Here is a 62270-nt window from a genome sequence, read left to right as displayed (position 1 = left end):
CGCGCCCGTCGACCAGAAGGATCTTTCAAAGAGGACAACCAGCAGAGGGCGTGGTGATCGGTGACAACGTCAAAAGGGCATCCGTACAGGTAGGGGCGAAATTTGACGATCGCCCAAAGAAGGACTAAACACTACTCGGTGACAGAATAGTTGACTTCAGCTTTTGTAAGTGTTCGGCTAGCAAAGGCGACAACGTATTCGTCAAAGCCTTGCTTACGCTGAGCGAGTACTCCACCGAGGCCGACGCCTCTGGCATCATTGTGGAGTTCCGTCGGAGAACGAGGGTCGAAGTGACGCGTAATTGTTGGAGTGGTCAGGAGGCGTCGGAGTATCGTAAACGCTTCATCACAGGCTGGCGACCAGGCCGAAAGGTCGTGGGTGGAAAGTAGCTTGTTCAGGGGGTCGACAATAGTGGCAAAATTGCGGACAAAGCGGCGGAAGTAGGAGCAGAGGCCGACGCAGCTGCGGAGGTCTTTTACAGAATTGGGCTTCGGAAATTCGGCCACAGCTCGCAACTTGGCCGGGTCCGGGAGAACGTCATCCTTCGACACGACATGTCCGAGAATGGTGAGCTGCCGAGCTCCGAAGCGGCACGTTTTCAAATTGAGTTGGAGGCCAGCGTCAGCCAGGCAGTGAAGAACCGTTTCAAGGCGCTGGAGGTGAGACGGAAAGCGCGGGGAAAAGATCACAACGTCGTCTAGGTAACAAAGGCATGTGTGTCATTTGAGTCCTCGGAGTATGTTGTCCATCATGCGCTCGAATGTGGCGGGTGCATTGCAGAGGCCGAAGGGCATGACATTAAATTCATAGAGCCCGTCGGGTGTGACGAATGCAGTTTTTTGGCGATCGGCCTCTGCCATAGGCACCTGCGAGTAAGCGGAGCGCAAGTCCAATGACGAAAAGAACTCAGCGCCCTGCAGGCAGTCGAAAGCGTCATTGATATGGGGAGAGGGTAAACATCCTTGCGTATAATCGTGTTCAGATGACGGTAGTCCACGCAGAACCGGATGGAACCGTCTTTTTTCTTGACCAGGACCACTGGCGATGCCTACGGGCTGTGCGACGGCTGTATCACGTGGCACTTGAGGATGTCGGTCACCTGCTCGTCAATGATGCGGCGCTCAGCGGCTGATACGCGGTACGGACGTTGGCGCAAAGGGGTATGGGTTCCAGTGTCAATACAATGGGTAACGGTGGTGGTGCGGCCCAAGGACGGTTGCTGGCAGTGAAACGAAGCTTGAAAACGGTGAAGAACGGCGAAGAGCGGGTCTCATTGGGTAGACGTCAGGGCGGCGTCGACGGAACGGTGAAAAATATCGACAGAAGACTGATTGGCGATGGGAACAGGCGTAATGGAGCTGATGTGATGGCCGGCCGTGCTATCGACGAGGTGGTATGCTGATGCGGGATCGAGAAAGACGACGCTACCAAGCGATTGGCCACGGAGTAAAGTGGCAGGGCAGGAGAACGGGTTCGCCACATAAATAGCGCTGGAGCCACGAACAATTGTCAGCACGGCATGAGGCGGCAAAACAGACTTCTGGTCAGCACATCGTAAAGAGAGGGTATAAGTGATAGTTGCATCTGAGAGAGCAGCACAAGAAAGAGGCACCAGCACTGAAGAGAAACGTAGAACGTCTGTGTCCTCTGAGACGACCACAGTAACGGCAACAGCACCGGTTACGTCCATGGGGGCGTCACTGTAGGGCGACAAGCCAAGCTGAGCACGGGCGCAGCCAATAACGGCGTGATGTGAGGAGAGGAAGTCCCAACCAAGGATAACGTCGTGAGAGGAGCGGGCGAGGACGATGAACTCGATTGTGTAGGGAACGTTCCCGATGAGCAGGCGGGCGGTGCAGGCGGCTAACGGTCGGATGTCCTGAGCGCTGGCCGTCCGGAGAGAAACGGGAGGAACGGGCGTCGTCACGTTTTTGAGTCTGCGACAGAGGATGTGACTGAGAACCGAAACGGCTGGGCCAGTGTCAACAAGTGCTTCGACGGCGACTCCTTCAACGAACACGGTAATAATATTGGCACCCACAGAAATAGGTCTTGAGTGAGTCACTGGCGACGCAGTTCTGGCCTCCGGAACTAAGGCCGCTAGTTTTCCGCGTGGACGGCGGGTTGGCGACGGAGCATCGGATAACGGGAACGGCGCGGCCAGGAGACGGCGAGCGGTGGGAGCGGAGAAGGTAACTAGGGGAAGAATCCGGAGGAGGTTCGTGTGACGCAGGCGAAGGCGACGGCGGAAGGTCGTACGTCGGCTCACGCCTATAATCGTAGGGACGGGGATCACGACTGCGACACGAACGAGCAACGTGGACACCGACTCCGCAGGCGTAGCAAATAGGGTGGTTGTCTTGTGTGCTCCAGGGGTTGAGTGGCTGCGGCTGTGATCGGGGGCGGGGAAGCGGGGGGGGGGGGGTTGCAGGTTGCTGGGGTTTCTAACTGCCGGGTAGGTGGCTTGTAGACAAGGGCAGCAGGTGAGGGCCGCGACCACACCACGGCATCGGAGTACGTCAGAGGAGCCGCGATCACGAGTGGCTGAGGAGGAGGTGGCAGGGCTTCAGCGACCTGCACTTCGATGACACGCTGTACGTTGGAACCGAGCGACGACGCAGGCGTTGGCGGGCAGGTAGACAAAGATAGCTGGCGTGCGACTTCCTCACGTACAAACTGCTGGATGCGCTGGAGGAGCGACTGTTGGTCCAGGGCACCGTCCCCTGGGTCAGCCAAGCTGGAAAGTGTAGCCTCCTGATAGCCAGCACGCCGGGTAGACAGGCACTGATTGCGCAGCTCATCGAAGCTTTGGCAGTAGCCGATGACACCGGACACAGTCTGGGGATCCTTGGCGACGAGCATCTGGAAGGCATCATCCTCAATGCCTTTCATAATGTGTCTGATCTTGTCGGCCTCGCTCATAGAAGGGTTGACACGCTTGCAGAGGTCGACGACATCTTCTATATAACTGGTGAAGTTTTCACCGGTTTGCTGGGCCCGACTTCGCAAGCGTTGCTCGGCGCCAAGCTTTCGCACGGCGGGACGGCCAATGACTTCTGTCAGACTGGTTTTTAGAGCTGCCCAGCTTGAGATGTCAGCCTCGTGGTTTCGAAACCAGAGGTTGGCTACGTCGCTCAGATAAAAGATAACGTTGGTGAGCTTGACGCTATCGTCCCACTTGTTGTATGCGCTTACGCGTTCATAGGAGGCAAACCAATCCTCCACATCCGTGTCATCTGTGCCGCTGAAGATGGTCGGGTCACGCTGCCGCGCGGCGCCGGAACAGAAGACAGCCGACGGAAGCGGTGAAGCGGTTTGGGTGACGGTCTCAGGAATTGCTCCAGGGAAAGCTCCAGGGCGAGGGGATCGTTGGCACCTCCACCACTTGTAATAAGGAACGTCTTGCAAAGCATTTCGTCGCGAAAAATCAGCGGGACAGTCCAGGTACAGACCAGAGGCAGCGGTCTGTCCAGAGCACGCACGAGGGACGGAACGTTCGGCGCTTCTCGTCGTCTTCTTTGCTAAGCGCCAGCCTCTGAAGATTCCAAAGCCGAAGGCCAGTCTTACAGTAGCTATGGATGCTAGTCCTTGAATGAAGGATACGGGGGACCCTATTGGTCCGGAGAAGGAGTTCACAAGACTACTCGAAATGTTGCGAGCTATCATAAATATTTCACACATTCATAAATGCAGAAAAATGTTTTGACCGATTCTCTATTGCCGATGATCCAGGATCCCCTTTGTGCACGCTTGGCAAAATGTCATCAGCTCAAAAGAGACTTTGTGTCATGGAAACTCAAAAGTTTGTTATCTTTTAGTGAACCAACTAAATTTACACAACGAACCGCAGACAAAAATGGGAACAAAACACTGCCAATTTTTCAGGAAGACTTCGTTACTCCGACATGCTCTTCATTATGTAGCTTCAATAGTCATACGACTTTTTCACAGGTATTTATGCAGCCTTCAATCCTCGGTTCACTTCTTTTTTTTATGGAGTGAAGATTTCTTTGTCGGAACGGCAAAACATCTGTATTTTTGGACTTTTTTCGAATTGCGTTACACTTTCTTCCACTGCCCTTCACATTTTAAATTTGTCTCCTGATTGCCCTTTTGGTCGTATACAGAATGGGTACAGGAAACATTTCATGCTTTACCATGACAAGCTCGGCATCCGATGTCTGAAACTCAGCACATCGCTCATTAGTACAAGGACAAGTACGTTAGCACCGGCAAAATTTTGTACTTCCCTGCTGAAAAAACTTCTCTGATGTAGTAACCTCATACAGGCTTCATTAAAGTATACATCACAGAATTTGATACTGTATGACATCTGTGTGAAAATTGTATGATTTTGCAAAAATAAATAACGATTGTATGGCATCGGCAGGATAATTTTATGACATTTGTATAACAAACAGTGTGAGGCTATTGCATCATACAATTTTTTTCCCGCAGGGTTGATTGGCTTGAAATGAAACACAGTCACGATGGTTTGTTGAAAATTTTGAACACAGGTGCACGCGCTCATGGTGGCGCGCGCACCACAGCCATAGGTAAAAGAAGATAGTTCAAAGCGAGTACAAGGTGCTGTCACGTGACCGCACCGGTAGCAGACGATGGAGAGTCGTAGCCGGCGCATCGTGCAAAGCGCACGCGGGTCTAGTTCCAGCGCTTACATATATCCGCCGATACCACCCCACTTGCCGAAGCTGAAGACCAAGGTTGAACGACTGGTTGCCCTATCAATGTCGTTTATGCAGTTATATCGCATGGCTCACGCTGGCGTTCGGTATGGCTTGCCACGAAAGGCGGTGAGCGCTACTATGTCGGCAAAAAGCGGAGGCCGCCAAGTACAAATCTATCGCTCGTCAAACGAGTGCGTTAACGCTTGTGCAAATCAATCAAAGGAAAGCGCTGTCAATTCTTCGCTCGTAAGAGAAGTGACGTCAGCAGGGGTTGTCTATTTATTTAATGAGCACCAGCATGAACGCCGCGATCATTTATACGGCAATAGATACATTTAGCAAAGCGCATAGCGCTTACGGCGTACCGCGGCCTACCGCTGCACATGCGCAGATCGCCCTGAGGACGCCAGATGGCGCCACCTTCCCTTCAACAGCGCGCCCGCCCACCTCGCTGGGACCAATCAGCGGGTGCGCAATGGCGCGGCAATATATGCGGTAAGCCGAGGGGTACGATCAATTCTAAAAGTATCTAATGACTCGACGCGTTAAGCGAAGTGGAAGAATTGCCTTAGGCGCCGCCAATTGAAGTACTTCAGAGCGTTTCCACCGCTTCTTCCTCAGTGGCAAACGCCAACAACACAGTGTGCTGAGCATGGGGACGAGGAAAACATGAAGACGTCCCTCCCGAATGCAGCTCTTAGTTTGAACAAGCCGCGATAAGCTGTTAGCATCACCGCTGGCGAATTTTTTACCACCCTACTTTATTAGCTGCTTTACCTCTTTGGGCACATGTTGGGAGCTCAATGACTCACTTCATGCTTATATCACACTTGCATGCTGAAAGCAATGCTGGCAAGTCTGCAACGAGCCGCTGCACCTGAACGACAGGAAAAGGCCGCGGCAATTGTAGGATGTCACAGGATTTTTCGGCAGACTGAGCGGCCTTGACTTTCCGAAGTTCAGATTGAGGTCACCCATGTGGCGGAAATACGTATTTGCACACAACTGTTCTGGAGAGGCGAACACGCTTCTATATTTTTTGCCTGGAACAGATTATCGTAAAAAGTTACAATATTTCGACATAAATAATTTACGCCATGTTCGCTTTCGTACGTTGCAGCTAGTAAATATTATGACCACTTTATTTTCTACACACCTACAGGGAAAGGCAAAGCCTCTTTGAGCTTATAGCCCGAAAAATGGTCCTATATTCCAGAAAAAGAAAACAAACTAAATTAATTATAAGATTAAATAAGGTAATTATTCATGTACAGTTAGTCGCGATGTCATTACTCGTGGAACGAGACGCCGTCCAGCCTGTGCTGCTAAGCATAGCAGCACCCCGTCAATGGCGGCTACTAGGTACCCCCCTCATGTAAAGCCCTCAAGGGCCCTTGAGGTATCTATAATAAAAATAAATTCTCTTTCCTACGTCATGAATGATGACAACATCCTAATTGTGAATTTTCGAAGCCACGCTTCATGTCATGGCTGGCTAGAGAACTGGAAGCGTTTGTCCCAAATTCCCAGTAAAGTTTGCATCGGACAATATACGAGTACTGATGTGTAGGAGGTTGTAAATATACGTGTGCAGTAAGAATAAACTGGTGCTTCACACCTGCTCCAAAAGAGCAAATTGCTGAATTAAGACAAGTCTCAGGCCACGCTTGAAAGCACTTATGCAGAAAATGTAAGGAATATGAACAAAAGTGGCGCTGGGAAGTTTAAGGTTTTTGTATAGTCAAGGCGGTGCGTGGGCTTCAGTAGCAAAACGAAAGGTGTGCCTTTCAAGCCCAAGATTTTATTTACAACAACCGAGCATTTCTCACATAGCACCTGTTAGAGCAATATGTTAATGCTGTACTGTCCTAAACATGCTGCTTCTCATGAAAATAAGCTGGCACTCGAATTTACATTTGGCACTTTCCTCATACGCGTCACGACAGGAAGTAGAGGAAAAAAATTGGCACTGGCTTAGCTCAGCTATGCCAGGATATACGTAGCAAAAGCACGTAGCATACTCATATACATAGCATATGCGTACCGGCACGTAGCATATACGTAGCATGGCTTTGTGTAGAAGGACAGAGACTTAGTCCCCTACAAATTAACGGAGCGTGACGCGAACGGAGCGAACAGGCCGGGAACCAGGAATCAACTGTAATTATTCCACTCCGCACGTGGCCCCACGTAGCCAGTGTAAGCGCATCACTGTGGCGCGGCACTGCTGATGATGATAGTGCCGCTACAGGGCTCTCCCGCTCCCCGCGGAAAGGAGAGAGAGAGAAACATTTATTGAAATCAGAATGAGATTAGCAGTGGGCCGTCGTCTACATCGTTGATGTCTGGCCTCTTCGCAAGGTCGGGCCCCTATTCTAAGGCTCCTCTGAGTCTTGCTGCTTCGCATGCGTGCTGCACAAGGGCCCTTTGGACTGTGAGCTCGCTGCTGGTGAGCAGACCCTCCCATTGCTCCGCACTCGGGGTTTTGAGTTTGTGGAATGCATAATTGCGTTTGCACTTCCATGTAATGTGGTATAGCGAGGCGGTTGCCCTGCACCACGGGCATGTGTCCCTGAATTGCGTAGGGTACATTTTGTGTAGGATGTATAGTTTGAAGAATGTTCCTGTTTGCAGTCTCCGCCAGTTCACTGCTTCTTGTTGTGTTAGTGAGTTGTGTGGCGGTGGGTACTTGAGCCTCTGTCCTCTGTAGCATTTAGCAGCTCCGCATATGAGGAAGGAGAATGGGAGTCAACAGCAGGGCACCTATGAGACATTCCTGCTGACGGCACAGATCGATTCAGTGGATGAAGTGGGGCTTGAGATTTCGTGTTGGCGGTTTGAAAGAGAAACGTGCGCGATGTAGGCGGGTTTCGCGCGGTCGATGGCAACGATTTTTTCTCGTCCATCGACGGACAGCTTCAAAGTTTTCTCGCCCCGCTGCAGGACGGGTTAAGGGCCATAGTAGGGAGGCGTGAGTGAATGCTTGATGACGTCTCTACGCACAGAGACATGGGTGGACGTTGCGAGGTCTTTGCTCACGAAGACTTGGTGAGTCGATAGGTGTGTGGGGTCGGGTTGCAGGGGCCTGGAGAGCAGGCGTAGTTTTTCAACGTAGGCAGGTGGCGAGATGTCCTTGTTGCGGGTCGAAACGAAGAACTCGCATGGCAAACGAACGGTAGTCCCGTAGACCATTTTGACCGCCATGCAGCGCGGATCTTCTTTAAAGGCTGATCGAAGGCCGAGGAGCACCAAAGGTAGGGAATCGGGCCAAGAGGTGCGAGTTTCGCGCGCTAGAAGAGCAGCCTTCAGCTGTTGGTGCAAGCGTTCAACCATGCTGTTTGCGGAGGTATGATACGGGGTGGTGTGAACATGGCGCACGCCAAGCAGAGATGTCAGGGCGCGAAACAAGGCACACTCAAATGGGCGGCCACGATCCGTCGTCACTACAGCGGGGCAGCCGAAACGGGAAATTCATCCAGTGACAAAAGTGGACGCCACTGTAGACGCCATGATATCGGGCAGCGGAAAGTCTTCGGGCCACCATGTGTGGTGGTCAACACACGTCAGTATGTATTGGAAACCTCGTGATGGAGGAAGAGGGCCAACGATGTCGACGTGTACACGGTCGAAACGAGAGTCGGGGGGCCGGAAAGGGTGGTCAGGTGACTGCGTGTGGCGCGTTGTTTTGACACGCTGATATTGCAAGCACTCACAAGTCCAGTGACGGACATCTCGGTTGAAGTTTGGCCAGACGAACCTTGCCGTCACGAGCCGCTGCGTAGCACGAATGCCCGGATGGCTTGCGTTGTGCAGCTGTTCGAAGACTTGGCGGCGGAACGCGGTGGGTACCAAAGGCCGTGGAGAACCACTGGAAATATCGCAACCGATGGTGTCCGAGCAGAACGACAGGGGCATTGGCGACAAGGTCACAGAGACAGGGTTGGCCTGGAGGGCTTGAAGCTCTCTGCCTAACGCCTGTGCGGCAGTCAGCGCTGCGAAGTCAGGCGCGCCTGATGTAAGAGCAGCGACACGGGAGAGCACATCGGCGGCACTGTTCTTGGTTCCTTCGATGTGTCGTATATCCACCGTAAATTCAGAAATAAATCTTAGCTGCCGTGTTTCTCGTGCAGTGTATGAGCTTTGATTCACACGAAAACCAACAGTTAAGGGCTTGTGGTCTGTAAGCACAAAAAAAAAAACGGCTCCTTCCAAGATGTGACGAAAGTGTCGAATGTCGAGATAGACAGCTAGCAACTCACGTCCGAAAGTACTGTAGCGCGTTTCTGCGGCTTGAGCTTCTGAGAGAAGAAACCCAGCGGGCACCAGCAGTTGTCCTGAAGCTGCTACAGGACGGCGCCTACAGCTGCACCAGAGGCGTCGGTGATTAGACGCAACGGGGCGTCCGCCAGCGGGTGCGTGAGCAGAGTAGCGCCGGCAAGGGTGTCCTCGGTGGCTTGGAAGGTGGTTTTTCTGCAGCTGACGTCCACTCGAGAGGAGTTTAAGGACAAAGCGGTCACTTTAAGAAATCGTTGAGAGGCAGCTTAATGCGGTCAATGCCGGGCAAGAAACGTCGGTGGAAGTACAGGAGGCTGAGGAACTCGCGAAGATTGCGAAGCGACTTGGGGCGAGGAAAATCGCGGATGGCGCGCACCTTGCTCTCTAAAGGGCGAATTCTCTGCTCTGTGACGTGATGGCCAAGGAACTTGACAGTGTTGACGCAAAAAAACACACTTGGCCGGATTGATGACGGGACCGTGCTCTTCGAGGCGTAAAAAGTGCAGGCGCAGCGGTTCAGCGTGTTCTGCTGATGAGGAACAGGGAACCAGCCGATCATCGAGATACGCGAACGCAAAACGCGGGCAACGAATGACCTCGTTGATGATGTGTTGGAATGTCTGAGCAGCGTTGCGCAGACCGAAGGGCATACGGACGTACTCGAAAAGGCCAAACGGTGTTACAATTGCAGTCTGAGGGACGTCTGGAGGCTCCACCGGGACCTCATGGTAGGTATTCACCAGTTCAATCTTTGGAAAATATGGTCATGCCACGCAGGTCGGCCGCAGAGTCGTGCGGGCGATGAGGGCGCGATTGTCGCCTAAGGGGCGCCAATCGCCGTGGTCACGTTTCGGCACAATATGCAGCGCGCAGGACCAACTGCTGGACGACGGCCGAATGATGCCCAATTGTAGCATATGGTCGAATTCACGGCGGGCAATGCCGAGGCGGTCGCCAGCAAGACGGCCCAGGACAGTGCGGGCGATGAGGGCGCGATTGTCGCCTAAGGGGCGCCAATCGCCGTGGTCACGTTTCGGCACAATATGCAGCGCGCCGGACCAACTGCTGGACGACGGCCGAATGATACCCAATTGTAGCATATGGTCGAATTCACGGCGGGCAATGCCGAGGCGGTCGCCAGCAAGACGGCTTGGTCGGCAGAACACTGGTTGGCCCGTAGTGACTATGTGGTGCGTAACGGTGTGACGGACGGGAAGCTCAAGGTTGCTGGGCCGCGCGATGGCAGGAAAATCGTCCAGAACCGCAGCAAAGGCGGCCGACGGCAGCTGCGGAGCGGCTTGGAGGATGGGGTGGCCACCGGGGCGAGGACGCCGTTCACAGACGAGTTGTGTGGTCCACCAGTCGACGAGATCGAAGGTCGACAGCCAGGCCAAAAGTGGCGAGAAAGTCCGCTCCGAGGAAGGAAAACCGCACATCCGCGATAATGAAAGTCAGTCAGAATGTGCGGCGTAAGCCCAAATCGAGGGTGACTGAGCGCTATCCGTAGGTAGTGATCTGGGAGGTGTTGGCCGCCTGCAAAGGCGCTACTTGCACAGCGCATTGCCGATCGAGGCGGGAGGCGGGCACGACGCTAACCTGTGCACCGGTGTCCACAAGGAAGCGACATCCCGAGATCCTGTCGGTGACGTATAGTAGGCGGCTGGATGTAGAGCCAGAATCACCGGCCGCCATCAGTGACTCGCCGGCGCGTTTCCCGACGATAGACAAGGCTGCCGGCACTGTCGGGCAGTGGCGCCGAACTTGCGGTGGTATCAGCAGAACCCGTCACGTGCTGGGCTCAATCGATGACTGGAACTGAAACTATGGCGCAACCGTTGGTGAGAGGAACGCTGGTAGCGACGAGGAATCGACGCTCGCAATGCGGCAACGGTGCTCGTGAGGTGGTCTATTTTAGCCTCGTGGCTTGACTGCCGGTCGACGGAGTGGACGACGCGGCGGAAGGAATTGTAGCCACAGAACACGGGCCAGAGTAGTCCGAGACACAATCAGCCAACTCCGCGAGCTTATCCAAGCTAACATCCCCTGCTGCAGCCAGGGCTACCACGAGGTCCTGAGGCAGGCGCTGAAGTAACAGCTCACGGAGTAGCGGCCTGTTGACGTCCTGTGGGCAGTCGCCGAGCAGCTGTCGCATGCGGTGGAGGAGCTGAGATGGTCGACGGTCGCCAAGGTCCTCAGTGCTAAGCAACGGCTCCAGGCGGGTGCGCTCCGAAATGATTTCCTGAGCCAGGACCGTAGCCTTGAAGTGATCATACGGGGAGGAAGGGTCGGGCGTGTTCAAAACGTCGTCAAACTCGTCCATTACCTCGGGGGAGAGAGTTGACATGACGTGGAGATACTTCACGCATTGTGAAGTGATGCGCCGAAAGTCGAACACAGCCTCCACTTGTGCGAACCATGCGGCAGGATTCCGAGGCCAAAATGACGGCAGCTGAACGTGGACGCTGACGATGTCCGCCGCAGTGGTTGTATGAGCCAGGACCTGGGGCCTGGGCGCCGGAACCATGGCGGCGTTATCGCGTCCATCACGTCCGGGTTCACCAAACTGTAGAGAGACAGAGGCTTAGTCCCCTACAGACGCGCTCCGTTAATACATTTACGTAGCATATGCGTAGAATACGCGTATACGTAACATAGCTTGGTTAGCCTTGGTTAATCTTGATTTCAAGTCTAGGTTAGTCTGGTTGTCTGGCTAGTTGTCACATGGTTCGTCACGCGGTTGGTAAGTAAGTTCTTTATTCCAAGCGTGTGTACATACTTGAGGGGGAGGGCAAAAGGCATATTAAGCCTGACGAGAGCCCCCCCCCTGCATGGTGCACGGGGCCGGCCACGTGCTTGTTCACGTGGTGTGGTTCGAGCATGGTAGGAATGCGAGCACGGCGAAACTGCGAGTTCATGGCCAATAGGGCTTTCGCACTAAAACTAAGAAGATATATATGTTACAAAGTGCGGCGGCTCTAACTGTGAAAAAAGGGCAATGTTGTGTGCGCTTGTGCAGCGCTACGCAGAGGTGCCGCACCTGTTTTCCGCACAAATCTATCATAACAGCTGCCGCGCGCGAAATGCGAGTTTGCACAGTATATAACCGTTCGCGGCATACGGGCCGCTAGAACGTTATTGCGTGGCAAATGAAAGCTGCTGACATGGGGCCTTCTTTCCATGTAATAATTGTATTGACCGTGATGTCCGTCCTGGCTACGAATTGGTTCTGCACCGCTGAAGACGAACTGGAGAAGCAGGCTCGCCTAACCCCCGTAAGAAAAGCCTTCGCTGCGAAATTTTCTGATACGAAAACAAGATAATGTTGTTCTAGCAAGTAATCGTATGTACTGAAAGTTTTATGAGACATAATCTGGAAGAGAGACTACACGTAGTTATCAGCGCATCTCTGAATAACTTCTCCCATGCACTAACTCTCATGCACGCGTGCTTTTTATCCCTGTGTCCAATCCCACTGTTTGACGTTGCGTTTTATTTAGTTTGGCACAAAGTGGAAAGTTCCTCCTGTTCATGCAAAGCTTGTTTTGTATTAATGCGGATTTTGTGTGCGAAGCGCTTACAGCGGCAGAAAGGAATGTCGATCGGAATTGGGAATCGACGCCACGTGACGCTTTCTTAATATCCAGACCTCATTTATAACGAAGTGTTGTGGTTTACACGAAAGCCCGTGGTTTCACCCGGTAGTCACCAGTTTTTTTTGTTTTCACCTTCAGTGTTGAAGTTCACTAAATGCCGGGATTCTCGATGCTCATTTTGTAGTGAGGATATATTTTATTATGCCCTGCTGCAAATAGCTTGGTTTCAGCGCAAAATTTGATGAGGTAATGAACGCAGCAGCAGGTTTGTTCAAAAGACAGGAATAGGCAATGCAAAACCACTAACTCTGCTCAAAGATCTACTTAATATACACTGTGTGTTCAGCCGAAGCCGAGCTTACACGATCTTGCCCTTGTTGGATAAGACGCTGGACCCTGATTATCACGCAGGGAATAGGTGCTTGCAACTTCAGGAGTAGGCGCAATAATCCTAGACAGATTGTCTCGGGAGTCTCTCGGGGATTCTCAAACAAAACTTTTTAGAACAGCATTTCAAACAGTAGCGCTAGCCCGCTGCATAATTGACGAGGGTTAAACTTTTGGTAGGCGATAGTTTTAATGACTGAAGTCTTAGAGCAGCCTTCAAGTGTAAAAACCTTTAAAAAAGTTTGAAAAAAATTACAGATATACTGCCAGTAAAAAACCCGCACAATCTTATCTATCATTGCTCCGAACGAAAGTAATTCGCTAAAAGAGGCCACTGAACTATTAATTTTTTGTATTTATTGCATTGAAAAATGAATCTTACATTCTTTTAACTTCTTCCAGATCATGAGGAGTGCAGATCTTTGAGCACTGCTGCACTTGCCTTTAACGCTTGTTATCCTTTATGCAGTCTAGTCGACACTTCTGTTTTTATTTCTTCTTGCGATGCTTGCGTCGCCTGAATTTGGATCTACCTTCACGACGCCGTTCAATACGAAAAAAATAAACACCTTAAACAATCACTATCCTGTCACATTATGCACCAAAAGTGCATGAAGGCTGTCAGGATTGTGCGATCAGCTCACTTTTGTTTACCAACAATTTTATTGGAAGGAATACCGATGCAAACAATATAGAGTTTATACCAATCAGTCAACACTTGTCTTTTTTGTCGCACTTCAACAAAGTGTGAACTGGTGGGCTACTTCGGCTACCCGTGTGAGATCAGCCACACAACAACTGAGGACGGCTACGTTCTGGAAATAGACAGGGTGCCCCATGGAAAAAATGGAACGACGCAGCAGAATGGAACAACCGGTCATCCCGTTCTACTTGTGCCGGCATTGGCGAGCGCCTCGGACGTCTGGTTCCTCAACCACCCTTCGCAGACCCCAGGCAAGCGCATACGCTTTACTTCTCCGTGCTAACAGCTGCAAAAATGCATGAGAAGTTCGGCCCATATATAACAAGCTTCAAGAAAGTGGCGCATCATTAGGTCACATCGAGAAGACGTTTGTCTGAATTCTATTGATTGCGAAGAAGTAGTTAGAAACGAACTCACTGAAAGAAAGCGGTTGTTTTCTGTGAATACAGACTGAGTGGTCTTTGTTTTTCGCGGCGGCAAAAGATCGTTCAACTTTTCCGCACTTTAGTTAAATTGAGATAGGCATTGAATAAACTACCCCATGTAGTCTTTAATACGTACATCGCATTGTTTCACACGATTGAATTTTTTCTGCAATATCGGGAGGAGGATACTTCTTTGGTTATTTTTGCATAAACGTAGCGGGGTCCTCCTGCTCTGTGCAATCCTGGAAATGTACAATTTCTCTGTGCAACGGCAAGTGTCGCGACTTTTGTTTTTGTTGCAGTGCTGATTTATTTTCACTTTAGACTGTGATGTAACAATGTGATTATGTTTTTCGGTGAATTCAAGCCCCTAAATACGCTTTGAGGCTAGGGTACTTTAAAGGACGTCGATGAAAAATTGTAAAACATATTGATTATTCTCGGATGAGTTAGTTTCTTGAGATGCGGGACCGATGGAGGAGCGGTGAAGCCAGTCTGAAGGCTGTCTGTTGGAGCAGAGACATCCGTGAAGTGATATAAATGCTCCTTAGATACACTCCCCTGTGTTTTTTCACAATCACCCTCGGTGAGCAAAGGAGCCATCCTGACAACCTGCGAGGACAAGAACATAGAAAGATCGTACTGCAGCTACAAGGTAACAGACTGGATTCCATGGGCAGGAAAGCGTAGCAGGCGGAGGCAGAAAGGTATGTGGACGGATGCGATTAAGAAGTTTGCGAGGATATGGTGGCCGCAGCTTGTACAAGACAGGGTTAATTGAAGGCATACGGGAGAGGCTTTTGTCCTGCAGTGGGCGTAGTCGGACTGACGATGATGTATACGGCTTGAGGCGTTGGCCATGAGCAGTATCGTGGTCGTGGCAACGCTGATCAGGACATGACGTGACTGGTTCGACAGCGAAGTTGACAAGAGATATGCGCTCCATGACACGTGCGTCCCCTGTGTTTATTATAAACAGGTGGCGTGTTACATGGCATTCAGTGTGATACAACAGTGCCGCAAACAAAGTGTGCAGGGTGTTATGGTCAATAGAGGACTTCTGGCGCCACTTGTTTTCAGTGATTAGTCAGCGAGATTTGGCTGAAATCTTCTACGCGTTGGGCACTTCGAAAAGCAGTTGCAAACTCTGATGCGTCATATCGGTCGGGGACAACTTTATCAGTCGTATCATGGGGCTTACGACAAGAACACAGAAAGGAGAGAAGCCTGCAGTGGGGTCTGTAGCTGTATTTTAAGCGTAAGTCACAAAGCAAAGTACAAGAATATAATTAATAAATACAAAAACAACGCATATGAAAGGGAGTGTCCCTGAATAAGAGTACGATAACTGAGCCGTTGTTAGTCTGCGCTTATAGGTTTTGCAGTTTCAAGGAATTAAGACTAATTTGGAAACCATTGTTTTTACGAAGTCACATAAGACGTGCCTTCTGTAAATGAGTAGTTCCCGATACAAACCGTGGTAGTGCCCGAAATAAACCAAAAAGAAGGGCTCCACGTCACGTGGTGTAGTGGCCAGGTGAACTGTTGCTTTGCGTTCCTATGAGATGAACGGTGTAGAACGATGCTCGCGTACAATGATGCCAGCGTAGAACGATGCTGCTTTTTGAGTTCGCAAAAGGTGAGGGATTATAACCAATCATTTCCGGCGAACTGACTGGTAGTTGCGTGGTAACACTAAACATGATGCTCGCGATTCGTGAAATGGGAAGGTAGGCGCCGCAGTGCACGTGAAGGGCAAACAGGTGCTGGGTCGCAGAGCAAATCGAGCCGAGAAGTGATTCATTGGCGCTTATGTGGCGCCGAAGGACCACATGTAGTCAACGGGGAGCAATGGCGGGGCAGTACTGAGTGTAGAGAGGCTCATTATCGTACCTTGAACCGAACAACGGAAATGAAAATTGACGTCATGATGTTTCCGGCCGTTGTGATCACGTAACTTATGCAATAATCCTGAAGCGAAGAGCCCACGCGGTGATGCGGCCAGATTGGCCTGTGAGAGTGGACGTCCGACTAACCGCGAGGTAAGCTGTCACAATGTCAAACGTCGGTCATAAACGTAAGGTTTATCATCGCCTGCGCCTAGACGATGCTAAACACTCTTTTTCAGAGACAGCGTATTATAACTGGGTCTTCGTGAATAAGTGACGCCCATGGCCAACAACCTGTTATCAAATTCAGAGGCTCCTTCACGCCAGAATGGCAGAGTGTGGACGGGTGTCGAGGTGACAGCGCATGGTATATGAGGTATCGAAGACTGGCGACCATAGACAAAAATCTGCATTGTGGCCTAGTAGCTGTACCAAAAGGGTAATAATTGAAGCTCAGTTGAGAATGAACTGGTGAAAATAGAGAGCATGGTCCTTGCAAGCTGCGGTAACCTTGAATGGAGGCGCAGGTTTCGTGAAGGCCAACACAGCACGAAGCTTTCTGGGGTCTGGATAGACGACCTCCTTGGAAATACTTGTATGTGGGCCTAAACTGGCTAGTTGACGTCCGCCAAAGCGACATTTTTATAAATAGAGCTAGAAGGCGGCGTCGGAGAGGCATGTCAAGATAATCTTCAAGCGGTCCAGATGGGCCTTGAAGTCCAGGAAAAAGACGATTTAGTTGCCTGTGTAGCAGACACTCGTATTTCACAACAGGCCAAGCAAAATGTTACACTCATGCAACCTGGCAGATGTCACATGACGATCAGCCCTTCCATTGGAACCTGCGAGTACGCAGACAGCGGAATGAGCGAATAAAGCAGTTCGGCGGCATGTGAGCAATTCATAGCCTCAACAGTACGTGGGCGAGGGTATGCGCCCTTGCGCATGTCATAAAAGGGCAGCGGGAATTCACGCAGAATTATACGGAGCCATCTTTCTGCTTCACAAGCCGAACAGTCGAGACCACGGGGTGTGTCTTAATAAGAATGCAGTTTATAAGCAGGTTCTTCGTTACCGGGTTTAATTTTTTTTTGAATTCGACGGCAAATTGATTGATACTTTTCGAGGTCAAGTGGGGATACAAATCGGTTTAATAAATAATTTCTTAATTCGGGTTTTTAGGTTACTTTTTCAGCACAAGAGTGTTTATTATAAAAGTTCACTTTTCTGGTAGACATAAGCCGCTCCATTTTTTAGCTCCTTCCTTTAGAAGCATCTAAATCGTGGGTTCCACCAAACGGTATTTGCAAATTAATTTTTCTCCTAGTGTGCTACAAGAATTTCTTCGCTAATGCTACGAATTTACTACGGAGTGCCTCTCCGTCTGAGGAGAGCTGGCCTCCGTTATCTGTACAGTGCGAAAATATTTATCTTCCCAGGAACCATTTAAACATGCAAGGTCCTTTAATCAGAGAATAATTATCATATATAGAGTCTTGACGCTTATAAGACGGCTCGCCAGCAGCTGTGTTTTGGCCACTCGCTTCTAAATCGCCCTGATAATATTAATCCTCAGATTATTCTTTCTGCAGGAAAAAAAAGCTTTCAAAGAGGATTAAGAGCCCCTGTTGACCTAAGACACCCTTCCGTAATAAGCACTAGATCTCCGCAATATTTTTCTTGCGATGTCTTCAGGTTTGTTAACTGGAAAACCAATATCGTTCATAGTAGGATACAGCTCAAGGACTAAGTGGCAAATGGCCCTCAGAAAAATCCCTCCAGGTATAGCGCCGAAAGATTCTCATGACATTGTTTTTAATGGCTTTGAGCCTGCTAGCACGAAATAGCAGTCTATAGAAAATGAAACGGGATCCAAGACGGTTTAGTAGGATTAACTCCGCCGTCATGTAAATCGGTCGACCCTATTGGCTGGAAGGCCTCCTTTCAGCATTATATGTCGCCTAGGTCTTGAGTTGGAGCCCACTATAGAAGGCTCATTCCCGGGCAGAAATTGGACCTAACCAGATTTTTAAGAGATATGTTTTTTATGAAGCAACTGGCCGTGGTGTTCCCAGGTACTTATAAGTTGATACGCACTATGGAGCGTTTATCACGAAACGAAATCTAGGACGCCCTTGATTTTCTACTTCATAAAGCGGGACACGGAGGCGAAAACGTGTTTGAGCACAGGACGGGCATCAACACCTGCATTGTGCACTGCTGCAACAGTTCTTCATATGCTGGACAGCCTTTTGAGGATAATAAGGACACAGAGCACTATAACCTTGTTTTGCATAGGTAGATATCGGTTTCTACGCCCATAGAGTGGCAACTTTTTTTTCACCGACAGTTCTCTCAGGAACTTCTAAAAGAGAGCCCTCTTCCTAAAAAAAAGCAAGAAAGAAAAATGCTCGCGTGTTTGAGGTTTCTCGCACACTAAATATTTAATTTCCCAAGGAGCAAAAACCCTCCTTCATGAAGCCACGTTTCATCCGTTTACACCCAGGAATAAAGAGCCAACACAGTGATGAGGCACCCTGCTGTTCGACTTTGTGGCACTATGTTGTCATCATCATAAGCCTGACTACGCCCACTGCACGGCAAAGGTCTCTGCCGTGTATATCCAAATGACCCTGCCCTTTGCCAGCTGCGGCCGCCGTATCCCCGCAAACTTCTTTTGTCTCATCCGCCCACCCAACTTTCTGCTGGCACCTGCTACGCTTGCCTTCTCTTGGAATACAGTTCTTTACCCTTAAGGACAAGCGGTTTTCTTGCCTTCGCATTACATGCCCTGACCAAGCCTATTTATTCTTGTTCGACAAGGATGTGATTAACCCGCATTTGTTTCCTCACCCACTGTGCCCGCTTCCGGTCACTTTGTTATATCTGTCATTGTTATTTCCGAAGCTCGCTGCATTGTCCTTAACTTGAGCTCGACCCTTTTCGTTAGCCTCCACATTTCAGCCCCATAGGTGAGTACCGGTGAGATACAGGTTTTGTGTACTCTTCTCGTTAGGGAATATTGGTAAACTACCATTCATGATCGGAGAGAATCATCATTATGCGCTCCACCCCATTGCTATCCTTTTAGTTATTTCTGTTTCATGATCGGGATCAGCGGTCACTACCTGCAATAAATAGACATATTCCCTTACGACTTCCAGCACCTCGCCCCTGCTATTCCCTTGCGAGAATTTGATCGATACTACGGTTTTCTGCATTTTAATTTATATACCCACGGTTCTGCTCTGCCTGTATAACTCATTCATAATGTTTTGCAGTTCATATCCTGAGGGCGATAGCAAGGGCATGTCATCAGGGAATCGCATGTTACTTAGGAATTGTCCATTTACTCTTATGCCCTGCGGTTACCAATCTAGGCCTCCAAATACCTCCTCTAAACGGGCGGTGAATAGCATTGGCGAGATCATGTCTCTCTGCCTGACAACCTTTCTTATTTGAATTTTATAGCTGACTTTATGGAGGACTATGGTAGCTGTGCAGTCGTTATAGGTATCTCAGTGTTTTCTCTAGCGACTCTTCTAAACCTTGATTCCGCAGTGCCCGCGTGGCAGCTGACGTTTCGACTGAGTGAAATTCTTTCTCGTAATCAATGAAGGCTTCATATAGGGGTGAGCTATATCTGCGCTTTTCTCTATAAAATGATTGATAGTGTGAGTATGGTCTGTTGTCGAGTATCCTTTACGAAGCCCTGATTGATCATTTGGCTGACTGAAGTCTAATGGTGTCCTGACACTATTAGGATTTAGCGATTGCCTTAGTAAATAGTTTGTAGGCAACGGATAGTAAGCTGATCGGTCCGTAATTTTTGAAGTGTTTGGCAACTCCTTTGGTGAATTATTATAATATTACCGTTCTTTGAAAGCTCCTGGTATGCTGGAGGTCGTAAGACATTAGGTATTTAGGGGGGCTAGTTTTCTAGCACAGTGCGCCCTCCGTCCTTCAACATATCTGCTGTTACCTGATCCTGTGTGTCGTAAAGGTCTTTAAACGTCGCATAAGACATCCCAACAGCAGAACTGGTTTTCAGGGGCTTATGCATTTCTGCCCGTGTCCTGTTGCTGAAGCTACTGGCCGAAGACCAGCTGGCTGGAGTTGAGTTTGTCGGTGGCAAGCATGCCACGCCGTAATAACATGGCGTTGGTCTGAAAATGCTCTGAATTATGTGCAACGTCGTGTGGAGATACTCGGCGGAATGCCGTATATCAGCCCAACCGTCTACCGGGCCGTCAAGAATGTTATCGAACGTTCAAGAAGTGCCGTGGTCGATCAGATACACCGATATTAATATGCTGCAGTGGGAGATCACCACTCTATTCTCCAGCCACCCCAGTGGCTAAGTGGTTGTGGTGCTCAGCTGCTGATCCGAAAGACGCGGGTTCGATTCCCGCCGAGGGCGGTCACGCGAAATGCTAGAGGCCTGTGTGCATACTGTGGTGTCAGTGCGCGTTAGTGAACTCCAGGAAGTCCAATTCCAGAGTCCCTCCACACGGCGCCTCTCATAGCCTGAGTCCGTTTGGAATGTAAAGCGTATTAAAATAAAATAAAATCAGTCTATTTTTCGGCAACTCTCTACCTACAAGCTTCATCTCTTTCCTTCATCACCATTTGCTGTTGCACATAGCGCTAACGTTGGAGCCGTTTCTCTACCAAACAAAGCGCAAACTTTAAGGTACGTAACAGCTCTCAGATTGTATAAGTCAAAAATATAACATGAACTGGTGGTCGAGTAGTTCAGACACGGTTCTTTTACACCAGCGTAGCAGCTCGAAGCCAAACAAAGGATTTGTCTCTTCCTGTATTTTGTACTTTCCTTCCTTGGCTTCGAGCCGTTCCGCTGGCTTACACGAACCAAGTCGAACAAAACCCGCACCCCTCACTTTTAGTGCTTGAGGAAAACTGAAAGTTCCCAGCATGTTGCGTAGTCCTAAAACACTTGCAGACACTGAAAAAATGCTTATCCATTACAACTAGCATATTTCCCGCATTTTCAAACTCCATCCGCCGCTTAAACGACTCGGCCCGCAGCTGCAGTCTGGATAATTGCATTCGGCTGTTTCAGCACGTCATGCATTTTTTAGCCGAACTTTGTGAGGCTTCGATGTCAATCATATATCGCTCTTGCTGACTGGAAACATGCACGCCTTATGTAGTTATTGTTTTAAAAGCACGAACCATATCCTTTGCAGGATTCCTGTTTGCCGACGCTGGCTTGGACGTCTGGGCCATGAGCACCAGAGAGGCGGACCGGTACACGAGCCACACAAGATTATCCAAAAACGACCCTGAGTATTCTAAGTGGAGGTAAGACACGCACATTGTTCTAAGTGCAATTTTCCACGTGGAGCGGCTTAGACACCTGTTGTGACACTCTAGGGACGCCCTTCTTATAGCGTTGCGATGCTATTAGGTCCAGTTCTATGCAAACTAAGGCGAACAATGCTTGGTAAGCTAGGCGAACCCGAAGCCAGATTAAACGATTAACTGCAATATTTTTGTCAGACCGGTGCCAGGTAGAAAAAAATCGCAAATAAAATTAACCTGGAATGGGGTTCGAAGCAGCAGCCGAGCCAACTGACGAGATGCATTTCCCTACACCTTTGACCACTCGTACATCAGCGCAGCGTCTAGTGCCTAGGGCTCTAAATGATAACCTCTCACAGAATGTGTGAAAAATTGTCGCGATCGTTATTGGTCATTCGTTCATTCTGCTCCACTAATGTATGCCAATGACATTAAAGAACAGTAGAGGGTCTGAATGCGTTAGCAACCACACGATCATTATATCCAGGACTGAAACACTGCAGTTCTATTATCCGAAGTGGAGCATTTAGGTGCGCTGTATCAGAAGTGAAAACTCTGAATTCTTTACGTGCCCCGCCGCGGTGGCTCAGTGGTTAGGGCGCTCGACTACTGATCCGGAGTTCCCGGGTTCGAACCCGACCGCGGCGGCTGCGTTTTTATGGAGGAAAAACGCTAAGGCGCCCGTGTGCTGTGCGATGTCAGTGCACGTTAAAGATCCCCAGGTGGTAGAAACACGTTAAAGATCCCCAGGTGGTAGAAATTATTCCGGAGCCCTCCACTACGGACCTATTTGTTCCTCTCTTCTTTCACTCCCTCCTTTATCCCTTCCCTTAAGGCGCGGTTCAGGTGTCCAACGATATATGAGACAGATACTGCGCCATTTCCTTTCCACCAAAAACCAATTATTATTATTCTTTACGTCCGAGGTCTAGACACGAAACCTCTAAAACTACCCAAGAACACTAACAAAGTATCCGAGTGGCAGACTAAGGTCCGTCATATTCGACAGTTCTTTATATCCAAGGTTATCCAAGGCTTATATCCAAGCGTATCCAAGATTAAAGTTCATTGTATTCGAGGTGGCATGCTCGGGCTGTTATATTCGAGTTTAACACATGTAAGGTAGTCATAGTGGAGGTGGCATAATGAGGTTCGTTACTTGCGCGGTAGTATAGTAAGTTCGTATAGGTAGCATGCTAAGCCCGTTCGTAGACAAAGAGGCACGTTGCCACCTACCACACGATACTTAGTAAGGCCGCTCTCCATCTCCGATTGCGAATACCATTCTAATGGGAAGAATTAATAAAGGTGGCGTATTATTGAGTCTCCATAGCCAGGTAATGCTGCCACAGAGACCATATGATCTGCCCAGCTCGAAGAACACAACCGGGGTAAGGCGGAGACGCGTTCAGCAGTCGAAATACTAATTCAATTGGCGAATGCGTATTCTGCCACCTATATCTTTTGTAAAAAGCTGCATCCTTCCTGCAATACATTTCACGCTAACATCTGTTCTCAACAATGAGATAGACTGTCAGCTTTGGTTTGTGCCCTGAAGCTCATTATAAGAGGGCCGTAGAAAAGAGATGTGACGTGTGTCGCCAGGAAACATTTCTCAATAAGGCGGGGCCAGACAGGTCAAAAGTAGACCGAACCATGGTCCCTTACCTCGCTTTGCTGGCCAGGAATGTAGGATGTTTCTCAAGGCAGGAGAGAAGGGGTAATTATCGAAGCAAGATAGTTAATTGACTTAAGAGGAGGGGGATTGGCAGAGAGAACGGGTGAAGCTGGGGTGCTCTGCTGGATGGATTATGCCCGACGCCATTACTGCCACCAGGAATGTTGGAAGAGTAGAGAACAATAATATCTAGAGGACTGAAGGTGTCCTGATCGGCATCATGTCTGCTGATGGAGCAAAACGTACTCTTTCATATGGCGTAGAATGTCTGATACGCAGAACAGGGTGTCGCACTTGTGCAATTTCATCTGAGGGTGTGAATATATAAAACAGGGGAAGAAAACCGGTGTTAGGATTATTCATAGCGGTAGCGAGTTGGACGGAAGAATAGAGCTATGGCCGCGGAATGGACTGGCGCCGCATTTTTAATGCTCAGTTCTAATTGACAACGGGTGTTCTATACGATTCCGAGAGTGATGTTTTAGGAGGACACGTGTTCTTATTTAGGTTGTAGTGGTGGTGTGAGTGCACACGCGAGATTAGCATTAAAGTGGTTTGCGGGGATTGCTGAGCCTGAGTCAGTGATTTAAATCATTGCGTCTTTACCATTGCTTCATAATGCCAGTTTCATAATGCCAGAGTGATCGCAACACTGATCGCCGTTCAGTTCGGAAGCCCTCAGGGTACAAGATGCCAGAGGCGTCGTCAAGGGGGCGCTCAGCCTCCTTAGGTCGTCCGGGTGTGTCTCACAGTCGGCCCAAAAACGACGCTAAAAGGACCTTACCTGTGCGGGTCTGTCGAAGGCGAATTAATTGGGAAGCAAGTTTTGGTGGCCTCCAGACGTAGAGCAAGGCAATGGGATTCTTCTAAGGCCTTGCTACAAGAAATCTGTCGTGGAAGCCCCAGCGCTCTTTTTAGGCCTCTTATGATCTCAAGGTGCTTAGAATGGCTGTCTGAAGGTGAAAGAAAAGGCAGTAGATAAATAATTCTTCTGGTCTGAATAGCTGAACGCAGATGTAAAATTTTTTAAAGACCACTGCTCCACGTCGCACGTATCAGTTGTTTCAGTATTCTAGCCCTGACAGTGAGAAGAAAACATCGGTGTCTACCGCTCTCCTTCACATCGGACGCGAGTCTAGAATGACACACAGGAACCTCGCGAGGCATGCCTGACATAACTGGGCTCCTAGCATTCGTGGGTATTTGCGTGTGCAGCGACGTCTTTCGCCCGGGAACGCCACAAAGCAGTGATTCCCTGCTTACAGGGAGAGGTCTAAAATGGGTAAAAGGGTCTGTATTGCAAAAACAGCCCGTTGTGCTATCACCGCTAAATGCTCCTGATAGTAACCGAACAACCAGATGCAGTTGCCGTAAGCGTAAATGGACATTCGCAGTGATGTACGGCCACGTAGTAGGGCGTGCGGCAGACCTGCCGTAGCAATGTGAAACAAAAGCGTCGAAAGCGCGCTTCCCTGCGGTACTCCTCAAGACAGTGTCTTTATGGTGTAAGTGCATCCACAATTCAGGCTTGCATCCTACGGTCGCAGATAAATTTTTTGAATTAAGCGTAGATGCGCCCTGTCGTCTGCATAAGATGCTTCAAAAATTATTTTTTTCAGCACTGCATTGTGAGATTCTTGGACACGAATTTAAAATATTTACTGCTGGCTCTAGTGCACGAGAGTTCGCATGTTAATCGTAATGAGTTTGCCTACAGCTTTGACGAGATCGGACGCTACGACCTGGCTGCGTGCATCGACCACGTTCTCAACGTCACCGGTGCCCCGAAGCTCATTCTCTTCAGCTACTCCCAGGGAGTGGCAGCCACTCTAGTGCTGCTCTCCACCCGACCGGAGTACAACGACAAGGTAGGTTGGTGTAAATGGAGATCGTTCCATTTAATTTGAAATATACTGACTAAATATTTTGATTGCACAAAAGATTCTTCTTCATCGCTTGAAACACATTGATGGTCGCGAACTGAATCATATGAATCAATGTTATTAGCAATAGGAAAGGCCTGCTTGGGAGCCTTTAATTTCTCCCTGCGTTCTTAGTGTGAATAGCGCCACTTAACCGCCTCCCCTTTCCAGAATGAACCACTGTCATCCTTACTCCTTTAATCAGATGGAGGATGCACAGTCTTGCAGTTTTGGTAGCGCGGGCTCCTTGTTGCCGGATTGTTTTAGCATGCTCAAGGTAAACTACGTAAACGTTTGTTTCCAGAAAGCAGCGCGCTTCTCGAGACTATGCCATAAAGCATTATTAGATATATGTGTAGACTTGATTCTGCAGCCTTTAATACGCCTCCTGAGGTCTTTCATTCGGAAACGAGTTTGGTTTTTAGAAGAGTTAGATGTTGGGCTAGTTGGATTTGTGACAAATTATACATATTTTTAGCGCAACCACGACAGGGACACAGAGAACAGAGACAAACACGAGCGCCATCTTGCAACTGATTTATTGAGGGAACCACGACGGCATATATAAAACCACAGGCCGGCGCAGGCGCAGCCTCACTAGGCGAGATAGGAAATTGACTTCAGCGTTATACAAGGCAACTGAAGTGTCACTCATGCAATCTGATCCAGATTTCCTTACCAAAAATGCCTCCAAAATGCCTCAGTTGCAAGATAGCGCTCGTGTTTGTATATGTTCTCTGTGTCCCTGTCGTGGTTGGGCTAAAAATATGTATAATTTGGTTTTTAGATGCTCGTCAATCCCACTTTGTTGATGCCACCTTAATAAAAGTAGGTTAAGCTGACGTTTGCTGAATTGGCTACCCTTTGCGGTGTGTTTGTTTGTTCTTCAAAAGTGCCGGCACGCCGCTTTATTGCCTTGTTTGCGATGCAAGACGTGTCTCGATTTATCCCGATTGATCGCGTCCAGACAGAGCTGACTCCACGTTGTTCCAGAATGTTCTATTAACTTTGCACGCTTTATCTCGAAAGTTCGCTATCAGCTTTAAATTGAGCACGGCCGACAGCGGCGGGCCATTCGGTTCGACGACCACCGAGCATGCTTGCTGCTACGCCACCGCCGAGCGATTCAGTCCATTGTGGGCGCAAGTCAGCCCCAATAAAACGTTTTCTTTCAGAAGAACTTTAGTCCATCTTCATCCCGCCTGACTGCCGTCATCACTACGTGACAATATTGAAAGAAAAGAGAAAACGAATAATGGCGGTTTGCCGTGCTTTGTCACTAATTTTTATTGTATGCCCTAGCCGCTTCTTGATCATTAGCAGCTTCGAGTGGAAACGGAAGGGCTTAGAAATAGACAGAAAACTGTTCTCTGAACCGAGCATGCTCTGGAGCTTCATTGTGCCTCAGGAGCACTACGCTAACACAGCGCGTTGATAGTTTGAAACGTTTTGTTAAGAACCAGGGCAAATTTCTTGCACCTGCAGGTTGACCTTGTCGTTGGATACGGTCCAGTAGCAAACATCAGCCATTTGGGACCTCCGTTGTCGCTGCTGATACCATTCACACCGTTGATTGCTGTGAGTAACCACTTTTTTCGTGACACGCACCCCGCGTATTCCCGAAGGCTGTGGAGGGAGGAGGCGCTAAACTAAACCAAACAAGGGAGTTTTTGTTTTTGGCGCTAATTTGAACCATAAACTGCGAACAAGCTTTAAATCAAGTCTGATCGCACACACCTTACACTAGGGCCATTTTAGTATATATTCGTTTCAAAGTACAACATTTGGGAAGAACGGCGCTAGAATAAACCTAAACACATTCTCAAACATCGTACCTAACTTTGAGTAGTTAATTACTTAAATTCACTTAATTATATGCACTCGGTTATACGAGATAACATATAATTATTTCAATTATATGGAATTATGAGCTGAACTAATCAATATTTTAAGAACTTCTTGTGGTGCACACCTCAAAAGAATTTAATATCACATGCGTGTATATCTCTTGCTCCTTCGAAAACATGCAGGCATGATTTCTGTAGATTGCTTGATTAATTAGAAAAAACAAAACAATAAGCGTTCAATACCCAGCAATACTGAACAAAAGCATTTTTGAGAGGGAAACCGTTCATGATCGCAGTTTTGCCATATATTGTAAGATTTCACTATAAAAATCAATATATCCGCAGATCACCCGACGCCAGTCTTGTATTTCTTTTCTATTCACGGTTTTGCTATCGTCAAAATAGTCCCTACTGGTTTTTTTTTTGGCAGTGTTGACTGTACGATGCGATCGATGGAAACAATTTAAAAGAAAGATTTGGCTACATATCACAAAAATAGAGCAGTACCTTCAATATTTCCACAACATCGTCGTACAGTTCTCCAGTTTAAAAATTTTTTGCCCTAGAATGCTGGACATGCCTTCCGTGGGCGAGGGCGGAGTGTCCCAGAGTGTGTTTGCAGTCGCTTCTGTAGCTCATGCTATTACCGCGTCCAGGAAACAGATTAGGTGTTCTTATTGAACAGAACATTGAACGTTTTAAAAATTATTGTCGGCCTAATCAAGGTTAATATTACGCTATCCGTTGAAGCATGACTAGCCTTAAGGTTTTGAAAAAGGAGGAAAATAAATTCTGTCGGCTAATTTTTCGACCACGCAAGACGGCACACAGCCAAAAAGCATTATAGCACGCAGAAAACACTAAATGTGAAATTCAGCGTGCCTGTGAACGGATTTATACGGGTCAAATTTTTCATTCTCTTGCTAATAATTAGAATGAATTACATGTTCCGTTCGCACGAACGCGTCCGCCGCCGTCCATGGCGCGGAATTCTGATCATGCAGCCCACTGTTGCACGTCACAACTTCTGAAGCGAACTTGTATAGTCATGAATGATCAAACGTAAAGTATTATGACCTTTTAGAGTCATGACTCGCAGTCACGCATCTGCAGCGTATTTTGAAAGTAACAGAATATAAGGTGCATAAAAGTAGTACAAAGTATGCGTAGCAATCACCCATAGTCACGGTAGTGACTGCTGACTCATAATCTTTCTGCAACGTTGTATGACGAAGCTCTTAATAAGTAACGTATTGTAAGTTGTATAAAATTGGTGAAAGTACGTATAATAATGCCTCCTAGTCATCGTCATGACTCAGAGTCATTCAGAAACATAGCATGACTGAGCAGAACAATGTTTCCGCTATCTCATACGTAAGCGGTCTTAAGTTTCTCTGCTGATTTTTATTCTCGCGTAGAATGACAGGATTGTGTTTTTGTTAGCAGCCGTGTTACTTAAATGAAATATAGTAGACCGACTTTATGTTCGGCTGACTGAACAAGAGCTATTATACGAGGGATGTTCCGAAAATAAGTTTCGCATTTATTTTCACATTCAAACTTCATTGCTAAAAAGTACACCATTGCATCATGGAGTATACACCATGCACAATTTTTCGACATAATCGTCACCGACATTGAGACATTTGTCGTAGCGTGCAATCAGCTTGAAGAAACCACTCTGGTAAAACTCGGTGTCTTGCAATGCAAGGAACTGTCGCACAGCTTGTTCCACTTCAGCATTGTTTTGGAAGTGGCGTCCCGAGAGGGTTGCTTTAAATGCAGTGAACAAGTGAAAGACCGGTGGGGCAAGATCGGGGCTGTAGGTCGGGTGATCCAATCTGCCCCATGCGAAGTGACAAATATGATCTTGTGTGAGCCTTGCTGCGTGAGGTTTTGCGTTGTCTTCCAAGAGCACAACACCTTCAGTCAACAGAGGTGGTCTCTTTCGTCGAATGGCGGACCCGAGTTGGTGAATGTGTCGCTGTAGCGGGCCGCACTGTTGGTCCCTTTATGGAGGAAGTCGAGGAGAATCACACCTTTAGTGTCTCACAACACCATTGCGATAACCCTTCCTGCGTAGGGTGACACTTTGAATTTTTGCTGACTGGCGAACAGGGATGCTTCCACGTCTTTGAGGCGGCTTTGGTTTCTGGGGTAAAGTTTTGCAGCCATGTCTGCACTACTTCTGATTCTGAACAGGAGCTCATTTCCCTCTGGCACGTACAGCATCAAGTGATCGAGGTAGGTTCTCGTTCTTGCAGTATTGTGATCCGCGATCAGGTTTCTCGGCAGCCATCTTGCAGACACTTTTCGGTAACTCAACACAGCATGCAGCAAGTGATGGGCCTGAGCACGACCGATACGCAGTGTGGACGCAGCGTCTGACACCGCTATGCACCTGTCCGCTAACACCGTGTAGAGTACTCTAGCAATGTTGTTTTCATTCGTGCATGTGAAGGGACGCCCACTTAGACCTTCATTCTCCACACTCTGACTTCCATCACTGAACATGCAGCAACACCAACGAACCATTCGATGAGACATACCTTTTCGCCATACATGACCCGTAGGTGTTCGTGTATGATGGGCACACTAGTCCCACGTGCCCATTCATACCTCATAACAGCACGCACTTCGATTGGTGATCACGTTGCCAGCGCATGTCTGTCTGGTAAGGTGATTTGTACTCGAATAATCTCGGGCGTGCCGGTCTGCTGCTACTCTGTGTTCGTCGGCGCTCCGTGCATGCGTGATTCCTCGTCCGCTGGCGCTCGTTCCGTTTCTGAACCCGAAACAGGTGTGGATTCTTACGGCTATTGTTTATTTCATCTGGTGTACCATGTTCTCATAAAAAAATGAAGAAACATACTTTCGGAACGTCCCTCGTAGAATGAAAAAATTTATGGTGTTGCGATTTGTAGGAGTCACACAGCCGAAAGGTCAAAGTCTGCAGTTTGAGTTCATTGAAATTTAGCAAATACAAGTTTGCCATGGGACCGAGGCTAAAGGTGACGCAAAAGTCACCTTACAGGGCCTTCGGCACCACAGATTACATGTGAAGCACAAGATGGCGGGCATGGAGAAAAACAAAACTGTCAGTCATTGGTTGCGGATACATTGCACATAGAAATTCATTTAAAGAAAGTTGTCAACCTTTGCCTCTTCTAAACAAAATGCGAAGAGTTTCACGTAAGGAAAAAAGCAATCTGCGTTGCCTCCAAGCAACAAAAAGTGTGGTTACATTTTGAAATAAATTTGACGGGACAGTTGTGCCCTCTTTTTTTTCCTCTCGGTATTGCGAACTATAGCTTACCTACTGCATCGATCATGATTTACTGCGTCTCGCAGCCCATTGTCTCGCCGTTTACCAGGGCAGGCTACGTGGGCTTAAACAAAGGGCTGTCGGAGCTTTTATCCGGGCTGTGTAACTTCCTCGACGGGCAGGTGTGCTCCCTGGTTATCACAATCACCGCCTTCAGCAGCCCGTATCAGCTGAACGAGGTAAGAGCGATAAACAGAGCTTCAACCTTATTTGATGGACATCCTGATTTCGAAGCCACTTGCACAAGTGCCACACGTAACATCGCTGGGATCGGCCAAAATTTCTTGCCCGGAAGCTGGGGCGGAGTTCGAGAGCAGCAGTGAATTTAGTTAACAGTAACGAAGGCAAAAAAGACCGTTTGCTGGGATGAGCGCTACCTTCTGGTCGGAGCGGAAACTACAGAGGGCGTTTCGAATGGCTGAGTAAGCCACGTTTCCGAGATACAGTGGATCCTAATGGTACACGTCTAAGATGGAGCCCCGACGGATGCGAATTTACATGCTGTATCTTATTTTGTGGTTTTTCTTGAAAAATGTCGCTTTTTATTGCTGAGATACTCATTTGTGCGCGATATACAAAAAAAATACAAGCAGAATGTTCTGTGCTGCGCGACTTATTCGTGCGCTGCTCAAGTTTTCGTAAAAGTTGCACTTTAAGTAGTATATAGGGCCCCTCCACGATTCCTACCTTAAAGAAATAGCTGCGTTTGAAAGGTAGGCTTACCCAACGTGTCAGTAGCACGTCATTGATCCCGCAGTGAAATTACTGCAAAGGAGTCAGAGCTCCCAATGTGTGTGCCACCTGAGTCAAAACACTTCATCTTCAACCTGTGTTCTTTTTCCAGACACGGGTTCCGATGTACGTAGGCCATTTTCCACTCGGAACCACTCTACAGAACCTCCGCCATTACTACCAGGTGAACAGTGATAAGTTCCAATACAACTGAATACATTGTTAATTCATTTAGAGGTGCTCTTGGATGAAATTTTAACACGTATAGAAAAACCTACTAATTTACAAAAAGAACCCAAAAATCACCTTTCTTTTAAGTAGATGCAACGAATACATATTGCCACAGTCCCAATCAATTCAGTGGCGCCATGCCGCGGCCGAACTGTTTTAGATGGGACTTGCCATGCCTTGCGCTCTCGAGGGGCTAGAGGTTTTCGTCTTCTTCCTCGCTCGAGCTACCTGCTGTCCTGGACGCGTGGCACGTCTAATTAAATCTGGTTTTGAGTGCTTTGACCGTTTATCGGTGACATTTGGTGGAGGTGCTGGGTAACGATCAATGTACGCTGACCTCGAGGACACTCTTGACGTCAGTTCTCAACGCGTGGCTACAACACCAGTCCACAAGGCGAGCCGCTGCCTGCGAGGCCTACAACCAGAGTTCGGCCAACTCGCAAGACCAGCAAGGGCCTTGACGCCCGCTACGGCTAGCCAGACAAGTCAGCATTCCGGGAATGCCCCGCCGTTCGTCCTTCACACGCCTCGGTCGCCCCCGTCATTCCACGGTGAGAGGTTTGAGGACGTCGAAGACTGGTTGGCCAGCTTTGACCGTGTGGCGGGCTTCAATGAATGGGACTGCGAGCACAAATTGCGGAACGTGTACTTCGCACTACGGGACTCTGCCAAGACGTGGTATGAGAACCACGAAGCTTCCTTCACTAACTGGGAGATCTTTCGCCGAGAGCTCTTAGCCACGTTCAACACCAGCGAACGAAAGGAGAAGGCTGAAATCGGCTTGCAATCGAGGTCGCAGCAGCCGAACGAGAGCGTCGCCATGTTCATCGAGGACAAGACGCGACTCTTCAATCGCACCGACCCTGCTATGCCCGAGGACAAGAAGGTACGCCACCTAATGCGCGGCGTCAAAGAGCAATTGTTTGCCGGGCAATTGTTTATCGGTGACAATATTTTATCTGTTATTAAATTTACTATTTTGCTGCATTTTTATTTCTTAGAACGGATTCCTTCAGGGCTGCACTTATAAAATTCTAATTTCTTGGCTTACAAGCAACGTTTTTGTGACAGTGCCCCTTTACTGTGTGGGAGGGAAGCCAACAGCCACGAAACCAAGGAGCATGGGGACATATCTCTTTTTATGAGTTGGTATTGTTGGTTAATGGGAGATTAACAGTGTAATTATTGCGTCGCCCGGAGATCACTGAAAAGAGAGAAGAATAAAAATAACCTCAAGCCTCCGGTGGGATCCGAAGACACGACCTCCCAATTTTGCGTCCGGTGCTGTACCAAATGAGACACGGTGACGGCTGTTCGATCTGCTTTCGAAGCTATTCATGATGCGTTGCAAACTAACCTATAGTGTCGTTGAGTTGAGTTGAGGTGCTGAATGCTACAGGTGCCATTAGCCTTGCTTATTCGGCCGGCAGTTGCTCCACCGTAGCGTCCCGTCCATGTTAATAATGTTCTAAGGCCTGTCGCATCTACCCCGCTATACGCACAGTCTTTTATTATAGCACGCATTCCTCTCCCGCACTCACCATCTATGCACACAATCACTCCCCGCAGTCCACATCACAGTCCACTCCCGAAGTCACCACCTATGCACATTTTTAGTCACAGTAGAACATAATCCATTGCAGTGCTACAATCAATACACACATTTACTCACAGTATAACGTAGTCCACTCCAAAAGACACCATCTACGCACACATTCAATCACAGTAGGCCATAGTCTGTTCCTGTTGTCACCATTTAGAAAAAAGATCAATGTCCTGAAGAAATGTTAAAAGAAGGCGTGCAACTTTCCTTCTGCATGTCTGGTTTCCACTCGGGTAGACAATGTCCTGAACTGTACTGTGAGGGTTCCTGTCTTCTTGAAGGAAGCGGACATCACATACCTTTCCGCGTTGTACTCTGGGCAGTACATAATATAATGTTCGATATCCCCGCACACACCATATAAATAGCGGAGACGATGCCATGCCCGTCTTATGCATCCAGGCAGGAGTGCGAGCAGAGGCCGTGCGAATTCGATGTAGTAGAGTCGCCTGGGATCTTCTCAGTCCTTTGGTCACACATTGCTTGTGGGGTGCACTCCACAGGGTACTGAATGATCGAGCACCGTTTTCCTGTAGAGACTTTTTCCATCTTGAGGTACTTTTTTTGATGGATTCCTTGACAGAGCTTCATGGGCGAGATTGTCTTCCACCTGATTGCCGTTGACTCTTAGGTGAGAGGGCACCCATTGGAAATATAGAGTAAAGCCTCTGCTGTGCAGATTCTGCACCAAGCCTGATAGCTTATAGACAAGGCATCAGTAGGGAATCCGCGCTCTAACCTCTGAAGGGCAGATTTTAAATCAGTTAGGATGACAACAGGTTGAGCCAAACAAAACCCTAATTTCCGTAATGCCTCCTCAATAGCAGCACTTTCGGCCGTTGTGGTGGATACGACCAAAGTAAAGTGTACAGACCACAGTAAAGCGTACAGACCGCTTACAGTCCAAAGAAGGAACGTAAAAAGCCGCTGCGCTAGCTTGTTTGACGTTGCCCACAGAGCCATCCGTGAAAATTTGAAGATGGCGGGCATACTCGGTTTCCAACTGTCCGAGTACGAGCGAACACGTTGCTACCAAAGGAGACCTGCGCTTTGCGCTCACATGGAGAATTGTGACCTTACAGTCGAGGGTCGGAAAAGACCCGGGGGATTTCAACCGTTTCCTTTGCCTGCGGGCATTAAGGCCTAAAGAACTAAGAGTATTAAATGCCAAGTAGGCCTTCGACTCATATCTCTTGCAGAGCCGCTGGAGAAGGGATCGCCCAGCTACCGTCTCTCCTAGACGGCCAAGATGCATTAGTAGTCTCTGAGAAGCGACAACGCTAAGAGGTTTCGATAGAGACTCATGAAGTACTGCCTTATTCGCAGCCTCCTTAGGAACTCCAATGACTCTTCTTAGGCACTTTCTGTGGACAACTTCGAGACGTTCAAGCTGTGATGCCGAGGGGGAAATTAAAGGTAATTGATGCATTATGCAACTGATAACCAGCGCTTCGTGAAGTTTGACCATTGAAGAAGGATGGTTCAAGCACTGCTCACGTGCAATTCTACGGATCACATTGAGACGCGAAGATATAGATGAAACAATCGTGTCCACAGCTTTTCGCCGCTGTAGACGAGAGTCAATATTGACGCATAGGAAACGCGTGTGATTGAATTGATGGATGCAAGAGTGACCGAGGCCTATCTTGACGTCTTCCTACCCCTGGAAACAGAACAAAGCCGAATTTTTCCACTGATAGAGACAATCCCCCAACTTCAAGGTAAGCTTGTACCGGAAGTAGAGCCTGTCGAGCTATCAGGGCTAATCGCTTGTGTTGGTAGCCAGCAATCCAAATACAGATCTCGTCAGCATATATTGACATACGGACTTGCCTGCAATTTTTTTGCAACGAATCGGGAAGGCCGGCCATTACGACGTTAAAGAGCGTGGGGGAAAGAACGCTTCCTTGAGGCACACCTCATGATAGAACCCTTTGAGTGCTTAAGGTACTCACGAACCGTACACGAACCGCACGATCACTTATAAACTTCTAAATGAATCTTAACATATGGCCCTGTATGCCCATGCCTTGCTAACTGTTCAGAATTGAACTCTGAAGCGCGTTGTCGTAAGCTTTCGCAACGTCAAGAAAAACGGCTAAGGTGAAAGGCGAAAAGCTCTCTAGTGTTCAATGTGACTGACCAAGTCTAAAGCACTATCTTGGGCACTAAGACCTCGGTGGAATCCTGTCATACATGATGGCAGTGCCTTGCTGTCCTCAAGCCACCATGATAAGCGTTCATTTACCAGCTCCTCCATCAACTTAGCTACACAGGAGGTCCATGACACAGGGCGATACGAGGCAAGATCCGTCATGTCTTTGCCAGACTTAAGCAATGGAACTACTTGTGCCACCTTCCATGACGGAGGAACATCGCCAGTCTCTCAAACTCGTTCGATGAAGTTGAGGAGCTCCTTCCTGAGTTCCAGGGGCAGATTATTCAGCATTTGATTGGTGATGCCGTCGGGACCTGGTGAACACCGGCACCGCAGGCCACTGAGCGCAGTCTGAAGCTCACGAAGCGTGAACGCGTGAACGGGACGTCCATGATAGACCTGGAGGAAGCAGGCGGTTTATATATATATATATATATATATATATATATATATATATATATATATATATATATATATATATATATATATATATATATATATATATATATATATATATATTGGTTTGATCATAGAAGGTTGTGGCCAAGTACTACACCAGGGTGGCCAAATCCTGCTGTGGTGAGAGAGTGCGTTGTCGGTTCTGGTCACCGAGATCAGGCCGCACTCCAGGCCTGGTTATGCAATTCCATCGACACGCGGATTTTTTTTTAAACCCGGTGGAGAATTGCGCGGCACCAGGATTCGAATCCCGGTCCTCGCACGCGAGGCGGATGCTCTACCTCTACGCCATCGCTGCACCTGCACCGTCGAATATCCTTAAAACCTAACCGACTGAGACGCCTGTCCCATGATTGGACGAGTTCCCAGTGTTGGAGTCTTATGTTATTGCGTAACCCAACAATGTCTCTAAGAGACCTGAGTCCAGCAAGACGCCAAGGCCCATTGCGTGCGAGTCGGTTGTTCGACCTCCAGCAAAAACTGTCCATGTTCTTGAGCAAGGGGGACTCTCATATGTACAAATGACAAAAAAAAAATTAGGCAGTGGCTTAGCTCTGGTTAAGCCTGGATATACAAGCGAAAAGGTCCAGTTATTCTTGGTTTGACGTCATGGTTATGCTTCGTAGCTTAGCTTTGGCTTTATCATCTTTTTCGCGGTTGTGCAGCCAACTCCCAAGTGAGCACTTCTGGATCGGACGAGTTTAGTTTCTCAGCTTTTCTCCGTAGTCTAGCAGCAGCCGCACTCTCCTTCCCTTCCATGTCGAGTGCGCACGCCTATTCTCTGAGAAGCGCATTATATAGCCTCCTTACGTATGCACATGACGCACATGTGCAGTAGCGCGCGGCTGCGCCGAATGGTCTGGCGACGGAGTCGGCGTCGGCTGCGGCAGCGGTGAGGAGCGACCACCTGCGCGGCGCGTGACGTCACTCGTTTTCGCGCTCGCATAACTCACCAGTTTGGCTCACGCGAAGGTCGGCTCTGACCCGCGTAGTGAAGTTTTTCGCTTCAAAACCAGCTACTGCGGCCAAGAGTGTGTCCCCGTCGGCATGTTTTGTCGATGTTGTGAGTGCGTTGCGCAAAATAAGGAGCTCGAAAATCAAGGTATGTCTGACCATCTTCATATTTTGTTTGGGGCCCTGCGTTCACATGTTCCAACGATGGCGCCTGGTAACCTGAAGAACATCCTACAGCTGGTGCTTTCTTTTCAGTCCCTAATTACCACCTTCGCAGCGAACTTCCTTGAGTGCTAATATGGGTGGGGTTAAGCCTCGTGGATCTAATATTTACCGAAAAGTGCTGTTTATATTGCAATGGAACTGCGCTGGTATTTTAATACCCCTGTCACACGGGACTTCTTCACGGCCTTAGCCGTAAAGTGGTCCTATTGCACTAAAGGAGGAAAACCGAAAAGGAGCTGCGGCGCTGTTACACGGCAAATCCAAAGGCGCTTGAACGCGGCCTCCGTGAATCCCAAATGTTACCGCTGTGTGTGATGAGGCGCTAGTAACATTATGAAATTAAAGCAGACGGTAGCACTTCAGCTAAGAGGATAAGAGTGTTTTCGTATTGGTTTGAGAAAGTAGCTATCACGATAATAAACGAGCGCTCTGACGGTGAGAAACGGATATTTTGAAACAAAACTTTTTTTTTTCATCGTTCCAGGTCCGACCACGGTAGGCGCACTTTTACGCTCGGCTCCCCTCCTCGTTGTGTGTGAGAAGCGTGCTTTGTTGATTATGTCCTTGTGCGTATTTCAAAGAAATTAGGTTGTGCCTGGTTAGCGTGCTGCCGCAATCATGAGCGACGATTCGCAAGACGTTAGAACGAAGTGTGTAATTGCCGTGAAGAGCAAACGAAGAAAAAACAGCAAAGCGAGAAGCGCAAGCACGTGTGTGTCGATGCGGCTGCTGAAAAGCGTTCAAGCCCTTTCTTGGCAGTGTAGATGTCTTAAGTCATAGCCACCTCTACGGTTAAGTGCATTGTAACTCAAAATTAGCCATTAAATAAGATAAATTGGATATTTTTTACGTTTTGAGAACTAAAAATTGCGTCAATTTTTTATTCTTTGAGCTCGCTAGTTGGCGCTGCCGTCTGGGTTGCTCCTTTAAGCAACTTTAAGGCCTCTGACGGCCGCCTTTGCGGCTACAGACCTTTTTCGCAAAGGTCTCGACGCTTTGCCGTGTAGATGCGCTTCACGCGCCTTTGAGGCAAAGGACCGTAATTCCTAAGGCCTTACAAGTGCCCGTGTGACAGGGGTATGAGTCGGTTAGCTGAACTAAATCTATTCTTGAAAGAGTCTTGTGTTCCAGTATTGGCCCTGTCAGAAACTGGCGTGCCAAGCGGCAGATGTTTGACTGGATATGTCGCCCAGAAAAACTGCAGCATAAAGTCATTTCCTGCAGGAAATGCCTCGCTTTACATAAGGGAAATTCCACATGTTTTTCTAAGCGTTGCCGATCTTTGCACGGATGACATTGAGGTAGCGGCTGTGAGAATACAGTTCGACTTTCGAAGCCTTTCTATTGCATCCGGGTACGTGTCCCCGCGGAAGAAGGTAGCATTTAATTTGTTTCTACAGCAGCTCTGCGACCGCTTCTCAGCTCCCCGAATCATCTGCGGTAACCTATAGTGTACTCAACAGCAACCTATAGTGTACTCATCAGCGCAACCGTGGTTCATTGCGGAGGGTGTAGTATACCCTGTATTGCCGTGAGTGTGACGTGGAACATCATCAAATGGTGAGGATGGAAGCTGTGCTAGAACCTGCGTGTGCTACTTATGGCATCAAGACTTCCAGAGTCGAGACCCTAGGTAAGCTATTGAGCGGGCAAGAGAAGGAAAACGAGGGCCAAGTTATGACTAACTGCACGTAATACTTCACCCAGTGATGCCCACGCGATTAAAGTGTATAGTGCCACTTCTGAACTTACAGAGTATCTTCAGTGCATAAGCTCACTCTCCTTAGTGTAAAATTCTAACGAATTAGTTTAGTGCACAATTGCTACGGGTAAAAAAAATAATGAAACCGTAAGAAAGAATGCCTAAAAACGTGAAACTTCGACTCAGGTTCTCAAGCACAATAAATAAACAAAGTTCGGCACCGTTCAATTCTCTACTCATGTGGGATCACGTCCTTGAAAAAGCTTGGGTAGCTTTGCCTAAGGAAAAACTTTTGCAGACACTAATATCACAGCATGCCTTTTGGACATCTTGTAGCCGACATTTTGATTATGCTTTCAGAAATGCGCTTTCAGACCAGGAACGAAAAGCAGTGACATTTGTTCCATGTGTACCACACGTGATATGATGGACACCGCAGCAAAAGTTTTAAGTGGGCTGAGTTGGTTACTTTGGGCATGCTATTCAATGAACACTGCACTACAGTCACGCTCAGTAGAACTTGCAATACTTAAGACGCTATCGGGGATTTCAACGTTGTACATGGAGAGTTACCGATAGTGAAATGTTAGATACCTAACCGCCCCTTCAAAAGAGCAGAATCTTCCTCATTCGGTCATGACGGGTTCGGCGTAGGTACTGTTTGAAGGCGACCATACTGGGAAGTGCTATTTACTAACGTAGGAAAAGTACAGTATTCTTTTCTTAGAGAAAGAGAGAAATAACATTTATTAGCATCGGTAACAAGGTTGACGGGGATTCGAAGTGCAGCTCGGTCCCAGCCATGTCCTCCCCTTCAGCCATCGACCAGGATCTTCTGGATCCGAGCAGCGGCCAGGGCGAGACGGATCGCTTTACGTTGTCCTCTTTCCTCTCTGTTTGAGAAGCAGTGCCTCCCAGGACTCATTTGTTCTGTAAGATTTTCCAATGCTCGGACACATCAATATCATTTGGATCATGTCCGCTGTGCCCTCTCAAATTTTGCACCTGGAGCTGGAAATCTCAGGGTGCAACTTGCTATAAAGATGGGGGTTTGGGAACACCAAGGTTGTGCGGCGTAAGCTATAAACCGGAGTACTCGTTTATTAAAACGATTTTTCCGCCAGATTGCCTTCTTATAAGGCTATACGTGACGGCGCCTCTCGCGTGCTTTCCCGCATCGCGCTAGCACGTTGTCTTTAGTGTGCTTAAAGAAGATGGATCTCTTTGACAAGATGTGGCGAAGCGTGATGTGAATAGTTTTAGGCTTACAAGAAACTGCGAGCTTTCTGTTATGCACCACAGCTATAGAAGCTGCTATAACAGTAGGCACTGGCGCGACGCTTGAAATTTTCATATTCGAGCGTAGCAAGTAATGTCGTATGTGGAGAAAAGTGTATATATTGTGCTATAGAATAAAATTAACTCATTTAAGATATTTGGCTTCTCTGTGCATATTAGTGACCGCTTCTCCTTTCACAGTACGGGGGACTTCGACAATCTCTAATCACGGTAAAAAAAAAAAGATCTTCATGACTTCTGCAGTCCCTATAGACAGTGCGTGTCTGTTACGCAAGAAGCCTGCAGCCGTGGTTATTATGACGTTGCGTTCTTTATACTGGAAACTGGAAATACAGAAAACGTTGTATAAGGCAAGGGCTCCATCTTATACGAAGCGAGAATAACGCAGGCATGTGCTTCAATACACGTAGAGGCGATGTAATGTCACTAATTTTGTCAGCCTTTTCTTTTTCTTTTTAACTTATGCTGTGTCGCCGGTTCACATGCATGTGAGCTGAATGAGCCCCGAAAGATTAATATTGGGGCTGTCAAAAAAAGACTCCGACTTTCCTTGGTTGATGAGCACAGCATCAAGCTTCGCACTTCTCTCCGTTACTCGAAAGCGGAATGCGCATAAGCACTTTTTAATGTCTTCCGTACTTTTACTACTCAGTTTCTTTTTTGAACCCCCAGGAGACACAAGTGTGCTAAGTGTGCTTTTAAAACACAGCCGGATGCGTTGCTATTCTGTGCTTCACCTTTTTCAGTCGGTGCTCACCGTGCTGCAAAGCGGCTCATAACGTGCAGGACATCACGGCCAGCATCCCAGCTTAAAGGAGATTCTAATGATTGCAGTAGCACAATATCACCAATGGCAGATAATCTTAAGCTTCCTTCTCTTCTAATGGCAGTACTGGACTCGAATCCCGTTCACGGCGCAAATCATTGACCGCATTAGAAGGCTACGTTCTTAACACAACAAAGATATCTCACTAATGTCTAGTTAACCCTGTCCTGATTTACTCTAGGACACCTTATTTATATAGAATTCCTTTCTGCCTCGCCGAGCCTTTGCGTAACTTCAGCGTCTTTTCCTTATTTAGGAACCATTTAGGAAGCGAATGACCACTTATATGTTCGTCGCACAAGTCTCTAGCAATTTTACTCGAGCCCGTTAATCCCGGTACAGTATTATTACTTTGAGTTAGTGATCCTACAGGATACCAACAAGGTGAGTCAATAGTGCTGGGAAGTCGATAAGATAACAGTAACTGCTCCATTCCACAGACACTGCGCTCCTGGATCAGATATGGTCTTCTGTCAACTGATGCTCGCCCCTGAATGAGCTAACGATCCAGTCAGCTGAGCAGATGATGCCGGAACAAACACTTGACGGCCTTCACATTTGCGAAAGATGGAAACGGAGAAAGAGAAGAAGCACGCGAGGTGCAACGGCGATAACGACACCAATTGTCGCTGTCGTTCTCAGTCATTTTTCGAATATCGCTTACCACACCTACGCTCCACTTGCTTTGACGACTATTCCTCCTGTCGTTCGTCCGTTTGCGCTCGCATGCATTGCCACGGTCGATATAACGCGCAACTCAATTTCGTAGAATGAAGTTTGGTTTATGTTTCATAATGAGTAAATTTACTTGCATATAAACTGCAGAACTGGTTTGCCTTTCCACTGGCAGCGCAACTGAAAGCTTTTCGATGCGACCAAGCCTTGAATGTTGCACACCATATTGAACGCGAGTGTACACAACTTGATAAAAATGCTTGTAAGAGGAGGTCGAAGGAGATGCGTTGTCCAGCATATTAGGTGACATAGGGCGTTCACATGTGGCGGCTGATAGGGCGTTGCAGAGTCGACGAGGTGTACAAAGTTGATTTGAACAAGGCGGGGGGGGGGGGGGGGACGAAAGTAGGGAGTCTTCTATGAGGCCTTTCTCGAAGACACCCTGAATGCTCAAAAGTAATAAGGGAGTAATTACTCATTGGCATCCATACGAACGCAGCCACACGGCTACAGAATCCTAATGGAGGATGCCAGTGATTAATCCCTTATTTCAAATTTACTCCACCTTAGGGGATTCGCCTAAATATTTGATCAACACTCAAAAGCGATAGTAAAACATCGGAATGCTAAAAAAGCAAGTTCTTAAAGATGACAAAAACAGTGTTCTAAAAGACAACACTATATCTACTAATTGTTTTCTTTGGATTTTTTAATGCGCGCTTCTACAACAGTGCCAGAGCATTTCTCTTAGAGGTCCATGGGGTTTCAAAATAGGCCACCATTTTTAACGCGCACAACAATGCTAAGACGAAATTCTCTTCAGCTCTACATATTAGGGAAACAAGGCAGGCACTAACTCAACACTGTTTATTGATAAAGAACGCATGTACATGTATACACTAATATATATGGGCTGTTGGTGCGCTGCTGAAAATTATGGGTTTGGTTTGAGGTAGAACTGACAAAGCAAATGACAACTGTGACTTTTCCAGATGTACCGGGCCAAGGATTTCATCATGTATGACTACGGCAGCGAGGAAAATCGGCGGCGCTATAATCAGGTATTGAGTTATTCAACGGGATCGCCATAAATTAAATACATGCAACCATGCCTTGTTATTTGTCTAAAAGCTGCTTTTGACGTCGCCAAAGTAGTTTTTATCTTTGCATTTCGGTTCCTTTCTTGCCCTTGCTACGCCTCTTCATTGGCTCCTCATGTAATTTAAAGACACACACACACACACACACACACACACACACACACACACACACACACACACACACACACACACACACACACACACACACACACACACACACACACACACACACACACACACACACACACACACACACACACACACACACACACACACACACACACACACACACACACACACACACACACACACACACACACACACACACACACACACACACACACACACACACACACACACACACACACACACACACACACACACACACACACACACACACACACACACACACACACACACACACACACACACACACACACACACACACACACACACACACACACACACACACACACACACACACACACACACACACACACACACACACACACACACACACACACACACACACACACACACACACACACACACACACACACACACACACACACACACACACACACACACACACACACACACACACACACACACACACACACACACACACACACACACACACACACACACACACACACACACACACACACACACACACACACACACACACACACACACACACACACACACACACACACACACACACACACACACACACACACACACACACACACACACACACACACACACACACACACACACACACACACACACACACACACACACACACACACACACACACACACACACACACACACACACACACACACACACACACACACACACACACACACACACACACACACACACACACACACACACACACACACACACACACACACACACACACACACACACACACACACACACACACACACACACACACACACACACACACACACACACACACACACACACACACACACACACACACACACACACACACACACACACACACACACACACACACACACACACACACACACACACACACACACACACACACACACACACACACACACACACACACACACACACACACACACACACACACACACACACACACACACACACACACACACACACACACACACACACACACACACACACACACACACACACACACACTCCTACAGCCACGTAATGGAGTGAGTTCCAAGAGAGTAAGCGTAGCAGGGGGCATCAGATGGTTAGGTGGGCGGATGAGATTAAGAAGATTGCAGGCAAAGGTGGCTGCATCTGGCAAAGTACAGAGGTAATTGGAGAGACAGTAGAGGCCTTTGCCCTGCAGTTGGTGTAGTAAGGCTGATGATGATGACGCCCTCGTCGAACACCGAATCCCTTTGGCTGTATAAGGCGAAGGACCTATCTTTGTGGCCTTAAAGGACAACTTCGGTAAGCTTTCTTTGAGATAAAATTGCCCCACTACTCACCTGGTTAAGCTAAATGCGACTTAGGCGCGCTATTCCGTTTGCCATTGTTTAGCTTTGGTTGTGTCCAACTATTTACAACTTGAAAATTCTGGTTCCACCGAAATATTCTGCAGTAGTTCCTCGCCTTTCTTCTTTCTATGAGCTGACTATACTGCTCGTTGTGATCCGAGTCGTCATTTTTTGTGTTCGGCAGTCTCTGAACCAACTTGTACTGGCTTCTCTACTGCACGTTCCTGCAGGGATTTCATTATTAGCCGTTTCATTGTCGCTGTTCGCGTTTGTCGCTCTTCATCTGTTTCCGCATCCCGTGTAGCAGTATTAAGCCCCAACTCGGTGGACACATCCTAGGCTTACCGGCGGAGCGCCTTCGCCCACGGGCGTACGCTGGATCCTGTCTGCGCATGCGCAAAGCGCGACACGCGCGCAGGCGCGAGCAGGGCGCGGATATCTGTACATGCCAGCCCCAACTCCATGGACACATCCTACGCGTACCGGCGGAGCGCCTACGCCCACGGGCGTACGCTGGATCCTGTCTGCGCATGCGCAAAGCGTGACGCGCTCGCAGGCGCGAGCAGGGCGCGGATATCTGTACATGCCAGCCCCAACTCGATGGACACATCCTACGCGTCCCGGCGGAGCGCCTACGCCCACGGGCGTACGCTGGATCCTGTCTGCGCATGCGCAAAGCGTGACGCGCTCGCAGGCGCGAGCAGGGCGCGGATATCTGTACATGCCAGCCCCAACTCGATGGACACATCCTACGCGTCCCGGCGGAGCGCCTACGCCCACGGGCGTACGCTGGATCCTGTCTGCGCATGCGCAAAGCGTGACGCGCGCGCAGGTGCGAGGAAGGCGCAGATACCTGTACATGTCAGATATCCGTGCCTGCGCGCGCATCGGAAGCGGGGTCCGGTTTACAACAATAGGAGGACCGCGGGGCACCGGGGACTTTTTTTTTTCATGACTAGAAGCTCTTTCAGGTTCCCCCCCCCCCCCCCCCACTTTTCTTCGCAGTTTAAGTTGTCCTTTCAGCGCCCCCAAATCCCCTTTCTTCACCCTTGAAATTCTTTCGGTCGGCTCGAGGGGGGGAACGAGTCAGCACGAGGAGCATTGAGTTGGATGCCTTTTTCGACGCTCGTCGCGGCGCGGTGCAGGGCGCGCAGGCGCTCCGCACATACGCGACGATGGGTCCATGGAGTTGCCGCTCTATACTGCAGCGAATATTAGTACTGTTTGTTTGTTCACGCTCAAAGCTGTCGGCACTCGGCTTTATATCCACCGAGCCGCTTTTATCGCTCTATATTTTCACCCCTCTCTCTACTCTGCTGAGGCTGGCGCGACGCTCCTCCAAGCTCACCTAAGCTTCCAACAGCTACAAGGCTAGGTTAGGTTAGGTTAGGCTGCAGCTGGCGCGACGCTCTCAGTCGGACCTTCGCCTTTAGTCGTACCTTCACGTGGACATGGCGCGGACATGACTTCGTGCGGGCATCACTATAGTTCAAGGGGCTGCTATGCGCTCAATGCGTTCTTTTAGTTTTATGGGCATGAAGATACAGGTAACCATTGCTATTTCTCAAAGGAATATTATAACCCGGAGATGATGGGAGGGTTATAGTCGCCTTCTTGCATTCCGCACCTGCTAGTTGGGTGGTGTTTGTATTGGATCTCACCATTCACTCTAAATTCCAAAAATAGGCATTTTATTTTGTTGTTGTCGGAAATCAGTCCCTAACAGCGGCGCTTCCGCGCCCGTGCAATGACATCAGTTGGTTTGAAATGCCCAAACAGCCATGCGCCCGCGGCATCACAAACAATAAAATATAATATCCCAGCCATAGGTGCCTTTCGAAACACTTCCAATTAGAAACACGCGCATGTAGCGATGATTTAGTACTAATTAAATAACTGAAATTGATCGAAGATCAACCAGAGACCTGCACAACACCTTTGATGATAGCACACAGTGTGGCCACAGGACACTTTCTTGCTAATTAGTGCAGTCTTTTCCGAATCGTGGGCTATCTTATCACAGCGCCAATGCGAGATCAACACTGGACTTGGCAGAGAGATGAATAATAAAGCTTAAGTAAAATAATAATAATAATAATAATAATAATAATAATAATAATAATAATAATAATAATAATAATAATAATAATAATAATAATAATAATAATAATAATAATAATATAATAATAATAATAATAATAATAATAATAATAATAGGTTTTTGGGGAAGGAAATGGCGCAGTATATGTCTCATATATCGTTGGACACCTGAACCGCGCCGTATGGGAAGGGATAAGGGAGGGAGTGAAAGAAGAAAGGAAGGAAGAGGTGCCGTAGTGGAGGGCTCCGGAATAATTTCGACCACCTGGGGATCTTTAACGTGCACTGACATCGCACAGCACACGGGCGCCTTAGGGTTTTTCCTCCATAAAAACGCAGCCGCCGCGGTCGGGTTCGAACTCGGGAACTCATTGACGTCCTTGTTTTTAGCGCGAAAGCTATACTTGGTGAGCAGAGCTGAAAAACCAGAAACGTGAGCGAAGCCTTAACCTCTGGTATTGGACGAAGCGAAGAAGCGGAGGCCTTGCGCAGCTACTACGTTAACTCTCGAAACCGGGGCATCCTCCACCCCAGTGCCCAGTGTGGGCTGCCGATAGCGGCTGACGATGAGACCTTGCATGCGGTTGTTCTTGAGGCGATGTTGCCTAAGTGTTTTCGCACTTTCGACTAGGTTTGAGTACACTAATGTCCTACCATTGTATTGCCCTCTCGAATATTCCAAAATCGCATGAGAAAAGACTCGCGGAACGCGTTCAATTACCGGCAAGTTATGCGTCGCCTTACGGAAGTCTCCTTATGTACAGCATGGACAAAATATTTTCGCAAGCAAGTAAATGGCAGGTCCTCTAACAGCTCACGCAATGCACTGTGAGCCTTTCCAGCTGGAGTGCGTCGGAATATTTGAGAATTCAAGCGTAGGGGACTTTGCGGGGCCTACATGGACAACGCTGACAACATGACGGCGAACTTCACATCCGCTTCAGGCCATTAAGACTGTCGCCGCTACTTATTTAGAGGGATACTTCACTATGAATGCTGGCACTCCGTTTAAAATAGCGCATTCAAAGTAGAGCTCAAAGACACAGAGACAAGAACTTGTTTTTGAGATTGCTTGAAGATTTTCATGCTGTTAAGCGCAAATTCATGCGTACATACTGCCAGCAAAGCAACAACCCCCCAAAAATGTGATCCTCTAGCTTTGTGATGTCTTTGGTTTAAAAAAAACAACGATGGTTGGCAATGCACTCAGAGTTCTCACCACTGAGTGCGAGAGGTGTTCCTCCAGTCAAGCGTCAAAATGATTTCATTCACTTCTTCTAGATGGTGCCATAGTATTTTTGGGACGCTACGGCTTTCACACTTAAAAGATCATTGTTCCAAATACCTACGACGGTGCGCCACAAGAGCCGCTACGGCTTGGCTTGCGCAAACTCAGGTGGTTGCAATTAGGGTATCGAACTTTCGTTATGATCACGGATACTAGTGATCATAAGCTGATGGCACCATAACTTACACTACAAGAACAGTCATTATCGCGAAAGAGGAATCAGATGAGCTCTCCTTAGTTTGCACTGAGCGAATTCGGCGAATGGTGGCACTACATTCTCTTGACGCAAGATGATAGGTTCAGGAGCAAAAAAGAGTGGTATGGGTTTCACGCAGTTAAATACAGTAGACTTGCAAAAGAATGTGTATTTTCTGCAATTGGAGGATGACTTGCTCTCCGTCTTAAGGGTATGGCGTGATATCTTCAGTGGGCTGAAGCCCATCTATTCAGGATTGGTCATTCTCTGCCCAACATTCATAGAAGGCGGACGAGTCGTCATGTAGCTACCAGCGCAGTTGCGCAGCAGTTAAGAGATGCGCCACAACACTTATAATATAATATAATTGGTTTTGGGGGGAATGGAAATGGCGCAGTATCTGTATCATATATCGTTCAGATTCAGATTCAGATTCAGATTTATTTCAACAACACTTGGTTGCCGAGGAGGCGAACAAAAAGGCAATCAAAAGTTGCCTGACGAAGCGTCCGACCCCTTTACACTCTACCACTGAGCAGTGGGCAGGTTTAACCAAAAAAACAGATCATAACACCAAAGAGCCATTGCGTATAACATTATACACGAAAACATCAAAAAAGAAAAAGACAAGAAAAAAACAGCACATATTCATTTAAGGTACACAATTAAGAAGTGCTGTAAAAAGTATATTCGCGAGTCAACATTGTTGCACAGAATTGCACATAAAATACAAATATCGGTGTGACTGAACATAACAAAAGGCAAGAAGAGCTTAACTAGGCCGGCCAAAGTAAGGTTTTCTTTTCTAATAAAAAACATGGATTTTTCTTTTTTTTTAATATAGGGCAGATATGTGCAGAAAAAGTAAGCCATTGCTATGTCACAAAAAGAAATGGGTTAAGTTTTTGCTAAATGCTTTCGTGGAACGACTGTTGTGAATGGTTTCTATAATACCCGGGTACTTATTTAGAAGATCAGCGATTCGATATTTTAGCGTTTGTGTACCGTAGTTCGTACGCACTAGTTCTTTTCTACAGGTCACCTGAACCGCGCCGTAAGGTAAGGGCAAAGGAGGGAGTGAAAGAAGAAAGGAAGAGAGAGGTGCCGTAGTGGAGGGCTCCGGAATAATTTCGACCACCTGAGGATCCTTAACGTGCACTGACGTCGCACAGCACACGGGCGCCTTAGCGTTGTTCCTCCATAAAAACGCAGCCGCCGCGGTCGGGTTCGAACCCGGGAACTCCGGATCAGTAGTCGAGTGCCCTAACCACTGAGCCAGGTGGCTGTTTCTATCATAGCCACTTGTAGGGATTGTGCGATTCATGTTGCTCTTCCTTGAGCAACCTCTCGCGCTGCTGGCGCGAAGCTCCTCAAAGCTTACCCGAGTTACTACCCGATCTGGCCGGATAAACTCGGGTAAGCTCGGGTAGTAACTATGCCTACTAGGCAACGGCACAGGATTGTACATACGTAGGCACGGTAAATGATGAGCGTACACACAGCTACAATATACTTGGTCGGTGTTTGTCAGAGTATGAGTTTTTTTTGCACTAAAGTCAACCGAATGATGGATGCTGAATTTGCACAAATTAAAATGCTCAAAATGTGTGAAATTCCTTTCACAAACATTGAAATTGGTATGTTGTCGGTGAAACTATGCGCAGACAACGCCCCCGGCCTACCCTTTGGAGCGCATAACACCACCCGTGGCGCTCTTCTCATCGGATGGTGACACGCTGGCAGACCCCACAGACGTGGAAGTCCTCGTGTCAAGGCTCGGACAAAAAGTTATCATGCATAGCGTGGTCCCCCAGAAAACGTTCGGCCATCTTGACTTCGGGATCGGATGCAAGGCCAACGATTTCCTGCACAATGTCGCCATCGACATCGTTCGCCAGTATGCCGGTCAGAGGCGCTAACAAGGGCTTACCTTCGGTGGCAGAAGAGCGCGATAGTCGCCGTGTCGACAGCTGCATGTGAAAATAAAGATTCTTTGCAGTGTCCTCATTTCGTGACGAAATGTGCCATTATTCGCAAAATGGAAACGATCCAGCAACGAAGTTCACACCTTCCTGGGTGTGTGCCATTTTAGACTTCGAAGTATCTCAGTTTCTGACCTAAGTATTTTGCTGTGTTCGGCATGCTTTCGTTTACAATCTACAGTAACTATGGAAGCCGGTATCTACTTGAAGGCAATTTCGGGGCTCAAGCTTCAACCTCTCCTCACGCAGACGACACCCGGGAAATGCGTAGCGCTGGAAATTCGAAAAAAAAAAACAGATTTCAGATTCTTTTTTGCCCTAGGCAGACTTCGTCACACTACCGCCGAGTCATAACGACATTTCGCACTGCAAAATTTTAACACGAACGACGGCAGTGTAATGAACGTATGGTTAAAACATTTGTCGGCATTCTGGCTATCCATAATGGGTGTAGATGTGAAGAGAATTGCAGAAAACGTCCAGCTCATTGTACGACTGCTCATAACGAGCGCTAGCCTAACTAAGGTATTGGCCACTTCATTTGGCTGCCGGGGGGGAGGGGGGGTTGCAACCTCAGCGGTCTTTCATTGTTCAACCCCAGTTGCGAGCATGACCTACCTGCCTACTTTCTAGCGGTGAAAAACAGGCGGAATCACCCTTTGCTGTTCTATCCAAACAGAGCATCCGGCGTCCCTCACTGTTTATGATACTTTGCGAACGGCGGCAGCACGCCTCTTTTCCTTTGCGCGCAACGCCGCGCGCTCAACTTACCTGCACATGCCCGCGTGGCCGCTCTTCTTCAGCCTTCACAATGCGTAAGGCCGCTGAGGCCGCTTTCTTACATTTGCGCGCGGCTACGCAACGCTGCTAATGGCGATCAGGCGAGCCTGCTGCTCTGGAGTATAATGCGGCCTGCTGAGAGGCTACAGAGAGCACAGTCAGTACTGCTCCCACCTTCCACTTGGAAGCACAGAACTAGAATACGAAACGTGGTAACGACGACGTAATAAAACCGAAGCGCGAGAACCTAAAGCCGGAAAGTACAGGGGAAGAGGCAGGAGCGTAGGCAGAGGGCTGTAAGGCATCGGAAATTGGTGGGGTTTTTTTTGTGCCGGCACTGGTGCGAATGTCACTGGGGGACACATTGTTATAAAGTTTGTTTCTGCTGGATATAACTTAAACGGAAAGTTTAGTAATGCTACGGATGCGTTCTGTTCCATCCTGTGCTTCAACTTCACTCTTATGTTCGGCCTAACGCTGGTAGCGTTTTATGGAAGGTGTTCGCCTGATTTTATCAATATTGGAAGGTTAGAGCATAACATTTTGAGCAATAAAGATTTATGTGTCTTCCTATGAAGGTTTGGGATTCTTCTCAAGTAGCATGACACGAATGAAACCGTCAAAACTGGCTCACGTAGCGTCCTTGCTGACGGACACAAGAATCTCATCCCAGAGGCAAGCGCGTACATACAAGATGCACTGTTCGAGAAAAGAGTGAAGGATAAGGGGAAGAAGAGGTTATACATAAAGATTAACTTGAGTAGAGGTGCTGCTTGTCTTCCAGGTTGTTAGTTTGCGGCGCTGCCTACCTAGCAACCTAGTTTCCCCTAGCAATAAGCTCAAGGCATGCTGCGATATTAGTGACTGTAAATGTCGCACGACTTTCAAATCAGCCTAATGTTTCAATAGACGTTATCCTTCATGAGTAGCCGTTGAATGGCTGTGATTTCTGCGTTTCATTCATTATGTGTCAGAGTGTTTCGTGTGCTTTTGAGTTTGTAGATGTTCAAAAATACTGTGCGCCCCCTTTGCTAATTTTGTTGTCTCGTTATAACACATCGCCTACACCATCATCAGCCTAACTACGACCAAACCAGGACAAAGGCGTATCCGTATCTCTCCGATTAAATCTGTTTGTCCCGTGCAAGCTGTGGCCACTTCATCTTCATAAACTGGTCTTCTCTTGGAATTCACTCGGTTTACCTTGGCCCTTAAGAACATTCGATGGAGTGATGTGAAGCCACGTGATGACATCCAATGAAGGTGTCCGTAAGACCATGTGATACCACGTCATAGTCACGTGGTCGTGTGATTATATAGAGAACGGCCTCCGCGAGCGTGTAGCGGAGCTGCCATAGACGAGCCTGAGATGCTTAGCAAGCGTCCTTGCTTTTCGCTGAATTCCAGGGTTAGAGAAGCCCAGCCACTGCCAATTTTATATGATGAGATTGACACTTGAAGTTAGTGTGTAAGCGCTTGCCTGGCGACTGCGCAGGATAGTTGAGGAAGAAGATGTGCGATGCACTCCCGACGCCCGGACCAAGGAGGACCGGATGGCGGGTAGTTCCCCCCGGTCCCGTGGTACCATTTCTTCCGTGCAGCACCGTGTTCACTTCAATAACTTAGCCGTCATCTGTGATGGCTTGAGTTACTTCGCAGGGGTAGCCTAAATAATTACCTGCTCGCACTGCATTACATTACCAGAAACATTCACACGCTGTGAGTCTTTATATATACGGTTGGCCACCTTCACTCTACAACTCCTTGCCGGCCCGAAAAACGCGGGTTCGATCCCGGCCACGGTGGTCGAATTTCGATGGAGGCGTGCTGTGCGATGTGAGTGCACGTAAAAGAACGCCAGGTGGTCGAAATTTCCGGAGCCCTTCACTACGGCGTCCCTAACAGCCTGAGTAGCTTTGGGACTTTAAACCTCCATGAACCATAAACCAAACTCTACAATTCACAGAGAACATTTTTCGCTTAGGAACAAAATAACGATCCGAAGAAGTTGGCCAGGGTTGCTTCATCCTTAAAGAAAATTTCCAAAATTAAGTGCTTCGTACAGGTTTTATATTAGTCGCAGTCATAGTGGAATGCGTCACGCACGTTCATCTGTACAAACGCTACACGCAGAAACCAAACCAGCGATGAGGCACCGAGTACGAAAAAGTTGTACTAGTTCAACAAAATAGGTAAAACTTCACAGTATTTAAATGTCTCTCACGTACACAGATATATAACAGGTGAGAAAAATGGTAGCTCCAATATTCACTATATCAAAACCGACAGAAAGCAGCACGTTCAGGCAGCAGTTCTTGCGTATTTTTATGCAGGAGAAGTAATGAAAGATGGCGATGTGTGCCTAGTGTTCTAAAAGGGTGTGAATATTTTAAAGCGTACTAAAAGCGTGTGAAGCATAAACGTTTCAAAGTTTCTCCAAGCCTTCATTCTCCTGTACAAGCACCAACTTTCTTCCATGCAAGATTAACTTTACAGGGCGTTAGCTGTACTGTCACGAAAAGCTTAAAGTTATAATATCGCACAACTATTTTCAATTGATTCACTTCATCATACTGCTTGTACTCCTGCGTTTCATTTTTCCCATGACAACCATCTGCACGTTTGAGAAGATCACCTCACAGGTGTCTATATATACAAAGTATGAACCACCTTTTCTAATTCAGGCTGCCACTTCACGCAGTGCGTCTTTCTAGCGTGTCCTTAAATTTCTCTCTTTCCGTGCAGTCTTACCCTCGATTATGTATTATTAATTTCGGAACAATTAGCCATAATATAGGCTGTATTTCAGACAACAGCCAACGCTTCGAGGCAGCTGCTTGGGACACTTAATGAAAGAATGGCTATAAAACGAAAAGGTTCCCAGTGTGGCAATAGCCAAAAGATGCACACGCTCAATAAAGTGCTTTCTTATGTCTGAATAACAGCGGGAACGCCAGGTGACAGTTGAGACCGGTAATGCATTTCAAGGTATACAATATATGAGCACTGAAAGTCAATGCCAGCTGCAGTTTGGATTCATAAGCTCTTCGAAACATGAGGCCGAAGTATAAAAGCACATCCTACGGCCAATTTCAAACCTAGCCACGTACTATAAAGGAAAAGCGGCATTCACGACGGGCTGAGCATAACGCCGAAAAAAAAGAGCACTAGTTATGCAAACTAACTTTGTACTGGAAGTCTACCAGCTTTCGTGTACAGGAACTCGCGAAATAATGCCGCTGCACTGGAGTCGATGTAAAGAAAAACCAGCGCGGTAGGCCCGTCTTAGTGGCGTTAGGCGAGTTTCGAGCTCCAATTCGTTTTCTGCGGTGCCGGAACACTTTTTATGGAGGAAAAACGCTAAGGCGCCCGTGTGCTGTGCGATGTAGGTGCACGTTAAAGATTCTCAGGTGGTGGAATTTATTCCGGAGCCCTCCACTACGGTACCTCTTTTCTCTTTTTTCCTTTCTTCTTTCACTCCCTCCTTTATCCTTTCCTTTACGGCGCGGTTCAGGTGTCCAACGATATATGAGACAGATACTGCGCCATTTCCTTTCCCCAAAATCTAATTATTATTAAGCGATGACAGACAATACGGCAAACCGTACAGCGACAATGCAAGAAAGCCCCATGCCGGTTGCTACCAGTTTCAGCGACAACTTATATACTACAGTGACTGCTATATGTGCCTGAACGTTTTTTAGCGGGTCTTCCCGCATCTCACAAGCTGCGAGTGCCCTATTTTCTTGAGCCGCGTAGCACGGGAGCATCCTACGCAGCCGGCATAACCACCCCCTGGAAAATCTTGTTCGCAAAATGCAGAGCCTGCACGCCATATAGCTTGTGGTTAGTTGATTAGTTGCTTCCTGTTGCGACGCATGTGCGGTAAGAGCCACGTGGGATTTTTAACGGCCGCTTTTTAATGCTAAGCACCTGCTGTAGAGGACTATACTGCTACCGCTACCCTAAGGACTGGAATTTTGAGAAGCGCGCTGCAGTCTGAAGAAAATTCTTTCGCGTGAAAGGCAGGCTCATTCCTTTCCGGGTTGGTCCTTTTTAAGTTTCCTTTAGTGCATGTTGCAGGTTAGAAAACACAGACTAAAGAAAAAAAGGAATGCGGTCACTGACAATGTCATGAAATTCAAAGACGTTTGGAACCTCGTAAGGGTTCGTTGATCACTGAGCCTAATACAATGCCTGACCAGACGAACTTTCGTCGAACCATTGATTACGTTAAAGTCACAGACGGTGGACGAAACCTCCTGTAAAGACAGCAGTGAAAAAATATACAGTCAGGAGTTGCAAAAATTATGCAGGCATTAGCATCAATAGAGAGCAATGAGTTATACATGATAAAATATTACGAACAGTTTTCGTTGAATGAAAACGATTACACACCTATCCACACAATGAACAATACGATAAAAATTGGCAGTGGTTTAGCACTGGTTAAACCTGGAGTGACGCGAGCGTTACATTTGCCTGGCTACGCTCTCCCGGAGGCTTAAGGCTTTCTGTTTCGCTTTCTGTGACCAACCACGCGGTTGGTCACGTGACCAACCACGTGACCAGCCACGGCGCCGCCACGGAGCTCAAGGGATGGCATGCTGAAGGCTCGAAGTGCTAGCGTAATGTAGCTATCGCTACAATAATAATAAATGATGTACAGAGTTGGTCGAAAGTTGACAGGCCATGGGGGCTGCTTTTAAGCCTTAACGTCGGCCATTTTAGAGCTCTGTACATTTACCAAGGTTATCAGAGGTGAAAATGATGCTACTTACATACCGTGCAGATAAATTGAGCTTCGGTGGTGTCAAAACTGCCCTTATGCATGGATCAAAAGTACACGCCGTGTCCTGGCAACTTTTGACCAACCCTGCTCGCGATAAGACTGGAACAATTTACCTCGAGAAAGACAATTAGAGTGATCGTAAAAACTGACGAAAAGGGGACTTAATGGCATAAATATATAACAATTGTTTAATAGTAACTGTTAATGAATTTCAAACTTTGGTAGCAAAGAACAGAGCTATTCGTCTACAAGAGAATTAAACTTTTAAGTGCTCGCTTACTGCACCTTTTTTGCGATATATGCTTAAGAGTCACCCGGCACGGCTTCACACATGTCATTATTGCAACGATTTATGGCTTTGAAAAGGAGGCGGGAAGGTCAAAGAACCTGTTCTTGCTGTGCATGTATGTTGACGAGCTAACACAAGTCATTGCTCTGAGGTCGTCTGGTGCCAAATTATGGAAGCCAGGTGCCCACGACAAATCACGAATATAACTAATGATCTTGTTATTCAGACATTCATTAATTTTGGAAAAGCAACCACTTTCTAGGCAACCGGTCTGTCGGCGTACAAAGGCTCTTTACCTAGCATGTGTTGTATTATTCCTTAACCAGAACTCACAAGCGGAAAAACAGTAATCTGTTTAACGTCACAAAATTTCGTCTTTTCTGTGCGGTTTTTCTGTTAACAAGGGGGAGTTTTTCTTTTTTTTGTTACACTTGTGAGCATATACATATTTCTGCAGCACGTGCGACGCGGACCTGTTTACAAAAAAGTCAGGCTTTTTAAATTCGATACTTCTCTCAGCTGCGGCCTGTTGATTCTTCACAAACATTATATGGCGCACTAAACCGGCAGCGACCACTGTAATTCGTTCAAGGCCAGTGCAGTTTCCAGACACTCAAACCCTGTTTGCTGCAGGACACTGTAATATGCGAAGCGGTGACTCAGAGAGCGATCCACACGTGGCAAACGCGGCGTTGTTCTACTAAACTAATGCAGTGGCGCCGTAAAACTGCCATCTCTAATATAACTCTATTGGGATGCTGATGGACAAGAAAATTCAAAAATATTAATGCCAACCCAGAAAAACGACCCGTAATACCTTCAGTCTATGACATGTTTTGAGAAACACTAGTTCTCTTAAAACATATACAACAACATAGCGAAAGCTGCATAAATATGCATGTTAAAGCCACATCAATGTGGGCAATAAACGCGTATATGTGTAGGGTGATAAACCCTGTATATTCATTTCTTTCTTTGCGCACCATGCGCTGCTCTTTGCACTGGTGCAAACACCACCAGGGTTCCGGAAACAGCTTTCTTTGTGGCTTTGGTTGTATTGAAATTAGTTGCGCTCAGGTTAGATAATCAGTGAATTTTTTCGTCTTGACGTTATATCAGCGCAAAAGACATGAAAAAGTGAAAAATAACTTGCAGGAACATGAAAAGGAGGAGTATACCGAAAATATATTTTGTAGCAAGTCTGACTCTTCCGCTGTATCCAGAAGAACTGTGTTTGGGTCATATGATTGACGGCGCGTGGTCTGATGATTGGGTGCGTTGACTTAGGGTTTTCAATAGATGTTACAGATTTGCCCTAGGAAGGAAAGCGTGTATATGATATCTTCGGTTGCACAAGCGGCCAAGAGGTCTCTGCAGCAACCGCCAATGTTTGCTCCTTAAATAGCCTGACAGTAATAATGAGAGAAAGAACTGTGTATTTCTAAACACTCGATAAATATAACCACCGTTCTGAAATACCAAAAAGACACCGCTGTAAAGCTGTAAGTGGTAAAGGAATAGGTCTACTAAGGGCAGGTTATGACCGCTGATCCGGATCATGAAAGGGAAGGAACTAGAATAAGAATGGCGTGGAGCGCACATGGCAGGTTCGTTCAGATCATTAATGGCAGTTTACCAATATCCATGAAGTGGAAAGTGTTCAAAATATGCCCTTCAGAGGTTAGAGCGCAGTCTTCTTACTGATTCCTTGTCTATAAGCTCTCTACGCTTGGTGCAGAATCTGTACAGCAGAGGCGTTACTTTATATTTGCAATGGGCGCCCTCTCACATAGCACAGTCAATGAAGTGGCAGACAGTCTCGCCCATAAGGCTCTGTAAAGAAATTCATCCAAAAAGTACCTCAAGGTGATAAAAGCCTCTTCAGAGAAACGGTGCTCGGTCATTTTAGTACCCTGTAGAGTGCCCCCCCCCCTCCCCACACACACACACATGCCATGTGTTTTCAAGGGACTGAGAGGATCCCAGGCGACTCTAGTACATCGAATTCGCACGGGCTCTGGTCATACTCCTGCCTGGATGCATAAGACGGGCATGGCATCGTCTCCGCTTTGCTCTTTATGTGGTGTGTGCAGGGATATATAACATGATGTTATGTACTGCCCAGAGTACAACGCGGAAAGAAATGGGATGTTCGCTTCCTTCAAGGAGACAGGGGCCCTTAACAGTACAGTTCAGGACATTGTCTACCCGAGTGGAAACTAGACATGCAGAAGGGAGGCTGCAAGCCTTCTTTTAACATTTTTGCATGACATGGATTTTGTCTCTAAATGCTGACAGCAGGAACGGACTATGGTCTACTGTGGTTGAATTTGTGCGTTGATGGTGTCTTCTGGAATGAACTATGTTATGCTGTGAGTGAATGTGTGTATAAATGGTTGCACTGCAATGAACCATGTTCTACTGTGACGGAATATGTGCATAGATGGTGACATCTGGAGTGGACTATGTTCTGCTGTGAGTGAATGTGTGCATAGATGGTGACTGCGGGAGCGGAATATGTACTATAATAAGTGACTGTGCGCATAGCGGGTCAGATCCGACCGGTTTTAGGTCATTATTAACTTATAAGTGACGCTGGAATGAAGCAATTGCCGGCAGAATAAGAAAGGCTAATCCCGCCTGTAGCATACAACAACTAAACTCAACTCAAAAGCATACCCCCAACAGCTGTATCTTACCACTACTTATCTACGGGGCCGAAACGTGGAGGCGAACGAAAAGTATTCAGCTCAGGTTAAGGATAATGAAGCGACCCTTGGAAAAAAATGTTAGGTATAACGTTAAGAGACCGGAAGCGGGTAGAGTGGGTGAGGGAAGAAACGCGGGTTAATGACATCCTAGTCGAAATCAGGAGGAAGAAATGGGCTTGGGCAGGGCATGTATTGCGAAGGCAAGATAAATGCTGGTCCTTATGAGTAACGGAGTGGATTCTAAGAGAAGGCAAGCGTAGCAGGGTGCGGCAGAAAGTTAGGTGGGCGGATGAGATTACGAAGTTTGCGGGGATAGCGTGGCATCAGCTGGCGAAGGACATGCTTAATTGCAGAGATATGGGATAGGCAATTGTCCTGCAGTGGGCGTAGTCAGGCTGATGATGATGATGATGATGAAGCTGACTTCCGGCTATACTTATGCACACTTTCCTAGAAAATCTTGAAGGGCTTTTAAGCTATTACAGCGACACTAGCATCCTCTTAGGGCATTTTGCAATCAAAGGGCCTCAAATGACACTACCCTTCTCGGTTGTGCATTTGCAGAAACCTGGTTTTAAAGGCTTAACCAAAAATCGAATAACAAGACACCAACCATATTCATTACTAACACTGTCGTTTCGATGAAGAGAGGCCGAGCAAGTGCGCAATGGACGGAAATCTAATGCATTTCAGTGATGAAGCACAACCGATTGTTCTGCTGTTATGAGTTAAGAGTTATTTGTCACTGACGCGCGCATCTGCACTTGCTCGATAAAAGCCTATTAAAATGGACATGACATGCTTGTTCAAAATTTTTCGGACCGAAAAATTTGAGTACTGGAAATTTTAAGGTACTGTTATGGAAATATTTAAGGCACTTGTCCATTCCCATGTGTAGGAAAATTTTTCTGTTAAAGTTTCTCCGTCGCTGTCATCGAGCAGTTGAGACTGACACAATAATACCACGCTTAATATCAACAGTTGCTGGAAATTATTCCGGCTCTTTCCACTATGGCACCTCTTTCCTCCTCTCTCAGTCCCTCCTTTATCCCTTCCCTTACGGCGCGGTTCAGGTGTCCGTCGGTATGTGAAACAGATACTGCGCCATTTCCTTACCCCAGAAACAAAGTTTCCAATTATTTCAACGTTTTTGAGAATAAAATAGTGAAAAACTTGCAAGTCTGCCGACGGGACATCTGATGGTATATTGATTTTAAAAGTGATATGTTACAATATATGAAAAAATTGCGATCATAAGGCCTTTCTGGTTCAAAAATATTTTTACCCAGTATTGTTGGTTATGATTGGGTTATTGACTAGGGCATACCGTCTAGCACGAAGGTTTCGATATTTGTAATTTTAGATAAACGCACATGAGAACGCGGTGCATTGGAATTTAGGAATGCTGACAGGGCCGCTTCATGCTCACTTTATGTGCGCATTTAAGCACCTGACCACCTTCCCGCATACCCACCTATAGTCCGCCAAACTGTAGTCGGGACAAGTGCCCGTGTGTGCGGTGGTGTTATTTTTTATTGCTCTTGATCGCGTCCTGTGGATGAACGCCCAACAGCATTTGACTACCGTCGGATGGCTGCGCCACTAAGAGCTTTTTGAAATTTTTGTTTGGTAGGCATTGAACGAGTTAAAATAAAATTTAGTTGGATTTAAATTTATAACAAAAAATTAATCCCGTAAGCTGAATATTGCTTCTTGCCCTAGATATTTATGAATATATCTAAAAACTACCTGTTTCAATGCCTTCATATTCTATTCGTACAGACCAGGCAGATAGTTTTGTAATGAATACCAGAAAATATCAGAATTCTGTAGAATCAGCATCATAAGCTGCTCTGAACGGACAGAAATAATTTTTCGAGCCTTCTGTTTGGTTCAGCGCCATACTGCACCTAATATTTGCCGCGCCCGTGTCGTCAATCTTAAAGCTTCACCTGGAGCATAAATAGAGGCCGTGGTACAATACCTCTCATTATTTGCAACAGGAGCAAGTTTAAAAATATTGACAAGCTTCTTGCCAAAGCACAAAGCTGTGAAAATTTAATTCCATAAAGGCGTCACTATGCGCCTTTAGAACACCTTTTTGCTGCTAAAGAGAACGTAGATGATACAAAAAAGATATAAGAATCAAAAGGTAAAGTGTTGATCTTTTCTATCTTTACTGAACCCTTCATGTCCTATTTCCTTCACGTTTGCCCTCCCCCTGCCTTTTCGAGTATTTCAAGAATAAAGTGGATGCAGCAGTCTGCACCCTATAGGCTCACCGTCTGCTGACTCTTCTCAATTTTTTTTCTTCTATGCAATATGAGCTTGACCGATATTTTGAGGTGAGTGTTCATAAGTAGATAAGTCTGTTCAAGATTTGATCTTTTGGGCAGCATTATGAGAGATCGGTAAACAAACTTAGGAATGTTAAAAGCAGGTTAGGCTGAATTTTCCACACAAAAAAGAACTTTTATGAGTTGAGAGTATACTTGGGGCTATATCTGAGAAAGTTTTCGGAATTCTCAGCTACATTCTTAAAGTAGAAAATGCAATAGGAATTAGGTCCTGGCGGGGCTTGTACGGGAGAATCAAAGCTTGGAGAAATGTTGAAATATTCGAGCTTTCGTATAAGCCTGACAAAAAATATTCACACGTTTTTAGTAGAACGTAGACGCCACATGTCGCGAGCTTTGTTTATTTCTCCTCAATAAAAATATGAGAGAACTGTAGCTCTAGCGGAGGGCTTCTCATCGTTGTTCATGTACCGAATATTAGACCTGACATTTTCTCACGTCTTTTAGATCTGTGAAAGTAAGAAATATTTAATTACTGGAAGTTTTACATCAGTTGGGGAACTATATGATCTATTTTGTACTCGGAACGTCATCACTGCTTCGTTTTCTGCGTGCAGTGTTTTGACTGATGTATACGACGCATTTCACTGTTCTTGCGGAAAATACAGTATAACCGGTACAAAACACTCAATTTCAGAAATCATGAAGTATACAGCAACCCAGGGCAACTCTTCGCATTGTTATTTTATTCCTAAGTGGAGAATATTCTCTGTGAATTTAATTGCAGGGTGAAGGTGGCTTAACGTAAAAATAACTACTCACCGCGTGGGATTGTTTCTGGTAATGCAGTGCGAGCTGGTGAAATATTTCGGCTACCCCTGCGAGGTCACCCACACAACCACAGAGGACGGCTACATTCTGGAAGTGGACAGGGTGCCACACGGAAAAAATGAAACGACTGGACAGAATGGCACTGCCCGCCATCCAGTCCTCTTCGTTCCAGGCATCTTGACGGCAGCTGACAACTTTTTCCTCAACTATCCTGAGCAGACGATAGGCAAGCACTTACATAATTACCATACGCGCTAATCACATCATAAAGATATATAAAGTTAAACCTATGTCTAAGCAAATTCATGAAGGTCGCAGATTATCAAGTCATATTAGGAAACCGTTTCTCTAAATAGTATTGGATGGAAAAACCCAACTTGACAGTAATTTGGTTGCTTTTTGTGAGTATAGAATAAGTTGTTTTCATTTTTTGTTGCTTCAAATGACTAATCAACTTGGCCTTTCATTTTGGTAAAGAAAGTTATTTTCAAAAGATTTATGGCTTGAATCCTCTAGCGCGTCTTTCTGATTTTACGCGCAGCGGTTGTTTACCAGAGCGCAATCCGAAAATTAAAAAAAAATTGTGATCTGTGTTTTACGTGCTCATTTAACGAAAGTATACTGCATCCTTGCTACTCCGTACAAAACCACGATTATAGAGTGTCTCATCTCTTCATCAGCGCCTCTGTTTAGGGTGTTCCCCTATTCATTTGACCAACCCTGTTCCCATTTCGAATTATTGATCAGGTTACTCTCGCCCTATCATACGCTTGTCGTCGCGCTTAGCTCAGTTGGTAGAACGACTGCTCTGATGAAGCGGTGGTCCCGGGCTCGAACCTTGGATCAGGACTTTTTCTGTAACTGCGAAGTACCAGAGAAAGCTGCATAGCTTTTTTTGTTCTAGCCATTAGGCTGCGCTTGGGTGAGTTCAAATGAATAATTGCTCCCTCATTACAAATCTACTCCACCTAAGAGGATTCCCGTAAACATTTGACCGACGTTTTCTTCCATGTATTCCTTAACAGAAAACAAGTTGTTGCTGAGGCACGGAATAAAGCAAGTCTTGTATGTTTACGAAAAAACTAAAGCGAATATTTTAGTTACAATTGAGAAACTGCGCGACATCGATGCACTTTTTGGTGAGGAGGGGCTCGTTCAGAAGAACGTTCTTAAGCTTCTTTGGCAAGAACTGGTTGAAGTACTTTTGCGATGAACCCTGCTCAGAACACAAGTTCTGAACGCAATTTCCGGTTTGTGGATCTTTGCTGTAAAGAAAGAACTTAAACAACCGCTGCTATTAGTGAGTCCCTGGCATGTGTGCTGAGTTCTAATCTTTTAAAACCCCAGTGAACTTAGTGTTTACGGTTACTTAGCTTTTCATAATAGAGACCAAATTCTTATTCATAGCTACTTGCTTTTTCGCACTGCAAATTCCCTTCGGTAAACTCATGAATTCACCGTCC

At 47.2% G+C, this 62270-nt stretch overlaps 3 protein-coding genes across 3 annotated transcripts in view; 2 read left to right on the top strand and 1 right to left on the bottom strand.

The window, feature by feature from the left end:
* Window positions 1–10869: 10869 nt before the first annotated feature.
* LOC144103623 (uncharacterized) lies at window positions 10870–11487 on the bottom strand. Its single transcript, XM_077636291.1, has one exon. It carries the CDS (start codon window positions 11485–11487, stop codon window positions 10870–10872), a length of 618 nt encoding a protein of 205 aa, XP_077492417.1.
* Window positions 11488–12163: 676 nt separating this feature from the next.
* Window positions 12164–49113, top strand: LOC144103622 (lipase lipl-1-like). Its single transcript, XM_077636290.1, has 9 exons — window positions 12164–12235; window positions 13690–13897; window positions 21171–21285; window positions 24681–24831; window positions 26371–26463; window positions 30084–30236; window positions 30902–30973; window positions 41914–41982; window positions 48790–49113. Exons 1-9 carry the CDS (start codon window positions 12164–12166, stop codon window positions 49042–49044), a joined length of 1188 nt encoding a protein of 395 aa, XP_077492416.1. The 3' UTR covers window positions 49045–49113.
* An 11706-nt stretch (window positions 49114–60819) lies between these two features.
* Window positions 60820–62270, top strand: part of LOC144103621 (gastric triacylglycerol lipase-like) — a 31999-nt gene continuing 30548 nt past the window's right edge. The window contains exon 1 of the mRNA XM_077636289.1: window positions 60820–61033. Within this exon, the coding sequence (XP_077492415.1) occupies window positions 60820–61033 (214 nt within the window). The remainder of the gene's footprint in view (window positions 61034–62270) is intronic.

The sequence above is a fragment of the Amblyomma americanum genome, chromosome 9 (genome assembly GCF_052857255.1).
Source record: "Amblyomma americanum isolate KBUSLIRL-KWMA chromosome 9, ASM5285725v1, whole genome shotgun sequence".
NCBI lineage: Eukaryota > Metazoa > Arthropoda > Arachnida > Ixodida > Ixodidae > Amblyomma > Amblyomma americanum.
This window is presented reverse-complemented; position numbering and strand designations above follow the sequence as displayed.

Excerpts from the sequence above, each read along its gene's own strand:
- LOC144103623 (XM_077636291.1), bottom strand. The coding sequence starts at position 11,487 with ATGGTTCCGGCGCCCAGGCCCCAGGTCCTGGCTCATACAACCACTGCG.
- LOC144103622 (XM_077636290.1), top strand. The coding sequence starts at position 12,164 with ATGTCCGTCCTGGCTACGAATTGGTTCTGCACCGCTGAAGACGAACTG. Across the intron at positions 26,464-30,083 it reads CATTCACACCGTTGATTGCT|CCCATTGTCTCGCCGTTTAC; the intron begins GTGAGTAACCAC and ends TGCGTCTCGCAG. Across the intron at positions 30,974-41,913 it reads ACCTCCGCCATTACTACCAG|ATGTACCGGGCCAAGGATTT; the intron begins GTGAACAGTGAT and ends TGACTTTTCCAG.